The sequence below is a fragment of the Teleopsis dalmanni genome, chromosome 2 (genome assembly GCF_002237135.1).
Source record: "Teleopsis dalmanni isolate 2A chromosome 2, ASM223713v2, whole genome shotgun sequence".
NCBI classification, from domain to species: domain Eukaryota; kingdom Metazoa; phylum Arthropoda; class Insecta; order Diptera; family Diopsidae; genus Teleopsis; species Teleopsis dalmanni.
In genome coordinates this window covers 194,868,567-194,934,240 of record NC_051847.1, presented here as the reverse complement: position 1 = coordinate 194,934,240, position 65,674 = coordinate 194,868,567, and the positions used below count along the sequence as shown (strand labels likewise).

Genomic DNA, 65,674 nt, shown 5'->3' with positions numbered 1-65,674 from the left:
ATATACCTTCTGCTCAAAAAGTACCCGGATTTTGTTGTTTGTTAACTACTCCTTAAGTAATAGACCGTTTTCAAAAAATTTTTTTTTGTTATGTTGGTACACCCTTTCTTGACATATGGTACAAATTTGAGCGCCATCTGTTAATTAGTTTGTTTACAACAGCTGTTAATGTGAGACTACCTCAAGTGCATTTAGCGATTTTTACTATAGAATATTCTTGTTGTACGTGATTTTTTGACCAAACACGGCATCACTGTCATCGCTCAGGCACCATATTCGCCAGATCTGGCGCCGTGCGACTTTTTGCTGTTCCCGAAACTCAAATTGCCCCTTCGTGGTAAGCGTTTTGAGTCGATTGAATCGGTAAAAGAGAATTCGCCGAAGGAACTATGTTAAAAGCCATACCTGCACGGGCCTACGAAAAGTGTATGGAAGATTGGGTTAAGTGTTGGCATATGTGTATCGCTTCAGAAGGAGCATATTTTGAAGGAGATAAAATAAATTTGGAATAAAATTTAAATTTGTGTGTTTTATTTACAAAATCCGAGTACTTTTTGAGCGGAAGGTATATACACAATTTATATAACGAAAAAATGTGGTAATTAAGTATTTCTCTTCTCCTTGCTACCATGTTAAAGACATGCATTTATTATCTACTTCGATTATTAATAAATTTATGATTAGTGGGAGTGAATCTTGGGCCCAAAAATGATTGCTATAAGAATAAAAAATCACAAACAAATAACATAAAACAAACAAATAAATAAAGTTAAAAAATCACTAGTTAAATTGGAGATTATTTAAAACAATCCAAAATATATATTAGATAAGAATTAATTGCTTATTTAAGACCAGTGATTATATGTGATTAGTTTGTTTATATTTGAAAAAATCTCGTAAAGTAAGCATAAGACTAAACAAATTTTAATTAAAATCTATACAAATCCTTGCTTATGTTATATATTTTATAAAAACAAAATAAAAAGTTAGCCGTGTCTTAACCTCATAATTAACCTAACCTCAAATTCTGCAATATATTTTGCAATTGAAAGATTGCCTTTAGATAATATGTTATTAATTATAACTTATATTATTAACACTGCTATTTTGAAATATATTTTATTATTTTGCAAGCAGATACCTACTTATATTGCAAACAATCCATAAATTTTCAGAAAAAGTCTTCATAAGAAATAAATAAAAACACTTTCAGCAACTAAGATTTCAAGTGTTGCAAAACAAGATACAGTCAAACTTAATTATAGTAGTATTAAAATAAAAATTTTTTTAAATCCTTTATACAATCATTTTTTGCTTATAATTTGAATGTAATATATTAATTAACACCTTAGGAGTAATCAGTATAGGTTTATTGAAAAGCATACGGTTTTCTAACAGCTCATATATACTTTGATAAATATAACCTAAAAACATATTGCCTAAACAGTCTATTATATTTTTTTATATTACTTTCGACAATTTTAATTATTATTTAAGTTATAAGTTTTACTTGTTAAGGGCAGATTTATGAAGACCAAATGAAAAAATACTTTAAATTCACTTTTAACATCGAAAATTGAACGTAATAACTCTTACGTATATATGTCTATTATTAATATATAAAATATTATTATTTCCTTTAGCAGATCCTGTAATTATTTCAAGAATAAAATGAATGATTAGTAATAATTTTTTACATAAAAAATCAAATAATAAAATATTTGAACATTTTAAACCCAAACATAGCTTCCAAAACGGATATTTCTAAAAAAAGTTCAAACCAAAGGCTATATATCGTTTACTAAGCGAAACCTAAGCTTTTTCTTTAATACCTATTATATTATAAACAAAATTAATAGAACCTCAATCTTACTATATTTTATATAAAATATAATATAATATAAAAAACGTCTGCTTCTACTTCTGAGTTGAAACCCAATTAACATCTTTATACTTCATAAGAAGAAAAGTACAGTACGCAACTGGTTTATATACTTATTTAGAAATATTAATCTAACATCTCCATTCAACTCTTATAGGACCACAAACAGTTGGAAAATGTGAGCCTCTGTTTCTCGTGGTTAAGTATGATAATATATAAAAGATTTGATTTTTTACATATATTATTAAAACACAATAAATAACAATTTTATCATCAATTATATCCAATGTTGTAATAGATATTTTTCTCTTGTACATAAAAAAAGTATCTAATTAAAGAAAACGTAGATAGATACTAATTCAAGTACTGTTTCAAACAAATATGTAGGTAAAGATACTAAAATTTAAATGAAGAAAAAAAGAAAGATGCATCGTACACGAAACACAATTTTAAATTGAAATAAAATACGTTTTTTAGATGTCCATAATGCCGATAATACAATAATAATAAATAACTTGTAATAATAATAACTTGTAAATAAAATATCTATTAAATTATAAGCTTTTTCTGGACTATTTATATATGATATATATAAAAAAATATATATAAAAATATATATATATTCATATATATTCATCAATGGATCTCCTGAGGAATAAAAGCTACTGAGAAATTATATATTTTGACCTCTCAACACTGGTATCTTCTCAAATAGCTTGTCGTTTTTTTAATGAATTAAATGTTTGAATACAAAGTACAGTTATAGAGTTTTTGTATCTATATATAAATAGACAATACATGAAATGACATATGTTTAAATAACACACAAGTTTATGAATTGTAAGGTGAGTTATATTACCGATTAAACCAACAAAGCCGGTAGCTGCTATATCACTAAGATGATGCCGGGAACATAATTATACCAGAATATAGTAAATTCGGTGTAAGTTTATTTATTAAATTAAAAAATATATTTAAATTTTTTTAGAATTAATATTTGCAAATATCTCTACTCCTCAGCACTATGAAATAACGCACCTGCATTACATATCTTCAAACTAGAGTATCAATAGCAGCAGGACTTACTCGTCTATATATATATATATAGGTATAGAATCTTATAAATATATATAAGGTTGTAAATTTTAAACCCATCCTGTTTAATTGATAAAAGTAATTATCTTAGGAAGATCCATATATCGAATATTTGCCAGGATTAGTGGACAGTTTCAACATTACCAGGCTAAAGCGTTTTGCAAAAATATTTTAGAGAAGCAGTGATGTGCTACCCTTAAAAATAATAATGTAGACAGTAATATCTGAAATAATTACAAAAAAAATTTTAACAGTACTAACATATAAACAAATGCTGTCGTTGAAACTGCGGTAATATATCTTTTAGTTAACTCTATTAGGCAAAATAATAAACCGCATTATTGAGAGTTATAACTACCATACAATAGTAAAAAAATTTTTATAGAAATATTTAATTCAGACTGTATAGATCACATCTATCATAGTAGATATTTGTACTATGTTAGTAACTAACCCCAAGCGAACAGAAGACACTCAGTCTTTGAATGAAGTCTAAAATGTCTCTGATTGAGTATTTTATATCAGATGTGAAAAGGAATTCCAAGACAACTGTCCTTCACCTAACTCATATTTTAGCCAGACAGTTATACAAAACATCCTAGACATCCTATATGCCAACAATCTGTCGGCCCATTATGTTGAGATGACAGCCACCGTATATATAGCATAAGTACACCAAAGTTACCAATAATAAAGATTTATCATATATAAATATTATAGCATAATATTTAAATGTTACTCAGTTGTGGAACATTTTTCACTGGTTTTGAATTTTGGTGACGAAATTGGAGTTTATATAAGTGAGATCTACAATCGAAAAATAATTGATAAATTTTTCGTTAACGTTAAAGGAAATAATTAATTTCTGAGTGCAAGGAACTATTTTGGAAACGAAATAAATGTTTATGACAACTGTTATTCGATCGCTGTGAATCAACTTCAATTTCACATAAACGAGATTTGCAAACGATAAATAATTGACCACTTTTCGTTTCCTTTAAACGAAATAATTTTTTGAGTGCATTTAAAAACCAAGTGGGATATCACAAATGCAATTTAATTAATTCAAAAAATTTTATTTATAAGCGTCTGCATATTATTATTTATTTTTATCTATTTGTAAATTATAGTTATACGTTGTCATTTTGTCTTAAATAAAATTTAAAATTAAACTAGTTTTAAAGTTAATTTAAATTTAAAATAAAATATTGTTTTGATCAATAGTTAAATAATACACTTTAAATTTTTTTTTGTTTTTTATTAAACGATTTTATTTGAACCCATATTTCGACTATTTCTTATAGTCAACATCAGGGTACTACATACTGTTAATATAGTGTAACAATGTATTAGTATATATCACAAAGAAACAATTATACAAATTAACATTAAAACAGGTATAACATATATAGAGAAATTAATTATATAATCCTTTGATATATAATTATGATATATTTATCCTTTTCTGGATTTGTTGAAGGTGAGAGAGAGAGAGAGAGAGAGAGAGCATAGTGTTGCATGTCAGTTTTATAGGTAAATGCTTCTGGGGTCACTAAAAGTTTGTCGAATTTAGGCCATTTCCACGAAATGCTGATGATTATAGAATATAGTCGAAATATCGGTTGATATAAAATCTTTTAAAAAACAAAAAATTGTTTGAAAAGTATCTTATTTAATTATTAACCAATTAGCCGGGTAAAAAACAAACTTATTATTGAAAATTTTTGCCAATTTAACCAATTAGCCGGGTAAAAAACAAACTTATTATTGAAAATTTTTGGTCATTAAAATTATAAATAAATAATAAACAATTGTGAATTTGTTACTAAAACTTTTATAGCCTGTTAATTGGCGAAGTCCAGAAAAATGTGTGAACATAAAAGTTAAGTCCGATCAGGCTTCGGGTCAGTTGGTTAAGGTGCGTTGACTCTGAGCTTCAAATTTGGCAGGACATGAGTTCGATTCCTGGTACTTGCAGTTTCAAAAAAATTATTTACGTTCGATTCCTGGTACTTGCAGTCTCAAAAAAATTATTTACGAATAATTAAATACAAGAATTATATTCAAGACCACTGATGATGAATATTTGGCAATACCAGAAACAGCTGTGTGATCAGCCAAAAATTCAACTAATTAAAATAATATAAAATCAATTGTTGGAGTAATTCATTACTGTACGAAAAACCTCTTTATAAATTATTTAAAATAAAATTAAATTAAATTTTATTCAAATTGTTAATATTCCATATTAATATGTTATCCATGAAATTAATTCGTTACCTTATAAATTAACTGCAACCCATCGAACTATCGGAGTTCGTTGCTCAAGTCTTTTGTTATTTTCATGTGTAAATAATTAAAAGAAAAGCAATTATTACTATTAAGAAATATATATACTATATAGACGTGTGCTGTAATTAATGCAGTACAGCACAAATTGCAACATCACTAAATCACCAGATGAACTCTTAACACACACTGCACATATGCAATTTCAAGGAAACAATGTCACAAAATTACACATAAAAATCAAATAAAATATGTTTTAATTTTTTTTGTTTTTTTTTTTGTTGAACGAGAGTAAAAGCTGAATAGGAGCAAATTTTAGCAAATCAGTGAAGTAAAGTAAAGTATCTAGATATTTGGTAATAAGCAGTTTGAAAGAGTCGTGTTCAACTGAAGTTGCAACTTAAGAGAGCCAACAACAATGCTAGCACAGATAACAAAATTATTTTGGAGAAGTTTTATTTAAAAGACGTTACCAAAGCCCAACAAGTGGCATAACAATCCGAGACTGCAGTGCGACAACATCACAAACAAAACGAACATACGCACTGCTCAAATCAAAAGATACGAAATTAAAAGTGCGATTAAAAAAAAATTTGATCAATTTGTGATTTCCAGTGAATTTATGAAAATTATATGCTTAAACCAGTGTTGCCATTGCAGTGCGTGTGTGTGATAAAAGATACGAAACGGTACGACAAAAAAGTACGTAAATAAGTAACAGAAAGAAAGTTGTGTAAGCCAAGAGAAGCGAAGAAGTTAAATGTTAATGAGAAAGCAAAATAAATAAAAATACTTTTGTAAAGTAAAATTTGTAAAAGACCAAAGAAAAAGATACTCTCAATTACAACAACAACAAGTGGCTTGACTTAAAGCGCAGCAGTAACAGTTAAAGTTGAGCTTTAGTTTGGTTAAAGGTGCAAACGACAATCCGCGCTCAGGTAAAAGTGAATCTGTAAGCGAACGTAGCGGACGCATTGCTGGAATTGAAAACGAAACTGACAGTTTTTCAAACGGTTATGAAATCCATTAATAAATAAAAAATAAAAAAAAAATAAAAAATATATTTGAATATATTTTGTATGTTAACTAAACTTGAACGAAATAAAGTTATTGACAAAAAAAAATAATATAAAATAATAACGCGTTAACGAAAAAGTAACTTTAGTGTACTTAACTTCAACTTAAGATATAAAAAGAAAACTGACAAATATGAAGGTAAGTAAGAATTCTCTCAAGTTATGAGATATAACTGATGATACTGTTGTGCCGAATTCTCACACACCTATCGCATGTGTAACATCGCTTCGATTTCAGTGCCTCAATTTTGCTCTAAACTTTTGTGTAAAATGTAACTTTACGTGCTATAAACCGCAGTGAAAGCGCGACTTATGCAAAATGCAGTAAATGTGACAATGACCAAAATAAAAAAAAAAATAAAAAATTTTTATGAATACAGATACAGATATTTATCTATATACCATATCTTTTCATTAATGTATGAAATGAGTTGCAAATAAGCTTGAATGCCAATGATGCTATCTGCAAGCAAATGAAATGCAAACATTATCGTCAGAGAATCGCAATAACTGTATGATTAATTTTTATTATTTACTTAAAGTGAAAATAACTATTTAAATAAAATCAACTATAAGTCATCAAAAAATATTTCAGCTGTTTTATTTGCAGAAACTACTTTGACTTTAATATGAACTGCAACAAGTGTGTATGAATTTTTGCCCTTCGAGCATATGCTGTTTATATTTATTTTCAATGCCTTACTTCGTCAAACTGTTAAAACCATACTCAGACAATCTATTCAGCAACAAGTTCAAGTGCATTTTTATTTTTCCTCAGATACAAATATTTTTTTATTTTATTTTTATTTTTCATTTCAAGCTGCAAATGCTATGCCGAGTAACGAGACGTTGCAGTTACTCGACATAGTAAAGTCGACATAGTAGAGTTGCAGGCAAGACTTGGCTTTTGCTTGCAACTATGAAACTGAAAGTTTTGCATGACTTCGAAGCAAAACTCAACAACTTGCAATTGCATAATAAAACTTCAAGCCACAAAATCTTTTGCTATTCGTTAGTAAACACAAACATATAATGCTATATATACAAAATATATTATAATTTAATGAAGTCTGACGTTAACCAGTCCTAAGTGAAAAAGAACTTTTAAGCAGCAAACTTTTATCTCCAGATAGCAATTTTCTTAGAAGTTACTCGAACCGAACCGACTATATGTTTATACATTACGTACTAAATATTTGAAGTATTTCTGTTTGTATATAACTTTTTCCCCATTGAAATGAAAAAGCATATTGTGTCTTCCAATTTCTGCAGGCATTAACTACAAATAATTTAGACTTAAAAGTTTTGCTAAAGAAACCACACAAATTCAAGTTGTAATTAATTAATGAAGTTTTTTAATGATTGAAAAAGTTATGAAAGGTTTATTTGATGATTAAATTTTCTTTTTGTTTTTATAAAAAAAAAAATTTTGAAAATTTAATTACAAACCACTGAATACTTTTATTTTACTATTTCAATATACTTTTAAAGTTTTCATAAATTGTTTTAATAATTAATTTTAATGAGAAAACATTTGTATGACTTTTCTTTTCAGATACATTGAAGGAGTTATTAGTATGTGTAGTTTATCCATAAAAACTTTGCTTCAAATATTACTTAGCATATTCGAAACTTAGTGATTTTTAGTATAATAATGCCATAGCATTAAATAGTCATATATATGTAATAAATAATTAAATAGCCACAGAAAAGCACTATATAAATACATTCAAGTTCATATAAGCCTTTAAATCAACGGACACATTTTAATATGTTTTATATCTAATTTGTTTTTGTTTTTCTAAATGTCTTTTTTTTTTTAAATTACCCTCAGCTTACAGAATTAATGTTTTAATTGATCTAAGTTAAGTAGAGCAAGGATGCAAATCTTGGAAAATAATTTTTTTTTCTTAAATTTCAAATAATTACATTGACAAATCTGTAGAAAAGACTTTTGAAAAGAAAACGCTTGAAATATGAAATATTTTTAAAAAATTTAAAACTTAATATCAACACGACTTTAAAGGTATCATTATTATCATCACTCATATAAATATATAATGTGACATTTAAAATACTACAAAAAACAAATTCGATGACATATTTATTTTGTTTTGAATAACAAACTTTTAATCTTTCTTTATCATTCCTTGATAACACGCAAGTAAGAGTCTTAAGGACTTGTACTCAATAATCACTTGGGTGATCCACCTTAACAAATGTTCCATTGAATTATGATAATGAGTTATTCAAGAGAATTTGTGGAAGTATAGTTTAAAGCCCGTCTTCCTACAGAAATATATCTTACATTTGTATTAATTTAAATGTTTTCTCTTCAATCGCATTCTATTCCAATTTTATCTTTGAACAATTAACACTGACATTTTTCATAGTGCTCTTTTCAGATCAGTATTATAACGATCTCAAGATATCAAGGTATCAAGACTTTAGATACCTCAAAACGTACCCACCAAGAGTTATCAAATTTTTCCAGATGCCTGTAGTCTCTCATTATCACTGTCTGTAGAAAACAACAACTTTCCAGTTTAATCAGTTTGAGCTACTTTTTATCATTTTTCAGCCACAAATGCTTCAAATGCTGACAGTTAAGCATCCAATCATTTACTCAGTCAAGTAGTAATGTCTCATAATGAACGATAACCTGATAATCGTAAACCGAACACACAGCATCATTTTTCTTGTTTTCAATTGCTATTTAACTATTCGTATCATTTGTTCTAATATTTTTAATAATAAACTAAGGAACTTAAACAACTAATAAGGATCTTCCGAATCCATTTAGTGAGCTGAATGGAATATTATAACCCCAAGATTATTCTAACTACCATTTAGGGAATTTTATATCGAGCGAGGAGCATCTTTCACATTAAAATTTCTATAATAAAAATTAGTATAACATATCGTAAGAGTTCATTGTGATAAAGATCCCTGACTATAAGCGAAGCCCATAGGCACTTTTAACAAGCCCAAGGTGGTCTTCCTATTTATCTGATTAGAATTGTAAGATATACCAAATTTGTTAATAGTTAAATAAATTTTAAACTTTAAACTTCATACCTTTTTGAACACAGCACTAAAATTATATGGTAAATAATATCTGTAAGATGAATGATTTTACAGATATTTTGACTAGTTCAATGTTTGAACTTAATTTTTAATTCCTTTCCCATTTCTCCGAACCATCTTTTATTGGCACTCTGCTCGCTATGACTACATTATGACTACATATAAATCTCCTTGTAGTTCATAACACTATTTTTATTTTCATTTAAATATTATCTGTTTAAAGGTTATTTTTCAAATACTCTTAAAGTGATCCTGTTACCATTATGCCATTAGCTAGTTTTATTACTATGAATTATATTTTGAAATAAAAACATTGCCATTCATTAGACATTTCCTTTGGTTATAATGAAATACAGAGAGTTAATAATGAACATATATTACTTAGTTTAGAGGTTAAATATTAGTGAAAGCTCAGTTTTAATTTAGTGTTTGATACAAAGTACTTTTAAATTTAGGTTCAGTCAGTATATAACAAAATATTATTCCATTGATAACTTTTAAACTTAATACTAAATTTATTTATATTCTATTTAGATTTATATTTTATTATATTTCTATTATATATTCTATATTATATTTTATTCAATATGTATAAAATCATACACTCCTACTTTTGTATTTGTATGGGTAGAAGTTTTAAGCATGAAGAGATTCTTTCTTTTTCATTATTAAGATTTGGAACCATTTCAAATGATCAGCTAAACGAAATAGTCTATTCCTAATATTTTTTAATGACCAATAGTTATTAATATTTTCGATCTAATATTACTTCAATATAAAAAAGACTTCCTTTATACACATCTAGTAAATCTTTTGGAAACCCTACGTATATTGTATATTGTTCCCAACAAATTTAATAATCAGCCTCTAATATCATTAGTTAAAAGCCCTCTTACTATAACAGAAAATAGAAATTTTATACTAATTTTTATGTATATTTTTTAGGCAATATACATGTATACTATACATGTGTTACTAAAACTATTATTACTCAAAAAAAAATATATATAGCTTAACACTTGCCTGAAAAACACATATGGTATACCTAATAATATCATAAATCATTCATGTTGCTCAATATGCCCACCTTCAAAAGTAATAAATATTTATCACTCTGCTGATATATATGACTAAGACGTGATGTTCTGCTAATCAATAAAATTTGCAATAATAAAATGTTGAAATTATATGAAGCAATTTATTTGTCACAAAATGATTTGATTTATATTTTTAACCTCTTCAAGTTTTTATGAATAAAATTCAGGTGCAATTCACAGTTAACAAAACATCGCCTTCGTTACTTTAAAACCCACTACTAACTTTTAGTAATAATATGAAATATTTTTTACTTTATCTATAAGCAAATACTTCTCAACAAGCAAAACACAACACCTGTCAACAGTTTAACACCATATCCGGGAATAATATACATTAAAAATTAATATTGGAAAACCCAAATTCAGTAGATAAAGCCTTTTAAGAGCCTTTTATACACAAAGGAATCGAAAATTGTGATATAGAATAGCACTTAACTGGTATGATTGAAATATAGGTAATTTAATATTTGAAAGAACTACACATACGAGGATAGTAAGGTTTTATAGCTAAGAAATTGATTTTTCAGTTAAGCGAAATTAGAAAATTTAGTTAGACTAACAGGACTATAAAGTTATGTATTAATAGTAAATTTGTAGCTAGTTTTAATCATAAGGTTAATGTTATTAAAAATGTGCAGTTGGCAGAAATTAGCTGATAAAATATAGAACAGCAGTTTTAGTAGTGGTCATAGCATTGGAAGTCGTGTAATAGATAGTAGCGGAATAGATAGTAGCAGAAGATCTTGCAACCTATTTGTTAATAACTAAATATTGAATTACTAGAAGAAATTATATTAATTAATATAAAATATGAAAACTCTTAACCATCTTTATTAAAACAATATATCACCAACTCTGAAACTCAGTACTTAAATCTTTCTACGAAGTATTTATTAACATCGAATCAGTGGTGTTATCAGGATTGTGCTAGGAGGGAAAAATATTTTTTGACAGTGTCCTTGAAATATATTTTCTAAATATTCTAGAAAATCAAGATCAATAGGCTAGCCATCTATACCCATGGATACAATTTGATCGAATATGCTTTATGAAGTTATAGACATAGTTTAGAATATTTATAATTATGGCTTTAATATATGAAATTCGTAGTGCCCCAATTTTTTATGGAGTCTTCGTATGTCAGACTGAATCACTGTACTCTGTTTAGAAACTAATTAAAATTAATATTTTTAGTAACAGTAAGTTCTGTTCATGTCGTATTTCTTGCATCGGTTCATATGATTACTATATGTACTCATATAATATTATAAATATACTATATAATGACCAATTCAACAAATTAAAACTAAATTAAATATATAAGTAAACCTCAAAAAAAGACAAAATATATTTTTAAATATCCATAAACTTCCGGTTAAAATATATTGTTTTTTATAATAGAAAATATGTATCATATAAATTGCGGTATATTTTCGTTTCTCGAAATTATAATAATAACAATAACACTATTAATTTAATATACATATTATCAATATAAGAAACTCAAATTATTAATTATACATATTAAAAATCGGAAATCTTTTTTGATGACAGTTTCTTTAAAGGATGGGAAAGAAAATATTCTCTTTGCGTTTTATATTACTATTATGTTGAAGCTATTTGAGCCCTTTCTTAACTCGAGGTATTTTTATGACCCTTCTTGACGCCTTGACTGGATTATTGTTTATCACTTCATCAGACTAAACAATAATTGACCTCAGATCTGCATACCTACCCGAGGAACCTGTAACCATTCTGAGATTTGATAACGCGTTGTTGGTAAGTCTGTTAGTTTTCTCAAATAATTTCAGGGCTCTATCCTTTATGTATTTTTTGATGGGATCAGTCTTGAGGTCCCTGAGGATGTCATTCGTCCTAATGTAATGTATATATTTCTCCATATTTCTGTATATAGTTTTAGTTTAATATTCATATTATACTTAATGTATGCATCTAAAATATAAAATTCAGTGTCTCACTAACTATTTAGAATACCGGTATCTGGACATATTTAAGCATACATAATATCGTATATTGAATATAATTAAGTAATGTTCAGTAAAAGAGAAAGGTGGGAGCAATAAGAGTGATAATATTTTTAAAAAATTACATCACATATAGCGAAAGACCAAATAGAAAACAGATATAAAAACTTCAAAATAAAATACAAAAAAAAAAGATACAACTAAAAACTACAGCAATACGATATGGAAAAACTCGTAGTAGTCACATAATATTATGTCAGTCCTCCTCGTTTAATTACTTCGTTCGAATTTGAATATAGAAAAAAATAGATAAAAATTATGTTAAGTGATATTAAAATAATTTGCACATTATTGACCTCATTTATTGTGACCAACAATTAACTTTAATAATAAAAAATTAACCAAACTTCACTTTTTATTGAATTCGTTAATTGATTTTTAACCAAATTCAGTGCAATAACATTTGCTGTATCGTCAACGAAATATTTTTATGTAAATTTTTGTAATAATAACAACAATAAAAATAAGCCCAGGCCGAACCTACCACAATCACAATCACACGTTGAACGAGCGGAATTTCTAACAAATCGCTAACAACTATCCAAACACAAGACATCTCAGATATTTACGGGCAAGACGTCTTCGAATTCAATGGCTGGTCGATTGTTTGTTTGGGTTTGTTTCTTGTTTGGATTTGTCGTCATACACACACAACACTTTCACTCTCTCTTGGCATGGCAGTGAGTGGGGGTAAAGTGTAAATAGATATTTGTTATTAGAGATTTTTGGTATTAAAACATTAAATCGTACGTTTCTTTAATATTAATCTCGTTTACTCGTTGGATAAAATTCACACTCTTCCATGCTATTCGGTACACTTGTTCCGTTCCATTCCAGTATATTACTAACATATAGTATGCGATTTCCTTATATTTTTAAAAAATTATTTTTATTACAACATTTTTATTGTTAGATTTCAAATGTTTTATAATTTTTTAATTTAATTATATTTTGTATTACATATGTTTTTTATTTGTCTGTTAGTATCAAAAATTACTTGACTTGACTTGACTTGACTTGCCGCTCGACATGACATTTGACACAATGTAACTTGTTGCGAAGAATTGTGTACTACGAGTATCTTTGGAGAGAAAACCTGAAATTAGTAATAAAATAAAAAATAAATTAAAAAATAATAAAATTTAACTAATTTTAAACTATTTTAAAACAAATTAATTTGTTGTTATAATATTATAAAATTAATTAACACAATAAAACAATAATCATCGTAACACTATTAAACTTTAATCACTACAGACTACTTACTTCGGATTTGAGCATTTAAATTTAAAGCTGTGATTTCCCATTAACCTTTTTGTGCTTCTGTTTATCTCATTTTTATTAAAATATATTTTTTTTAATACATTTCATTCAAGATTTTCGCAATTTCACTTGGTTTTAAACACTACATGAGTCACTAATATCGAACTATTGATCGATTGAAATACCGCCAGTATAGTTTTTACACGAATCAATTTTTTTTTAAACAATTTCTTTTATTATATATATGTATTATTAAATATTGAAAATATATACAATGAAATTTTTATAATAAATAATATATCAGAAATTAATAAAAAACCTTGATTTTGTATAAAGAAAATATGTTAGATGTGAACTATATGTAAATGAATGTGAAATAAAAAAATTTATTTATTATTTAATTTAATAAACTATATAAAATATTTTATATTGTTTATTTTTGCGTTTAATAATTTTTCCATCGTTACTATTACTAATTAGTAAAAATCCTTTAGGCGACGTTTTCTATAAGAAGTACAAATACTTCTTCTTATTCGCCAATATTTCAACGTAGAAGATATATACACATTATATATATTATAAAATATATCGTACACATTTTTTTTTCTTTGCTGTCACTACACAGTTGTGATTATTATTGGTGATACAGTGTATCTGTGAGTACCAAATTAGATGAGAAAAAAATTAAACAATTTTGATGTTATTGTTGTTGCTAGTGTTATCTCTGTAGACCAGAATAAGTTTATATCAAGCTTATATAGCTTATTATATTATTATTATAATAGCTTATTATCTCTCCTATAACCAACGATAAAACTTTGATGGAAATTATTAACAGCATTTGATTGTCATAGGCGACTGATAAGAGGATATGGATCCCACAATCACTGAAACCTATTACTGTTGTAATGTAAGCATACATGCTCAATTAAGGCTGTTCGCATATAATAAATTCACTGCAAAATAAAGTTATTATTTTAGTATAAGAAAAAAGTAAAAAAATTGCAGTAAGATCCATATTATACTAAGAAATGAATACAATATTTTTAGGATCTTTCTGATCATGACTATGGAGTATATTATTTTGTTTCTCTGAAATGTTTTTATTTTACTTAGACTTGAAGTCAATACCTGATTGATTACTATAATAATTAATGAAAGAAATTATTTCTCGATATTTATGTTCTTATTTGCCTGCTCTATATTTTTGTTCTTATTTCTCTTCTTGAATTGTCATTCTCCTTAATTTTTTCTTATAACTTCCATATGTTATTCAAATTTTTTTGTATTCACTTTTTCTTCCATGTTTTTCATTACTCCGTTTCCCCTTCTTTATATATTTTTATCAGTTCCCAGTGTATAGAAACCCAAAAATTCAGATATTAATTGTCTTTGAAAGATAAATGTTATATCTAGTTATATCAGTTAATTTTCGTAATGGAAGTCTAACAATTTCCCAAATTATTTAGGGAACAGCGATATATTAATATTAGTAGTATCGCTTTTTCTTTACCTTCCGTCTGCCCTTTCACTATTCCTATCTTTTTTTGTATTCCATATTTTTTTACAGAAAAAATCTCTCTATATTACTTTGCTATATTTTTCAAAATTTAATATTATCTATATATTAAATTTTATTAATATATATTATTATTTATTTTATTAAATATTAAAAATTAAAAAAATTTAATTTTCATTACCTATTATTTTTAATTTCGCAATTCGAGATTTCGCTGCTTTTTGAGGCACCTTTAATTTAATAATAATATCTTTCATTAATTATCTATTGAAAAAAATATTCGACACTAATTTTTGAAACTCGAAGTTTTGTTGAAGTTTTTTGAAAAAATTTCTATCTTCACCACTTCACGTCTGGAAACTGTATCTTTATCGAATCACCTATATAGCACTATTACTATAACTACGGCACACAGAAACTTGGCGCAAATCTGACAAAGATCTGATCAGAGAACAAGCTTTAAAAAATCCTTGGAATTGTTTGATAGTTCTGTCTCAGAAATAGAATTTCAAGCACTTCTACAATTTGCCAAAATGTACACTACAGAATCTAAATAAATTATAACTCTATCTGATGTCGCTAAGCACCAACACATCAATATATGACTTACAGCCAGCCGAATTTGTCTAATCTATTCAACCTATGTTGGTCGAAAATTTACATTATTTTTAAAACTCTTCAAATCAATAATAAACTATTCGTAATATCAGCATTACTGCTGCTGTTAGAGTAGGGACTAGAGGATCCCCATAGTTAACTAGAGTGAAAATGTATGCGTTTTAAAATAGGTAGATTTCGTGCGATTATCAGAAAACCTCTATTTAGATTTCATTGAACGCACTGAGACTGGTATTTTTTAGTAAGAAATATTGTTAGATTTAGCAAGAGCCTTGCTTTGCATAGGTAAGCTTATAAGAATATCGCCAGTGACAGCATAATAGATCTCATAGTTCGCAATTTACTATTACACAATCTAATAATGAAGAAGTTTTTCGAACTAAAGCAACAAAAATTCTTTTTTATATTATTTTAATTAATATTTTAATCATTTTTGGCTGACCACACAGCTGTTTTGAGTATTGCCAAATGCCTATCATCAGTAGTCTTGGTCTATCTAATAATAAAATTACATGGTATGAGTTGAAAAAAATTTTAAAAAATATTTCAAGAGTTTGTTTTTAGTGAGATCTATACCTAAAGCAAGTATATATATATTATGTATATTTGAAAATTATTTTTAATATCGATTAAGAGTGACTTAAAGCAAAATACTTAAAGCAAATTATCCGATGTGGAATCCAGTTGAAAAAAAATTCTCTAACTCCATAAAAAATTACAAAATTTTTAAATAAGATTACTTAATAAAATATCGTTTATATAAAAGAATAAAAATATCGTAGCTAAATGCAGATAAAGCTGAGAAACCATCGAAATTCTTTCACAAGAGGTCGTCATAGTAATTACGACAACGTAAATTTCCTAAATGAAATGAAGCAAATTAATCGACCATAAAATGTATGTCGTTAGATGCAATACAAAAATTACAGATAAATGTTAACATGAAATATAAAATATAAACTTATATTTAATAAATTCACCTGACAGATTAAAAATGCAATAAAAAAATAAATTATATGTTTAAATTTTAAATAAATCATTTTTTTTTTTGTATCTCAACTGACAACGCAATCCAGCTGCGTACATAGCAAAAACTTCAACTGGCAATTTGTGTGTAGAGAAATAAAAGGACATTAATTTATGTTTATTTTATTAAAATATTTAAAACTTATTGAAAAAATTTTGGAAATCAAGCAGCAGGAAAAAATGAAAGACAAGTTGGCAATAAATAGGTGTGTTGCTATCAAATGTTGTCGGATGACTACTGACAGTAAAAAGGCAGCGAACGGAGGTTGTTTATGTCTATCGAAAGTTAGACATTAAAAAAAAAAACTAAAAAACTTAAAAACTTTAGTTAAAAACTTAAAAAAAAAATTGATTTAATAAAAAACGGCTATGGTGTACAGGAGCGGTTGAGCAATTAAGTGAGCACAAATTATGTGTAATGCGGACGCGCTAAATTAATTTCATTGCCTGTTGCTCGTGCAGCAAACAATGCAGTTGCGTTTCTGACTTACGTGACAACAGTTTTGACGGAAATTTTCATTACAAAATAAACAGTAATTATATTTAATTAAAAAATTTTTTATCATGTTTTTATTTTCAGCTCTTCTACATATTATTGCTGACGCTGCCTCTGATTGCGTACAGTTTTCCCGCAGCTGAGGAAAAGTCAATATCGCTGGAAGAGGATGTGGATAACGAACATGCAGAATCAGAACAAGATTCACAAATACAAAAACGTTCGGGTAATAGTTTTGATTATGTTACACAATTGAAATCAGGATTATTGTCCAGTATCGGACATGCGTCCGCATCTATAGCGTCGGGCAGTTCAGGCGGTAGCAGCGGTGGTGGCGGTGGTGGCAGCTATAAATCAATAGATGGACATCACGTAACAAATATCTTAATGCGTTTATTATATATACAATATAATAATATAATTTCAATAATAACTTTTAGGGAAATGCTGTTGATTATGATCCATGGTCCTTCAAAAAATCTGTATTAAATACAATTTTACAAGCAGTAAAAGCCATAACTGGCGGTGTGACCGCCTTGAAGGGTCAACTTATCAAAGGCAGTGGTTATGCGCTCAGTGCTAGCGGTAATATTGTTGCTGCTGGTGGTGAAAAAGTAACAGATGTGGGCAAATCTATTATCAATTCAGCACAAATAAATTCACATAGTTATGGCACTAGTCATAACACTGGATTTGTACATCCATTTGCCAAATTCAGTTCGTTGTCAGGTGCGTCATCTGGTGGTAGCGGCAGTAAACACTCATCAAGTGGTCCAGTAGTGCATACAGAGAGTAAGTAATTTTATTGCTCTAATACCAGAGGAATTTAAAGGGAGTTAACTACTAATACTAATCAATACTAATAATTAAATTAAAAATGCAATTCTTGTCAAAAGTTTGAAAAAATAGTATTTTTAACAATGTATTAATAAATTAATTAATTTTATGAATATCTTAGGAATGTAAAATAGCATTTATTAACTGTTAATAACAAATTACACAAAAAAGTAAACAATTTCATTTTACCTAAATAACATTAACAATAAAATCAAATTGACTTTAAGAACTTTATTTTTATTTGCTAAAATATAAAAAAAAACTATTTAATAATATGTTTAAGTTGATTATATAAATACTAAAAAGGGTCGCATATACCTATTGATAGCACCCAACTTTTGCTCCATCCTTATTAGTTGCCTTGGAGGAAGAAGAAAAACTGCTATAGAATTAATTCATCACTGCTTAGTAGTTATCAGACGGCGTTCATATTCTTTTGAAGTTCTTTCCTGAATACAGGCATTTAATTGACTAACCGCTTTATTAAAACAATAATTTTAAACTAAAACTAGTACAAAATACTAACTTTAAATGTAACAACTAAACTTTACAAACAATCACTAAACTTGCTATCAAATCACTGACATCACTAATAGTCAAATTTTTTAACAGCTAAGTAAGCATCACCTTACAAGCTTGGGACTGCCACTGGCAACCATTAACTATCTTCTTCGGAAGTGTTTTTTCTTTTTTTTGGAGTTGAATTTATACTACAGTATATCTCTCCTTGTGAAGCAAAATTCATTATCGATCTTGTGTCGCAGTACTTTTCCCGTTTGACTGACGACATCAGTAAATACCCTCGTAAATTATAGCTTGCTTGACTTGGTAGACTTTTGTAGTCCAATCAATATGAATTAAGTATTCTAATGACATATGAAAATATTATACTGCTAAATATCTTACATAGTTCATCTATCCTCCTCCTATATAGCCGTCTTTGATTAAGAATGAGATCGTAAACTAGAAAATATGTATATACTTGTATAATATTAATCGATTTTGTGCGTCCACCTTTCACATACGTTGTAAAAAAGTGATGTATAGCGGAGGATTTTTAAAGTGGACGTCCTTACAAAAGAATATATCTCTTTAACTTGCTATTACACTTATTTCCAGTTATAATTTTAATTAAAGTTCTTTTAAATGGACAATTCTGTTAACCAGACAGAATACTGATTCCATTCACTGTCCGCTTGAGAAAGCTTTTACTGTATTTATGAAATAAACGTGGAAAGTTGAATCAAGATTAGCAAGTTGTCTTTATGGCTAAGTATAAGTGATCTTAATACAATCTCTATGAACCTCACAAATGGAATCGATTAGATAATGTACGTTTGTCTGTTAAGTTATAGACTAATATTTTACAATTCATGGGACTAAACTTTGTTTAAAAAATTATTGTATGGATTCACAAATAAATGGTAGACACTGTTTTTAGACATTTTAATATCATATATAAAAAAATATGTGATTATATATCGTCTCAATATATTTGATAAAATCTCTTTTGAAATTTTGACTTGTTATACTCTCCACTGTAGTTGTACTTCCTATTTAATTGTTATAATTTTATACATTTTATAATTCCTAGCATTATATTGCTAATACTTTGTCTAGTTCCGATTAATATGTTATTAATAGATGCTTAAAAATATGTTAATACAGAACAACCTTCTGTTTTTTTCCACGAATCCAGCTTCCAAACTTCATAATCTCCAATGAATTCAAATGTTACAATACTTCTTCAAAAGACAATAAAAAATGCCTTCCAAAATGCATTCAAAGTGATTAAAACCACAACGTGATATGCAAATAATTTTGTGTATTTCAATGTCAGCCCAAGAAATGAAGCAGATCGCCCTCAAATAGTTGTACAATACATTTTTTTTTATCAGATCAATTCAACTTTTCACAATCCAAATACACAAAAACAAAAAATTATAAACTTACAAACAATTCGTTATGAAATATTTAACAAATCCAAATGAAATGCATAACGAAGCCAATTTAACAGCAAATTAAGTGAATTCACTCATCCTCGACGCCGGCGCAGTAGACAAACGTTTACTGAGCAGCCGCCACAAACTGCACCACAAAGACTTGACAACGCACTGCAAAACGGAAGACTGATTTTACCGCCGTTCAATCAGTGTTAGCATATTGCCTTTACGGTTTAGTACATATACTATGTGCCCATTCGAATTAAGCGCAATCAATAGCAGATAAAGTGAACGACAGAAATCAGACCGCCTATTGGTACGTACTCGTACATTGACCTAAACCGCATCGTTTGGTACTTGCGGTTGTCATAATCGCGTATCTGCGTCCTCTGCAACAAAACTACTTTCATTTTCAAACGAAGAAAAACTAGTTTCCCAAGCCAAACGCAATACCTACCTTAGACGAGTCTTTGGAAAATTGCCTCAAATATTTTCGCGGCACTCACTATTTTTATTCGTTGTCTATCGCAAAAAAGGAGAAGACTTCCTTAACTTACCAGTTTTGTTGCACATATATTTTTCGGTTACAACCAATTAATGTCACTAGACTGATCGGTCATAATTTATTTTTTTACGAAACCACACTAAATGTGATAGTTGATCTCAACTGATCATAATAGATTTTTAAAGAGAATGTTGATAATGGATGCAGGAATGGACTCAAATGAAATATTTATTTATATCTTGTCTTGATTTTCATTTTTTATGACTTTTAGTTTGACGAATTATAGTAGATCATTACCAAAATGAACTTAGTCCATAACTGATGTACAAAATTATTAAATCTAATTGTATAATGAGTTATTTACAGTAGCTTCCTTTAATAATCATTTTTAAGACTTTTTTAAATGAAAAAATATTACTAAAAAAGGAAAGTTAGTTAAAAGTGGTACAAATTATATTTAAAACCCAGGGCTCTTCATATATTATTAGCAATAAGTTGATTCCAACGACGAACAACGAAAGTATTATGACCTCTTTAAAGATATTTTATTCATTTAATCTACTAGGTTTTAAACACATATAGCTTTTCATGAAATTAATTATAACCGCTAAAAAATTTAACTATATTTGAATCAAAGACTATTGTTCTTCCTTCTGCAATAAATTAAATATAAATATAATTAAATATAAATATATTCTCATATATTTGAATATATTTCAAATAGACAATTAACTAATTTTATCTGCTAGTTTGTTGACGTCAAGATATTTTCTTACAATTCTACCAAGGTTCTGAGTCTTATTCAATGAAGAAACCATGTACCTATATTTAATTACAGCGAAGACGTTCTTGTTCAAAGGGATTATAATATTGTTAAAAAACAATACCATCAATATTCTTATTTTTACTGAAATTAGTTAGACTCACAATAATCCGACCTTAATATTCCAAAATTTCTTGATGGACACTTGAAAAATTCACTGTCAAGATCTTTTAGTTTTGTCCATATAAAAAAGATATATTTACAATCTAAAGCTATCATAATGAAACACAACACATTTCCTTTTTATTGATCTCTTTTATTTCTTTATTACAAACACATTAATTACAAATTATGGCAATTCGAATCAATAACACATAATGGATGATACCCGTACAATCCTACCAAACATTCAATATCAACCTACTTGTCATCAATTCTCGATTTCCCATTTTGTTTTAATTCCTCCTTCTTCGACTAACATTGTCTTGACACAAAATTATTATATGTGATCCACTTTTCGTTATCTGTTTCATCTGGTTCTGAAAGATCATTTCGTTTCATAGCAGTATATCAAAGAAGTAAATTTGATTTATTTAATTTTTTTAATGAACTTAGAATATTGATCGAACCTGAAAATGATAAAAATTATTCAGTTTTAAGAAATATTAAAGAATGAAAATTAGGTTCATCGTATTTAATAGCACCCAAATATCAAGCTATTTCAGAGAAATGTTTTATCCTCTATTTTTTTTCTTGTTATATTGATTTTACGACTCATCATGATTTTACGATTAAACGGCTATATTAGTTAACATTTTTTGGATTGAATTCTTGGAGCTATCCAATATCACACAAACTCTAAACACCAGATGTCAGAAGCTACCTGTTTTAAGTTTTCAAATGTATAATGCCTTTATTTATTAATAAGAAATTTCTTCTATATATCCTCAAAGAATGAAAAATAATATATATAATAATATAATATAATATAGTAATAATATAATAACATATAATATATAATATTATAAATAATATATCATTATTTCGATTAGAATTTTTTAAATTTATTGTTGTGGGACTATTTCAAAAACGACGTATAATATTAATATTATTATAAAGATTTTCTATAAAAATATTTATAAATTCAATTTAGTGCTATTATTTCACATTATCTGATTTATTAACTTTTGATTTTTAATGTTTTCGTTTTTATAGTATTGTAAGCTGTCACTTCAACTGTTCCTTTTGTCGCTTCTCCATTCGTCATATTGTTAATTAAGAGTTTGGCTATAGTTTAGTTTATAATGTCTATATTTAAACTAAGTAAAGCACTGAGTACATGAGTGAGTTAACCCTACTCAGTTTTTGGATTTTTTCGATTCCGTTAGTTAGTATATACACACTATTATATACTTTATTCCAAGTTTATATAGATTTGCATATAATTCAACAATAGTATAATCATTTCTTAAATATAATATAGATTCAATACGTGAATTAATGCTTCATTTTAGTTTACATTTAAATTATTTGTCTGTCACTGCATCTCTGACAGTTGGAGAAATTGAATCCAGATTTAACAATAGAAAATGCCATGAAGCATTTTTAGCATCTGAGTAATTAAATGTCTATTAACTTATGTATAATTAATTTTTCCATACTTATTAATTAATACTAATGGCGTTTTCGATTGGTAAATCTGGATTCTATCTAGTTTTAGTCTCGATCTGTCAAATTTTAAGAATACTCGATTCCTATCAAACATTTTAAGAGTAATCTAACATATTTGTAGTAGTGTTAGCAGACATTTATATTTTTCATAAATACATATCGAATCAAATCAAAACAGCTGTTAATTTCAGGGTAATCTTACTACTCTACAAGTGTTATACATTTTACTCCAGATACGAAACAAAAATGAAAACGCACTAAGAGTGTATTAAAAGAGCATCTCGATTGAAAAAATTACGCCAAATTTACCAATCGAAATTGCCATAAATTATTTTTAAAAGTCAATTTAATCAATAAATTGGTCAGAAATAAATGTTATAAATATTTAATTTAATTGTTTTAAATGTTATTATTATTTTTGCTTTTAATAATACCTAAAACATTTTTTTTCCAATAATTAATTCAACATATTTGCCTATTAGTGCAACAGCTTAGTTTAAAAATCTCGTAAATCAACTATAAATATCAAATCAAACCAATCAATTAAACTAATTTTTATGCAAATTACTACTTTATTTTACTATTTGACTTTTGTAATATATTTAATTAAAAATATTGAGTTCAAAATCCTAACAGAAAAAATTTGTATTTAATTTGTTAAAATACCGGGTTAGCTATAAATATATCGCTATATTCCAAGAAATTCCAAGACATATAATTAAACAGTTTTATCGTCCATAATAAATAATAAAAATATTTAATATTTTCTTTTAATTATCATTTTACAGCGATTACAACTTACGAAATTCCAACTGGTCATTCAAATTACGGCCCACCATCAAAACCGCCAACTTACAGTAGCGCAACGCACCAGTATCTGCCGCCAGCCGGTCCACCTGCCGGTGGCAGCTACTCAGGTGGAGCACCATTTACCGGCGGCCATGTTGCATTCGAAGCGCCACCAAATAATTATTTACCAACGAGCTACGGACATGACGGTGCGTAAGCCCATGAAATGCAAATAGAAATCCTCACGGATTTGTAAATTTGTTTTTTGTTGTTGTATATTTTGTATATTTATTGGTTTGGGAGGTACTGTTAAAAGGTTTGGTGATGCGGAAATTTGTTATATATTATTTATTTTTCATTTAAAAAATAATTTTAATTTTTTACAATCTATTAACAATCGAAAATGATAAATATCTATGCTTAACTAACTACTACAAAGCATTCAGTTGTGATATTCGCATAAATTTTATAAAATGCTTTTTTTTTTTTTGAATGAGTTTTTCTTTATTATTTTGCATGAATGAAAAGTTTAAATATTATGTAATTTAAATTATTTATTTACATTTTTTTTTTAAATTTCACATCTATTATTTTTTTTGTTATTTAGTAAAAAATACTTACAGTTTCACACATATAAATACTTTTTCATCATAGATTACTGAACTCATTTATAAGTTTTTTTTATTTTATGATCCCAGTTTAATCTAGGCGTGGAAAAAGTAGTTATAGTAGAAACTTACCCCATCTGATACATTTTTACATTGTATATATTTTATATTTTTTTAATATTCATTAAAATTCATACATCATAATTTTTCAATATTTAAATGAACTCAATTTATATGTAAATAAATATGTATATATTTAAAAAATATTAAAATGTAAATATATGTATATATAATCCTGTTATTAAAGCTAAAAAAAATAGTTCTCAAATGCAATGTACACAGCTTAAACACATAAAAATAATTCATAATAATTATGCCATAAAATATAAATAAAATTTGTTTACTATTATAATTGAAAAATTATATGTTAATGAAATAAAAAAAAAATATTAAAAATAGATAAATAAATTAATACAAACATATAGTTTTATACAAATATTTGGGGTGTTCACGATTGTGGGTTTTTGTTTGCACATTATCCTGTTTTGCTTATTGCAAAAGACGAGTTTTTATGATTGAATAAAATTAATTTATTTTTCTATTTCAATTTTCTAATTAAAAATGAATCAAATAATAAAAAAACATTTGAAATTTTAAGTTTTTTTTAAATGTTTGCTTTGTATTAATTAAAATGATAACTACTGTGAGTTATATCCGGTATGGGTATGTTTATCGCCATTTTCACAGTTTATTTCCATGGATATGATTTTTGAGATGGCTTTTAATTCCTTTAGTGGATTTATACTGAATGAGTTTAAAGCGCATTTAATAAAGTAGTAATTAATATATTATATGTTAAGTGCATATAATATATAATATATAAATAAACGAAATCCAGTTTAAAGTCATAAGAACTTTAGTAGTACAATAGAATTCTACTATACAACTAATTTCAAAAAAAATTAAAAAAATTTAAAATAATCGTAGTACTTTCCAAACAGCACAAAATATCGTGAACACTCTTCACTAATATAATATATTAATACGAATATACCCAAAAAAACCCACGCATTAGTTATTTTTTCATATAAGCTAGAATAGTCTAGTCTTTGACTATATAACTAGTTCTCATATAACTAAACTAACTAGTCTTTGAAGACTATATTCAAAAACGACTTACTTACTTACAGTAAGTCCTCTTCTACTTGTAGAGCTTAAGTGACAGGTTTAACTTTAGTGTATACTGGGAAGAACATTAGTTAACTACAATTAGACCTTAAGTTGAAAACCACGCATTAGTTATTTTTTAATATAAACTAGAATAGTTAAGTCTTTAACTATATAACTAGTCTCTATATAACCAGTCTAACTAGTCTTTGAACACCATATTCAAAAGTAACTTAATTACTTATTGTAGTTCTCTTCTCCTTGTGCAGCATAGCGGTAAAGTGACTAGTTAAATTTTATAATGTACTGGGAAGACCATTAGTTAACTACAGTTAGACCTTAAGTTGAGAACTACGCATTAGTTATTTTTAATATAAACTACAATAATTAAGTCTTTGACTATATAACTAGTCCTTTTATAACTAGTCTAACTAGTCTTTGAAGACTATATTCAAAAGTAACTTTCTTGCTTACTTACTTACTTACTGTAGTTCTCTTCTCCTTGTGGAGCATAGCGCTAAAGTGACTCGTTAAACTTTAATATATACTGCGAAGAACATTAGTTAATTTTAGTTAGTTCTTATTCTAGTTAGTTAATTCTTAAGTTGAAAACTAATGCATTCTCGATATCTTTAATATGAGAACTTAATACTTACATGAGTTTCTTTTAACATTTATTAATTTAAGAGTCAGTTGAAAACTTCTTTAGTTATTAACTTAAGAACGAGTAACGAGTTGAATGTAATTGAGATAGAGCTGAAATCTGCCGTATTTAACACGTTGAGAAATAATTGAAAATTAATGGTAGTTGCCTACTAACAACCTAGTTTGTTTAAAAATTGACTAGTTATGAATATGATGACTGAAGTAGAAGCTAATTATCTGCTAAACTTTTGCTTGAGATTAATGTTAATTAAAAATTAGTAATGAACTAATTACTAATCTTTTGATTCTTTAGGTGTTATTCAAATGCAGAGGATATATACCTATGTATATATATTTTGTCCAATTATAAAAAATTTAACATTTAGTCAACAATTTTTCTTTACATTAATTTTAAAAAATTTTTATATATTTAAATGCTTCAATAAAACGCTTAGTGTAAAAAAACGTAAAAAAAATAAATAAAAGTATATTATAAATAAAATATTAGCTTACGTCCATATACATAATCCATTCATAGTCTGTTTACACATTTTATTCATTTAATAATATTCTAAGTTTTTTAAACTTATAAATTAATAAGTTGTTTAAGAATTATATTTGTATATATTGTATCATAAAATATCAAATATAATATTATATATTACTGTACATATATTATTTATAGATATATTTTCCTTAACGCATATAACGCATTTATATTGCGTTATATGCGCAATATAAACGCATTTAGTGAAATATCTGAGCACTTTAAAATGTATTAAATGCTATTAATCAGTTCGATGTCAATTTGTATAATATATAAACCACCTTACCTTTGTACCTTCTACTACAAAAATTTACCTTTCAGTATATAAGCTAAATAAATAAATTCAGTGATTCATACTTTATATATTCAATTTTATATTCAGTTAAAAAACTACAAAACTATATAATTCTCTTCTTTTGGATAGAAGAGTCCTCTCCCACTTTTGGAACTTCCGCGCAATAGAAATAATTAACTTTCATATACTTTACTTTTCTTTTCTATCCTCCTATTTTAACTTTCAAGTATTTTTCTTTTGTGCCATCACTTTTCAAAATCTTCCCATACACATGATCTGTCAAGATTTCGTATCATCGAGACCAGATCTTACTTACCCGTTCCTGTTTTTGGCACTTTATTTAAGAAGAGATATTAGTCATAATAATTTCCTGTTGAGAAGTGATTTAAAATAGTGTTAATATCTTATTTGGAAGTTTCAGCAACTTCGACAGATATAAGAGATCTTTTATCTTTGATCTCCTAATTTCCAAATTAATTCGACCGCTTTGTATTCTATATGAATATATATGTATAAATATATATGACTACATAATTATGGTTAGCAAATTTAATTTTTTATATGTTTGATTGATGTAAATGACTATTTTGTATATAATATATAAATTTAATTTTAAGATAAGTTTAAACAATAACCGTCAAATAGTTTTAATTGCGCTGTAATATATATTAAACCCACTCAGCTTTACGAATATTAATCTTTGTACATATATGAAGTGTACTAAACCTTATATATAAATCAATATATAGAGAAAGGTGCTAAAACTTTGATCTGCGACATTATTCATAATGTGCATGAAGTCAAGATCATTCTTCAAAATGAAGTCAACAATTGTATATAAGTTATGTGACTATACAAACATTAACACTGCTTATACAAAAAAAAAAAATACTCACAATAACAACTTATGCAAGCATATATTTATCTGCAAGACGATCAAATTTTTTAATTCTCATTGCATATACAAACACGACATCAACTACAATCTTAATCCCAATACCCAACAAAAACTATATATTGACAAACAGGATATGATGACTTCAACATTTATCCGCGACATAAAAAACTAACTGACGAAGAGGCACGTAAAGCAGCTGCACAATTACAAGAAATACTTAATCTTCTACCGAAAGGAAAAACAGAGTACACGGCTACGAAAACCGTTGCATTAGATGTGACATCACCGGGTCAAGTAAATCCAGAAAATGTGAATATTAATAGTTATGGTGCAACAAATGACTTGGGACCTTTAGAATCACTATCACATACTGAATCTATTACTGCTGCATATGGAGCACCTAACAATAATCAATGGCAAAGTAATCCATCAGATATTTATAGGCAAATGGCAAAGAAACAAACACCTGAAGAAATTTATTTACAAAACCACCCAAATGAGGGTTACGATTACAAACCGACAGCGCCACCAGCCGAAACTAATGATTATAAATATGATAATTATCATGCTAACACTAAAAATGCATTGCAAGACCTAACGCCCATAATAGCTGCATTAGAAGTAGCGAAGAAAACTGGTGGACCAAATGTAAACACACATTATACAATTGAGAAAAGTGTTGAACGTTTACCGGGCACAACAAGTGGACAGTTTAAATACTTCTCTAATCCCGTTGTGCAAACCTCAAAATACACTTACTTTAATCCAGCACAACATAATGGCGATGTGAACTACCGTCCAGTATATAATTCTGGACTGAAAGTGAGACGCCATGTAGGGCAACCGCTGATGAAAATCAGACGCAACGGTACCGTTTTAAATTTAAGAGATTTTGAAATACAGAATCCGTTGGAATTTAATCGCATGTTAAATGTGTGAATGTGAATGTGAATCGTGATTTGTTAATGTCTTAATCCAATCCAAAAATAGCATAATAACTGCATCAAAGCATTTCCTAATGCAAAAGTAACTAGAAGTATTCTAAGTCAAAAGTGATGTTGCAACAGTGCATTTCATTGTTAAAAAAATTTATTTATTTCATTTATAATTAATTTATGCATTTATTTATTTGTCATTTAGTGATATACTCTGTAATGGATTTTAAAATATAATAATAAATACAAATTACTGAAATATAGTATCTCATACGTATATTAATCTCACTTAAGAATTTAATCAAAATTCATCACCAAACTTAATTATTTAGTTTTCAAAGTTTTACACACAAATTTTCACTCTTCAAATTATACACAGTCACCAATTTATGAAACATTTTATGAAATATCTTAAAAACTTTCTTTCTTAAAACAATCCTTAATTTCTGCTTTTGGATACCACAAAATGCATGTAGTTTTAATTTGCTTTTAATTTCCATCTTAACAACTTTTCCCTTGCACTTTAAAGTAAGTAATATTTTTGGTTATGAAAAATTTTTTATATCTTCATAGTTTTCAAATATTTTTTACTAATACTTTCTTTTTATCTTTTGCAAACTTTAATTTCACTTTCTTACAGAAGCCTTTTACTAATATGAAAATTTAGTATAGTCATTCTTGTCGGCGTACTTCATGAATAGCCCCCGAATCATCAAGGACTCCACACAACTTTTTGCACATAGATTTTTTCGAAACGTCTGAAAATATACTACAATTTTCTTAAGATAATACGATGAAGAACCAGTAAAGTGATTAACATATGTAGAGGCGACTTATTTTGAAGTACAGTAATCCCTCAATATACAACACACAATGTTGATTACATGATTTTAAATACTCCTTGGCTACATATAAGTATTTATTTTAATAGTTCTGTTTGTGAATTTTTAGTTATAAAAACCTTGTATATTTTTCTTTAAAAATATGAAATAGAAAAATACATTAAATAAAATTATATTATGTGTTTTATATAAAAATTTTGTTTAAATTATTTTTAAATGCTACTAAAAGTATGCTATAAAGTCACATGTACAATCATATGTCCCAATCTGAATACAATAATTTTAATTTGTGACAAAGTAGTAACTACAGTGAAGGTAAAAATATTATTGTTCCACTAAAATTATAATTCAAAATGAGCTTTTTTAAATATATAATATATGTGGGAATCAGTCTGTCCGAAGAGGGGGTGTTTTAGCACGTTTACTAGCTATTAATATTAGGGAGTAGGGCACATCATTCTGAGAACTGAGAAAAATATAATCGTTCCTATAAAATTATAATTCAAAATGAGCTTTTATATATATATAATAGATGTGGGAATTAGTTTCTCCGAATAGGAGATGTTTTAATCCGTTTACTATATATTAATGTTAGGGAGTAGGGCACATCATTCTGAGGACTTACGGTTTGATGGTGAATTTAACCTCCTGGCCTCTACAAAAAAAAAATTCAAATAAAAAAAAGTTGTGTTATAGATGAAACTTAGGCGGTGCTGGAGAATTAACACCTACAGAAGTACAACACTGAATTATAATAATATCAAAAAAAAAAAATCTTTTAGTAAGCCGCATTAAAATAACTAAGAAAAATAATTATTAATAATAATTAATACTTCTTAATAAAAATGAAAAAGAAAATAAAAGTAAAATAAAAATAAGAGAGAAAAGAATTTAAAAAAAAAATAAATTAAGAACAAAGAATAAAAATTAAGAATAATACCCAAATTGAGTATAAAATTAAGATAACGAATATTGAGTTTCATAAAGACGACTTTAGTATGAAGTCGAAATATTGAGAACAAAATAAAAATTAGTATGAAACTATTTAAAGGGTAAAATTTAATTAATAAGTAATAATTTAATTTAATTAATAAGACTTGGAAGAGTTTTCGAATTGAAAACACCAAAAATGTCCACCACAACAATCTCTATTGATGGGTGTGATGTCTGCTAATATATATTTATATATATGTATATATTCTACATAAACGTAAAATGAAAGTAAGTAGAAAGTATAATTATATTTGAACAATTCGTGCTTATATACTAAATATAAATATATATATATTAGCTAATGGAGAGTTAATGTTTACTTTTGTTTCTATAACTTTGTATCTATCTTCTGTCAGATTAAAAAGCAATCTGCATGCAATATAAGCTTTACTTAAAATGGTAAAAATGGACCCATATTGGTCTTTCTGTACTTATTTCAACATATATTTGCTCTAGCATTTAAATTAAATAAAATTAAACATATGAAAAATTTTGACTTGATCTACAATATAATCTTATTGATATTACAAAAGATTAATTTAAATTGTTTAACCCATATTATTTTCCTTACTATAAATTGTTTTAACTAAGTAAATTGTATTATTAGATAGGTAGCAGTGGCAGCCTTGTATCCAAGAAATCCCACTACAGTTCAAATAATGGCTCAATATTACCCTTATTACAGGAATAGCGTTGGCTCGTACATAGACTAAAAAGTCAGTATGCGACGACCGCCTAAAAAAAGCAACGATTCTTGGGTGATTGGGTGAAGATAAACCAACCTGACAGTGCTGTAAATTTGACAAAATCCCTAATATCGCAAGATGACAGCTCGGACAGGTCGGTGAGAAAAAGGGCCCGAAGGTAATCGATCTCCTCCTAGCTAATGAAACATGAAATGTCAATGCCCATCTCATTCTCAAAACTACAGCCGCGACAAAAAACGTTATAGGGTAGGCCCAGTCTCGAAGCCTCCCTATTATGTCCATATATATTATACTTTTATATATTTACTTTTATACTTTTTACTTTTACTTTTATATATTTTCTAGGTCTGAAATGGCAACAACTGAATTTAAAAATTCTGGCAAAAATTTAATTTATTTTCCAAAAAACTTTTTTAATAAAAAACTGAATTGCTTAAAAATTTTTACAAAATAAAAAATATTTAAAACAATTATTAATTTAAATGGAATCATCGACTAGATGATCCTTTGTTACTGTAACTAAAATTTAGTTCAAACTAATAATAACCGAAAGATATATCATGTAATGGCTGCGCATTGCCCTGTGGCAGTGCATAGTCGCGCGCTAGCTGATCTAATAAACTACCGCCACCACCACCGTTGCTTCTGCCTTGTGGTTGATAACGTGGCTGTTGCGGTTGCTGTTGTACGGGGCGCGGTGCTGGTGCTTGTGTTGGACCAAACTGTAAAGGTTCCAAGAGAGGGCGACCACCAGATGCTGGTGCTAAGAAACCTTGTGCACGTGCACTTGAAGGCGCTGGATTAGCGGGAGCTGGAGCATAGACAGGACGTGAAATCCGCACATTAGACGGACCTTCACCAAATGACTGAAAGAATATCAAAAATAATAATATTTCTAAATTAATATACATTTAATTGAAAATCTATTAATACCTGTGATTGTGAATAATCAGCTTCAGGACGTGCTGGACGCTGCAAAGGTGAATATAACACATCTGTAGAACGTTGTGCTCCGGGAACTTGTAATCTAGGTGGTACTGGTGCTGAAGCTTGTGGTGGTGAAGAATATTGTGGTCTACGTGGTGCTGGTATATTTTCAGGTTCTTCTTCTTCTTCATATTGTACGTATTGTGGTTGTGGACGAGGTGCTGGTCTTGGTTGTGGCTGTGGTCGATTGACACGCTATAAAAATAAATTTATTTCATAAAAATTTAATTTTATTAAATCAATTAATTATATTACATATTGTTTCTGTGGTCTTATGGGTTCATCATCATATTCTGGTGGATCTCTTGTGGTTTCATCTACTAAAGTTGGTGGTGCTACTGTTATACCTTCACCAGATGGCTGGAATCCATATTTATTAGCGCCATATTCCACAACACGCACTTTACCAGTCTCATCTACATAACCGTATTTGCCCTTTACTTCACCTGTTGCCAGTTTAGTCTCGATTTTAAATGAACCATCAGCACCTTCATAACCATAAGTATAGGAACCATCTTCATTGTGTCTGCAATGTAATAATTTTAGTGTAATTTTAATAATATCAAATACTGACGCTTCTTCTATCATACTTATTTATTTGCTTTAAAATTGGTACTGGTGTCGGCCGGGCAGAATCTGCCAAATGTCCAGCACTTGGGCGCAGTCTTATAGGTGCAGAACGTGGTGTGTTTTCTTGATAGTCCTGATAGTCTTGTGCTGTTGCTAATGCACACAGGAACATTAGTAGTAATAATTTTTTAAACTATAGAAAAACATATTGGATTATTTATATTTTAACTTATATTTATCTAAATCTTTTTCAATAAAATAAGAAAAAAATATTTCATTAAATTAATTGAAATTGAGGTCTGTGTTGAGTCTAAAAGAGACTATTTAATATAAGAAAATTTGTTTTACTAAACACCTTATTCTTGCTCTTATGTATAAGAAAAGCTATTTACTTATAGACCTAATATTGGACATTTGTGTTTAATTAATTTGTGATTGTAATTAATCTGTGTGTAAAGACTTTTTAAATTTTAGAACAACTAAAGTTCACCTATTCTATTCAAAACTTTTTTTATTAGCATATAACTCTTATAATTCTCATTTTTTTTAATTACGGATATATTCGTATAATTCTTATCTTATTTGATTATAATGTTCTATTTAAAGTATAACATTATAATATTGTTATTGTTATTTTTTAATAATACAGTATATATGGAGAAATAAGTCCGTAATTAGGGCAGTAGAATAATAAAACAGATGTAGGGTGTTCTCGTGTTGTTCATACTTCTTATTGTTGTTGCAAAATTTTCTTTGACTAGGATAAACCCGGTAATTTAATTACCATAGAAAACTGTGGGGTCGGGAGAACCTAGCCATCGTGATGACATAGAAAAAAATTAAATGTATTTTTAGTTGTGACCAACCTATAGTCAATTTGTGTACTAAGCTACGGACGGGGCACTGTATTTCAAAATACGGGGCTTGTATCTGAAATATGTACCGGAATACACAGAAGCTGCACTAATAAAAAAGAAAAGAAATTTATCAATTACTTTATTTATCCTTATTCTTAACCGAGTTCAATGTCTAGTATATTATTTCTTCACTGGCCTTACAGATATAGTGAAGATAGTCCGATTGAATCTGAGTGCAAGATGTACTAATATTTTTTATTATCACACACGTTTAGTAATCTAACTGCTAAATTGTAAAATATTAGATGATATTAAAATATGTCTATGATGTTTTGGCACACTTTTTAACAAAAATTTTCTTTATTAAAAATCAATTTTAATCAATTATTTATTGGCTATTATTATTTATGATTTCTATTTTTCAAGTAACCCCGAAATTCCATCATTATGAAACATTCATGGTTCATTGGCGAGAAAACTGGCCAAGTGATTTTCAAAAGCTCTTCGATAGGACAATTCTTAACATATAAAAACAAATGGTGGTCAGATAATGTATTGTCCACGCTATATAGGGTGGAATCATTAAAACTAAATATATTTATGGCCTGGTATTGTCAATATCGTTTACAATCGTATGACAACTCTTTTTCTGTTGGTCTATTCTGCTCGCTTTTTCTAGATCGTTTCGTTTACGCGTTCGAGTTGTGAGCAGTAAAGGACCGAATTAATTGTTGTTCTAAACAAGACCAACTTGTTGTATACAATTTCCTGTCAATCACAAATAACAATATTCATAATATCATGATGTCATATGACATATGACATATGTATTCCGTCCTGAAAAGTAATATGTAAAAACTTTCTGCATAATTTCGTATAAAGTATAATCAATTAGCCCGCAAAAATTATTATAGAAAGTATAACAATACTGCGATAAGATCAGTAACTGGAAATCTGAAGGAGAGAGAGTACATAGAACTTCATGTTTTTTATTAAAAAAATAAAATTTGATGAAAGCTGGGTGAACTTCTTTCAAAGTTTTAATAATGGTGAAGTTTTAAATATGTGTACTTATCCTATGCATATGTTATCCAGAAACATGTGAAGAATTCAAAAAAATTGATTTTTCTTATCTGGACAAAAGAAAGCACATATAATTTCATATTTTTTTAAAAAAAAAAATAAAATTTTAATAAAGTAGTGTAGACTTCTTTTCATGTTTAAATAAAAGTGAAATTTCAAATATATATACTTATCATAGACTTATCCAGAAATATGTGGAAAACTCAAAATAGTTGATTTGCCTTATATATAGAAATATTTAAAAGGTTTCGATTATATGTACTATCGTAGGTAAATTTAGAAAGATATGAGAAATTCAAAAAATTTGATTTTCTTCATATATAAAGATATTTAAATAAAAGCAAATATATTAAATGCTTTCATAAAACTTTTTTAAACTCCAAACAATTGTACTTGTACGAGAAATTATTTACACACTGCCCCATTGGTACCCGTTTGACTACACCTATGGTATTTATTTTAATGAACTAGACAATAAAATATATTGTTTCCAATTATATTTACCTTGTGGCTCGCTTTATAATTAGAGTTCATTTTGTATAAAAATATACAATATATGAAATAAAAATATACAATATGAACTATAACTGCAAATTAAATGTGAAAAATAAATGTAAGTATCGAAGTAACATTGTGAACTTTAAAAAATGTATTTAATATCTTGCAGTAAATATCATAATCATATAAGAAAGTTTTTTTTTAAACTGTTGATATATATCAAATAATTATATGCAAAAATTGTTTTATTCATTTGAATGCAAATTTGTTGATACAACTTCTCTTGAACTATTTCTCTCCGAACATTAGAAACTTTTCCAATAAATTGCACCGAACAGCGAACAAACTCAACTGGCGAAACTCAAAGCTAAACATGAGACCAACAATGGAAGCCAGTGAAATATGGTTGGCAATATACGATGGAACAAAGGAATTAATGCAAATGCCAAAGTTTTGCCAACAAAGTGGGAAGCACTGATGCACTGGTAACTGCTCTGCTCCTCGTGAAATATATGAAATTTACAATAAGCAAATAAATAAATTGCGAAAATATCAATTTACTATATGAATTAGTTGGGCAACATTGCGTTTCCCACGCAATTTTCAGTTGCACCAAAAGTCTTTGGAAACGCTTGAGTAGTAATTAAAAAGTAAATTTATTATACTCGTATGGTTCGAATGGGTTGAGGGGCCTATAACTTAACTCGCACCAACCGTGCACCGCCATGCAACTGATGGGTTCAATTATATGTAAACGTTCCAACAGAATGAAAATAATTTCGAACAAAAAAAAAATGGTTTCTCATAGTTGACAATGTGTGATATGTTCATGTAGAAATTACATTAAAAATTGCTTCAAAAAAACAAAAACAAATATTTTAATGTGCACTGTATCTTTGCATTTATGTATCTTCTCAGTTGGTTATATGCAACCTAACAGCTTTAAATTCACACGTTGCTTGCAACAGCTGCGATATCTGATGCGCTATGTAAAGATATTGTCGGTAATTTAACAAATTATCAACCTAAAGAGCTGAAGGCAAATTAGCTACTTTTGTAGTAGTGAGTATGTGGATTTTTTTTTGTAATTTTAAATAAATTAATATTAATCTATGTATATGATATTAAAATGCTAAATAATTATTCAATTATCTCGTGAACATAAGAATTGCCTGAAGATGCAAGTATATGAGTACCAACTACAGCTCATCTTAATTTGCTGTACGTTTCTTGTTTTTTTTTTTGTTTTATTCATTGTTTTGAATTTTTTGCATGAATAATAATTGCTAAGTTGTTAGATGAACATTAGAGATTATAAGTTAAAAACAGATACTTTTTTTTAAATTTATTTCATTAAACTGCATAAATCTGTGGCTAAAACGCTTGAAGGCGTGCAGCTTCGAGACAACAATGAAATTACAGTTCATTACTTTCATTGAATTTTTGCAGCACTCCAAGAGATTCACTTTAAAACGGTTTGTTGAGAAATAAGATCCGCAGATATAATGAAAAACTTTGTAATAAATTTTATATATTTTTTCAGCAGCATTTTTATGTACACACTGTGGTATTTAACAACTTAATATATTTTGTACCATGAATGCTATGGAACTTCATTCCACAATTCGCACCAAAACATTTTATAAAAAAAATTTTATTATAAAATTGCAACAGCATTTTTTCCATTATTTTTTTTTTTTGCTACAAAATACGCTAATAAAAATATTAATAATCTTATTAAAGTCTGAGTAGTAGAAGTGCTTTGCATTTTAAATTATTATAGAAAATAATTTATTTATTTATTTATTTATTGTAGTAATACAATAATGCCATTCCTATCCACAGTCCATTTAATAAATTAAAAACCTTTCACTTAAGTCTTGAACTATTAAATGTGTTGAATGTAAAATAGCCAAACAGCCTTGGTACATAGATCTACCAAGACGCCTAGCAACTGCTTGCTCCAGTTTGTAAACTCAAAAATATATAAAAAAATTATAATAATAGTTAATGTTGGCATTTTGACCATTAACCAAAAGCCAAACTTCATTTCATCCACATTTGCATTTACATTTTGAGTAACGCAACTAAATATTTATAATGTTTTGCCTTTGATATTTAAGGTTGACAACTGCAAATGTTAAGTAAAAACATGCATAGTTTTCTCACTACACAATAATCCACTTTTTTTCTGCATTTAGTTAATATTGCAAAAAAAATGCTGATGAAGCAATTTTCATTATAAAATATTTATTAGAAACCAAGTACAGTAAATATTTCATATATCCCGTATTATAGCATACTGTATTAGTTATAGTTTTATTTATCATTCAGTCTTGTCTTGAAGCATAACTAATGAAAAGGCATATTCATAGAGCCATTCGATACATTACAAGCGGTTTCACGCACTTAAGCTCCTCTTAATTTCAACACACTATTCACAACTAACACTATTAGAATAAGACAAAATATATGAGATACTGTCTCCCAGCCGAGCAAATTTTTTGATCTACTAGCAGAGCCTAACTGAACATAAGATATTTCGAATAAAAGTCAAAATATCAATTGTTAAGAACATCTTAACATCAGACATACTTTAGCGCCATCAACCTCTTCCTGATACAGATCAAAGCCACAAAAAGTGTCATCCGCTTCCAGAAACAGTCAATATTCAGTTTTCTTAAACCAATCCATCTTGTTGATATATTAAAGGCAGACCTGATGATTCGTCATATAACTTGCCAACAATGCACCAGACATGCAAAATGTTATAAAGAGTATTATCGGGAGAAGTCAACATTGAGTATTCTTCGACAAACCCATCTTTTAAAAAATATAACGCAAGCCATGATTACCTGTTATAACGCCAACAGGTAATCATGGCGCCAACAATATCTTAGCTCAACGTTTCTCATTAAAACCTCAGTCTTAATGAGGAAGTATGTACTCATCTACAATTCCATATAGTTCTACTGAACCAGTTCCTTTGGCTAGCAGTGTTAACTAGACTGTCGCGTAAATAGCACCTATTTTCGGTTGGAACTTACTTATGTCTCATACCTCTGATACCTAATTGTGGATTAACTTATTTCACAATAGAGCTACAATCAAAGGAAGCTCTATAGCTGATCTAGTTCTTGAGTCATTGTTTGCGGTCTCATTGTCACTATTTCTTGTTTGACTAAGCAACAATCACGGCACCACTCAGTTTTTGCTTTAATTACTGCATTATGCGATATTGCAGCAGTTTACCAAAATTCTACAGAAAAAAGAAATCTTATCTCAGCAAAGCAAAATTCTGTTTTTGCTTGGTAGTCGATACGGTATACAATAGAAGTCTTAAGTTGACTTCTCCCGAAGAGAACGTCAACAAAGATATGACCTCTGACCGATGTGGGTACCATTTGAGTCTTTAGTATGATTAACGCCAGCGCTGACGTCGATAGTTCAAAACATAGTGAAATTCTGTATATTTAAAATACACTTTAATACTATTGATTACTTTTAAGTAACAAACTATTAACATTAAATTTAAAAACATTTTAAAAAATATTATTACTTAAGCAATTGTAGCAGCTGATTACATTAATCCATCAATCATTAATTACATTAATGTATGCAAAATGATATATGTACAAGCAAACATGTATGTTATTATTATGTCAGATAGAGTATTCTACTCGTAGGAATTTGGCCTTACTTTCAAAAAATGAATTTTAATTATAATCGGTTATTAGTTTATTAACCAGTTTAATGCAATAATTACCTAAAAATATTTTGAAACTAAATTACAAAAAGAAGAAGAATAAATTCATTATAGATATAGGTAGTAATGAACAGATACATTTATGGATTACCAAATAATGTGTATTAACGTATTTTGCTTGTAGTACAAAACAATAGTAATTTAATACCGAGTATATATCTCCAAGTCACTTCTACTCTTGTTAGAGTTACATTAGGTATAGAACAACTGATGTTAAAGATATTATCGTGAAATTTGTATGTTATATCTAGTAATTCTGCTATTATTCGATACGTAATCTGTTGTGTAACATAGTTTTACCATACTATGTTCCTCAAGTCCTCAAATCATATTTTTGTAGTAAAATAGTGCTATATTCAGGAAACGACAAACAGAGAGATTTTAAAATTTCCAACCATTTACAATTCTATGTGACGAAAATTTTTTAAAATCTTCAAAACCATTTTAGCATAATCAATAATAAGCGTGGTATTATTACTATAACACTTTCTACGCAGAGAATAAACACAAAATTGGATTGGAATTTAGTATTACTCCAATGATATTACCGCTCAGTTTTTGATCGATCTAACACTTTCTACGCAGAGAACAAACACAAAATTGGATATTTGGTATTACTCCAACGATATTACCTATCGATTGTTGATCGATCTCTCAGCCCAGTAAACTCCTGCTCCATTTCAAAGCCGGACTGTCATTGTGAATACAAATAAAAGTATTATCCGAAACAAACTCCAGTTTCTATTTCCTTAAGCAGACCTAATTTGATGAGATGATAACACAGACCATGTTGATTAGTCAAATAACCTATCAATAACCTCAATTTTGTTCTAATGAGGATAATAATAGGAAGATATATTATATATATACCTATATATATATATATATATATATATATATATATAATATATTATATAGTATATATAATATATATATAATATATAATATATATAATATATATAATATATATAGTATATATAATATATATTTATATATATATATTATATATATATATATAGTATATATATTATACATATATTATGTATAGTATATAACTATATATATTTATATATATTATATATAATTTATATATACTATATATATATGTTATAATGAAAACTAATATATGACACTATTTAAACTGAATTAAGGGCTTCTAATATGGTTCTTAATGAACCTAACTAATAGATTTAGAGACATCTCTCAAGAACTACTGTTATAACGTACTAACGACAGCATCACTCATCTGCTTCTTCACAGTTTCCAGTAATCATCTAGATACGTACATACCCTATAGAATCTTATATTCTAAAATGTTCAGCCGATAACCCTAAAATATGTATCAAAGACATTGCTCGCACCATTCAAGCTACACAATAATTTTCTAGTACTGGGTAAGAATATCTCTACCTAAAATTTGTCATAGCCTTGGAATATATTCGCGGCACACAATAGAACCATTTAGTGAAGAGTTAAGTAAAAGGTTTTACTTCGTAATTAACACGAATTTAGTGTGATAGGATGTTTCATATGCTATATAACATTACTACTTGATTAGTTTAGTAAATGGATTTTTGGGATTTTTTATAGTTAAAATATAATATACTAGAATCGAACATTATTAATTTTTAAAAGTATTAATAATAATTATTTTTAATATTTTCCATTCGTTATTTTATTAAATTGTAATTCCATTGCTTATAGAACTCAACTTCAAGAAGAAGTATTATGTCTTTAATATTTTTTTAAAATAATGTACGAGTAATCTTATGGAATTAGTCTCATAACATAAAATTTCGGGTTATTGCAGCAATCCTATTAATCATGATACTAACTAGAAACTCACTTTCAAAGTTTACTAATTTTAATAGCCAATAAGAAACTGAATTTGCATATACCATTTATAAAAATATCAATTTTTTAAAGCAAATTATGGTATTTGTATATGGAAACTTCATCAATGCATCGAATTGCCATTCCGTCCATACTTATTAAAAAAGTCCATTTAAAATCTGTACACACAGATGTTAAGAAATTTTTCTGTAACTACTTTTGCAATGCAGTTACTATGCAATCATGTTAGATCAACTCAGTGATAGATTAACATAAAATCCAGTTTTCCAAATGGGGTGTAAAACTGTAGCACCTACTTTCCGTTGACAGCACAGGTAACCGAAATTGCAAAAAGTTTTTAAATTAACTGTGCAATCAATTTGCATATTACGAGTCATAATAAGAAAATAAACTGGAACTCCACTAAATTTGTGATGCAATTTTAATTCAAAAAGTGACGCAAAACATCTTAAACTAAATGCAACTGCAGTCTATCGTTCGCAGTACATCGCAGTACAAGACATAAAGTAACACAAGTTGAGTATCTCAGCTATAATTTAATGCACTTTTTTTAAAGGTACTGCAGTTTTGGTGCAACTGCACAGATACACAATAAAACCTAAGCACATACAATTGAATTACAAAAATTGTCTAGAAATTCGAGAGTTTGCTTTGTCATAGTCTTTGTTTGTATAGATAATAGATATGTAACTTGATACGTGATAATTTTGTAAATAAAAACATTATTTTTTTTAAACATACCACATTCATTGTTTATTGATTCGTTATGGTTTCTTTAATGTTTATTTTGTTAATCCGTAATTGAAATTACAGCTATCAAAAACCTTTTAAGGTAATTTATAATCCGTTAAGAGTGTTTTATGTTTTATTTAAAAGATTAACCAGTCTTTCGTCTATATAGCAAATCACTACACCACCCACCGCGTACGCTTCTACGTCAACTTTTATAATTGATTAATTATTGGATAATTGATTTTATTGTTTTTTTTTTTGTAATTATTTCTAATATATATTTTTTTCAAATCTTGTTATTTTGGAATACCGAAGCTCGCAGTCATTGGTAGAGATCAAAGCTGTTCTCAATGACTTTGTTTAAAATCGCGGTTTAACTGAACGGCCGCAAAGTTGTCTTGGCCTTTATATACCACGTAGTGTTTTTGTAGTGCCTGGCAAAAAGTTAGCTCGAAAGAAGAAAAACCTTTTGCTGCTGCAAGAAAAAACAAACACAATTACACAAAAGCAAATCGAGTAATTTGGTTTACTCACAAGTACCTTACCAACACTAAAAATGCAAAGCAGCAACAAAAACAAGCCGTAAACTTATTCAGTTTGCACTTCACCACACCTCAAAGAAGTTTTCTTCATTTTCTGTTGAAGTACGAGTCTTATGTACAATTAAGTGTGGTGAAATTTAAAGTGCCCGTTGAAATGCTTTAATGCATTTGAGCAGAGCTTTTGCGTATTTATTAGAGGAAGAAATACTTTGATCAGTACGGACGGATCTACGATTTCACCAGTGTTCATAATTAATTTTTAATTAAAAGTAAACAGAACATCTTTTTCGTTATTAAAGTCACCACACAATAAAATGCTTTTCTGATTTAGAGGATTTGTAAGCGAAGATCTGGTTAAAATAACCATTGGTAAAATTATGTAAATGCGAGAAGTGGATTAATTTACTCCCACTGGATCCCACTGGATAAATTTACTGAGAGAAAAGGCACCAAAATTATAATCACAAATCGCAAATATTTTAAAGTAAATTCTATTGGTTCTAGTATGATTTTAGTAAGATTCTATAATTCTGGTATGAGCGCATAACTGAATGTAATTATAAACTCGTAATATACAATATAACTACCAGGCACAGGTTATGGTTGGGTTCTAACATATGATGGTTTTCATCTTCCAATCTAAATAAAATCTGAAACTATCAAAAAAGTAACAGTAACGGTTAATGATGTTCAATCGAAAGTAAGAAATGAATCCTCGAAATTCGAAATAAGATCAAAAACTATTAAAAAATATGAGTTATGCATTGGAGGCTGTTCAATCTAAAACACAACAAGAACAGCTATTGGTAACGGTTCTTAAATCAACATCTTATAATGAATTATGAGCACCTACATTTATAGGAAAAGTGTTGGTTTACATCCTAAATAGTTAATGAGATTAAAACCTCAGAAAAAAAATTAATGATAGGCTGTTTAATCCAAACAAATATAGAAGAGCTATGATTTTCGATTCTTAAATTTATGTTCTATAATGAATTAATAGGAAGTAAATGCTAGTATGTAAAGAAAATTTGTTGGTTTTCATCCTGAAAAATATATGAGATCAAAAACTATCTAAAAAAACTAAAAGATACGTTTGAAGGTGTCCAAAGCAAATAAAGAAACCAGAAATCATTATAAGATCAAAAAATATCGAAAAAAAAATAATTGATAAATTGGCTGCTAAGTCCAAAATAAAAAAAACGAAGAGCTAGTGGTATCAGTTCTTAAATTAGATTTTTTTGGTAAATATTTATAGAAAAGAAATGCTAGTATGTTTGAAGAAAGTTATTGATTTTCATTATGACAACAACAGTCCTACAATAAGTAAGAGATTTTGACTGGAGAGTTTTGCTTCACACCTTTTTGCTAGCATAGAAAAGAAATCTAGACAAAGTTTTAAAACAAAATAAGTTTTTTATAATAAAAAAATCAAATTTTAACCTAAAAATGTTGGAAGTAGGAAAAAAATGAGATCAACAAAACTAAGAATAAAATTAAAGATAATGTTTTTAGATTAAAAAAGAGTATTCGAAATAGTTGTATAATTATAACTATATATTTAATTTATTAAAAACGTATATAAATAAATAAATATTCTTATATACTTTTTAAAAATATTTGTATTTCCATTCTGTTGTGGGCAGTGTGGAAAGTCTTCGGAAGAAGTTCATTGAAGTGCTTAATAAACCAATGGCTAAGATATGATATAAAAAAATTGGCTTAATTTATCATATATTTTTCTCAAGTATTATGAGTATTTCTGAAAGTATTTTACTACAATAAATAAATAAATAAATAATAAGGGGGTAGTGGTAGGGAGTGAACATACAAGGTAAAGTATCTGATTGCATATAACATGGTTAATGACAGCGCGATCCTTGTCACTGTTCTCTCCAAGTCGACGCACAACCTCCACGTGGCTCTCTCTGGATAGCTACAATCACCCGTGCTATGAAGTTATACGTCGTACTTAGAACTCAACTTAAAAACACCTTTCAATGAATACGAAGAGGCAGCTTTGGATAAGGAAGCAATTAACTGATGACGACAATCACAATTTATTAACTTCATATTATTTGAATAATCCATTTAATTTAATTCTATGCAAAAGTATCACAGTAAGACTTTGGGTTTATCTATACTTTCTCAGCCAAAATATTTTCATCAAGTCATTAAGCATTAATAAAAGAAAATTAAGCAATAACAATGTTACAAAAATCTTGAGAAAAATTTAGAATACTTCAAGGAAAATGATGTACATCAATCGAAAGAAATTAACACTTACTATTATTATTATTATTATTATTATTATTTTAATTAATTGAATGTTTGGCTGACCATACAGCTGTTTCGAGTATTGCCAAATACCCATTATCAGTGGTCTTGAAAATAATTCTTGTATTTAATTATTCGTAAATAATTATTATTATTATTATCTTATACTTATTATCTTACTATTATGACACGAAAGGGACTTATTTCAAAGCATAGTTTTAACTAACCTCTCTGATATAATGAAAAATAAGAAGAAATTTCTTTTTTGTTTGTTAGTTGTTTCTAATATTTGTCGTATTAATAATTTAAAGTAAATTTATTTTAAAATATAATACTTTAATGGTCAGCCCAACGATTGAACTAGTTAAAAATTTAGAAATTTTTTTAATTCGAAAATTTTCATTGTATTAACCGCTTTTTCATGGATTTAATGGATTTCTAGTCATATGGCATTAAATTAATAATTAAAGATACATATTTTAATAAAATTTAATTTTTATTTTGAATTTTCATATTATCACTTTAGTTTTGTGTGCACAAAATGACACATTGTTTATGTCCATAAATGAAATAATTAAATTATTTCTCACAAACCGAAATGAAAATAAAACTGCAAAAGTATCTGTGCTTGAAATCACACAGAAAAAAGCCAAATAATTATTTTGCATAAAAAACTGTTCCAAACGACAGCAAATATAGCAGCCACAGCCAAAGCCAATTAAAATGCAAGTCAGTCTGTCAGTGGAGTAGAGCACTGTCAAGTTGCAGCAGTTAAGCCTTTTGGCCAAAAGCGAAAAGCAGTTAACTGACCATAAAATACACAACAACAACAACAACAGCAACAACAACATTGATTGCAGTTCCCAAAGTTAGTTTTACTTTTCCTCTTACTCGTTACTTACAACTAGTTTTTGACCACAAACAAGACAAATAAATAAATAAAATAGAAAAGACAATTAAACTCCGTAAAAAAAATCTAACCAAAAACTATTACGTCAGTTGTTTTTGGCCAAAACGCTTAAAATAGTTAGATAAAATAATTAATATCAGTTGGATGAAGTAAAAAAGTTCACACATTTTTTTGGCATTAGTAAAAATAAAACCGAAATATTTATCTGATCTGAGGTGGCAAGGGTTTGGCTAATGACCATTTTGTAACTTAATAAATTCAGTTAGTAAATGACCAAGTTTTTGAGAACCTTAAACGGAATATATAACAAAAACTTTTTTACAATTAGTATAATTTATGTTTATGAATCAATAAAAACGGTACATATATAGAGAGAGAGATAAAAATTATATATATCATAAATTAATAGCATTACTTATTACCTGTAAAAAGATAAAAGTAAATTAGATACTTTGTAAGCGGGAAATAAAAAACTTAGCAGTAGCCCAGTCAATTAGGAATATAGAAAAAAACAACAAATAAACTTGGTAACCTTGAAAGGCCGACTAAAAATATTTACAGAAAAAGTCAGCAAATTGCTTTTGACAATTTGCGTAAAAAGTCGTCTAAATTCTCTTTGATAACGAGGAAATAAAATCACAAAAAAGTACAAATATCTAAGTCACACAAGCGAGACAAGTAAAATGCCTTGTAATTGTCTCCATAAAAGCACAAACTACTTAAAGTGTAAATTGCGTATGTCATTGTGTTCAGATGTATATATGGAGCTGCCTGCACACAAACACTCCATGTTCTTAATACGCCCTGTAAGCCACATTAACACAATGTCCATTATCAAGCTCGTTTTATGACATTTGTGCACAAGATTAAAATTCATTTTCCTGTTCTAATAAATTGAAAACCAGTTCAGAACACAAATTCCATTTAATGTGAGTAATCCATAAACACGCGTTGGTAACAAAACTTGTTAGAATTTGGTCCAACCTGAGCCGTTCACACCCTCATTTGCAATCACTGCAGATACTTTTGCAAACAACAGATAATTTTTTATGCTCACATTTACGTGAATTAAAAAGTCGAAACCTGTAGTGCAGTGGCACCTAAACAATATTTCAGTTTTAAAGTTTAATATCTTTCAAAACTATCTAAGGCTAGAAAACTCTGCCACCACTAAAACCAATCAACCAAAAGTGTTATATAAATACATATCCTACATATGTCTTTTGCTTAGTTAAATAACTGAAACTCATCTGCATACCTTTCAAAACAACAAAAACAATTATCTATGCTTATCTATTATCTTAATTTGTTGCTGCATGCTTATCTAACTTTTCACATCAGATAACATATGCGTGCAGAAATCTTTAAAATTGCACTTTTGAAACAATTCAGTTGTCGGTAAATCTCTCATACTTCAGAGTTTTCATCTCTGAAAAAAAAGACTTTTGCTAAAAGAATTTAGAAGTTATCTGGCTCAATTTATCTGAGATTATAGCTAAGCGCCTCGGTAAATCTCTCAAACTTCAGAGTTTTCATCTCTCAAAAAAAAAAGACTTTCGCTAAAAGAATTTAGAAATTATCTGGCTCAAATTATCTGAGATTATCGCTAAGCGCTAAACAATATTTTTTTAATGATAAATCCGAATATTCCAAATGTATAGCCAAATGGCGACTCTAGACTTCTAAAAAAAATGTTATAATACCCAGAAAGTGAGCTACTCTCTTAGATAAAGCATGAAGCCACAGGTTTTCAAATGTTTTCGGTCACGAAACAGAATTTTAAGTTGAAACTCTATATAAACCACTAAATTTTTTTTTGGAGTTATATACTTTATTTATTTCTTAATAATTCTATTCCATCGTGACGCAATGGACATTGAATTAAAGAGGACGGTATAAGAGACTATGCATTAAGGTAACCAATTATATTAATTGCTTCTCTAGAGCGAATCTTATATTAGTATATTAAACGTCTGCACATCAATTTCAACTGACTGTTTTCATATGCCACATGTCTACCAACTGAATTCGGTATCTTAGACTATTCTTGTAAAAGAACATAATCAGCTACTAGCTAAATAGTTCTTTATTGGATGCAGCATAGATTAACTTTCGATATTCGATTCGTATATTGAATACATTATTTACTATTATAATACATAGTTAAACATCGGAAAAGTGTTGCTACATTCTCATCACAAACTCGCTGCTTCGTTATTTGTGTAGTCAACACGATTAGATTAAGTCTATGTTCTTTAGGAACTTTAAATCAAGCCACGACGGCGACGCAATACTTCAAAGACCCACTTCTTTAAAGATCTTGATCTACTGCAAGACTTCCCACTAAATAACATTTTAGCCTTTACCAAAGATTCCAGGTGGTGTTAAACTCTGAGTTATACGATAACACAACAGGATCGCATTCGTTTTGCTGGTATATTGTAATCTAACCTAGAAACTTAAAAAGTTCGTTAATGTTGATTTGCGCTAGTTCACCAAGATTATTGAACAGCGTTTTGACTAAGATAGCTGTTCGCTGTTTATATACTTATCCAATGTATAATAATTTTCTTTTTCTCTGCTTGCTTTTTCCCAAGATAGCTGCTTTCCCTCCAATAGGTCAGAATTCAATGATAATTAGTGTGAATATAGAGAGATCTCTTGAATTTTTGTTTTTTGGTGATAATATTTAGTAAGGCTACTTGAATTTAGCAAATATTTGCACTGGATATTTAAATGCTTGTTTAAACACATACAGCGGTGAGAACAAATCAGCTTAAGTTCTTGGAGATATATTTATGTTTGTATAAAATACAATATTAAAAAACCAAAAATATGGTAACAGCTTTTAGATACGGTACATGTCAGAAGAAATAGCCAAAGTGTCAGCTAAACGCACTAAAACAAAAAAAAAATTGAAAAAAAAATAAAAAAATTAATAACTCACAGTACGAAATTGAAAGCTTTTGTGCTAACCATTTCAAAATAAAAAGAGTGATAACGTCAAAACTATAGTTTTATCTTATTTTAAGATAATCTTAATTAAATCTTAACTTATTAAAATCTATATATTGCTAAAATTATTTGTTTGATAGAAATGTTCCGTTATAAGGAACAAGTAATATATTTTCTATTATCCTTAGTTATAAATTTGAAACTATGGGCATTAAAAATTCAACAGTTTATATCAGCTGAAAAGCCGTTCCTCACATGTTTTGACCTTGCATAGCAATAATTTGTAGTTCACCTTTTGTAATTCTCTTGTATTTATTCAATTTATTATGGAAATTACTAAAAATAGCTTTGCTTTGAATGGAATATTTTGCTGCGGTGCAAGAATGATAATTCATTTTTAATGATTTTTGCAAAGCTAACACACTCCAAAGACAACTACAAAACCCACATACACCGACCGGGTAGTATCTATACACAAAGCCATTCAATATATGCTCGGAGCAGCCATTGTTGGACATTTGCAATGAGTCAGTGTCATGTAAAAATTGCGTTTACACTTCGCAATACATTTCAATTGCGTAGAGAGTGGCGGTGTTGGATTACTGTTAGCCTGACTGCTTGAATGGATATTGTCGAGGTCATTGTCATTAAAATACAAGATATTTTTATTGAATATTTCCTTGTTTGAAATTAGAAAAAGCGACAAGTTTTGTTGTTATTTAATACGTTAGTACGTCTTTGAAACTAAAAACTCAGAAATTAAATGTAATAAAAGTATTAAATAAATTATTAGCATTAAATTTGTACCGGTATGTATATATAATTTATAACTGCATTCAATTGATTCTTATTGATTGTCTATTGTCTATTAATTTGTCAAAGTGAATGCACTTGATTGTTGCTGCAATTTTCCACTCACTCAAGGATTAACAAAAAATATATATTTTTTTCTTTACATTATATTGTATATAATTGTTAGACCAAAACAAAAATGTAACAGAACATAATGTACTATACTTGTACACTGCAGTCAATGTATCTTGTATTAATATCAACTCCCACAATTGCAATAACAGATAAAGATAGATATATGCACTCGTATAATTAAATAATTTATTTATTATTAAATTGCTATCACCTCAAAGTAGTCGAATGAAATATCTATGCAAGCTTTCCGACAACCACAGAGAAATAGTAATAAATAACAACTTTTTAAAGGTATTGGTACCACCAACCAAGCACAGAACGGGTTTCACTTACTCTACAAAAGCCATAAAAAAAGATTTTATAGAAAATAAAAGAATAAAAATAAAAACAAACTATTTTTAACTATTATAAAATATTTTCTAAAAGATTTACCAGAATAGCAAGCTCCACTCATAAAATTTAATATAAATTTAATACTAAAGTATCTGCTCAACCAACACCCATATTTACTGTATCTGACCAACGTACTCATACGATACAGTTCAATTGCATTTGAAAGTGAACGCATTGCATAATTTAGTAAAATTCCAGCACAGCACAATGCAAGAGTGCGGTATCTACTATTTGCCTTAGTACGAGTACCAACTTCCACTGTCATGTGCAAAAAGCACGTATCTAAAAAATGGAAAAACATAAAGAAAAGTTTGCTATAAGTATCTTTTTTATTAATAATACTACACTACCACTACACACGCATAGCTTATAAATAATTGTATAAATCTTTAAAAAAAAAATTCATTTTAAAGGCAAATACTCTTAAAAATATGCACTTTTGTATAGATTTATTACATTTTATTTTATTTTTATTTTATTATAGTATTATAGTGCATTTCAATTGAATTTATCTACGTAATACTTAAAATACTGAATTTAAAACAAGTTCGAGCATAACTTTTTAAACCGATTTTACTTGAACTAATTCAGGCGGAACGTTTTGCTTTGCAGTTTAACAATAGTTATTAGATACTTCTGAATGCAGTGTAAAAAAATCAAAACATTCCGGTAAGTAAAAATTTTCTAATCAATATTATGTGCGCCAATCACCAAGCTTTACAACAACAATGAGATTGATTGAATTAAGTAATTTTTAAAAAAAATTTTTAATTTATAAATTCGACAAGAATAATTAAGTAAGTAAAACTACTTGTAGATAAACAGAGAGTACCAATTTTAAAGCTTTTTGCTATTTACATACTTAAGAAAAATAAAATTTTAATGCTTATAAAAAGCTAATTTAAAACCTTTATTACTAAGATCCATATATGTTTCATAAAAACTCCATCGCTTGGCGTTAATCTGATGCTAAATAATATTTCTTTGTCTCTGCTTAGTATACATTACTACTACAATTTGAGTCTCGACATAAAATGCTCCTCTTCTCGAGACAAAACTAAACATGTTCTCTTCAGGACTGCTGCCTCAACTTCCTCTTCTTTTAAAGCAAAATCTTCGGTTCCCCCGATATAGGCAAGTCAGTGCAACTATTACCTATAACGGTGTCACAATGCAGCGACGATTATATAGTTTATAAACGATTGTTTGTATGCAGTAGATATTGCCTACTCTTGAAGAATCAGCGATCTTGTAGAGTGTTTTTCAGAAATACTCAATTAACGTGAATATTTTTATATAAAACATAATTAACCAGAGGATGCAGCAAATGGACCTTAAGGAACCAACTTTTTTCGGTTATTTTTCTTTCAGCAACAAAACAGATGTAGTCAGTATATAATCTATTTTGATGGCATTATGTACCAAATCTAGGTTGGTAGATTATTTTTGAGAGGATCAAATACAACTATCATGCTTGCAATTCTTAATAATGTTTATATTGACAACATATGTATAGAGTAGCTAACTTAAAAATGATCACTTTAATAACGAAATTAAATCAGTAACAGATTAATCATTAAGTTTTTTTAAAGAATCACATGTCATTAATAGCTACTACAAGATAGTTTCAATATACCTTGATAGATTCATGTGACTTCTCTATATCACTCTATTGTTACCTATCTTATCGATAAATGCAACATCTTACGCAGCTATTAAAAACTACTCTTCAATCATACAATTTAATAAGGCCATTATAAATAAGTTGAGACCATTATAAATAAGTTGATTCCAAAATATTGTAAAATTCATTAGGTATTTATTACTAATATGTTATCTATATGTTATTATTAAGAAATTCAAAAAAAGTGTTTAAGATTCTTTAAAAACCTCGGTCTTAAATATTTAAGAATTATGGTATATTTAATGATATATATATGTCAGTCGCTTTTCATAGAAAAAGGAATTCTAACGAAAATCTTCTAAGTGTTAAAAATAACATATATCGAAATAGTGAGGTGTATATGTTTCTATTAAGCAAAATAACATGTATGTACTTATATTGAACTGGTTTACTGGAGTTTTAATTAAAATTATATAATAATATAGAGGTATAAGCTATACTTATTGTTACAGGAAAGAGGTTTGACATAAATAAATTATATCATGTATTTCTAAACTTAACATATAGGTAAATATTCAAAATACAATAATATATCGGCAATAGTACAAATAGTTGTTATATAGTTTTATGTTCATTACAATATTATAATATGATATCGCAAAGTAAAATATAATTTGAATCATATTCCATTTTTATTAATCACAATACTAAAGCAATATAAGGACAGAATTCTTATGCACATTATTTTCTCTCCAAATGTTTCTCTCCAATATCTTTATTTAAAATTACGCAAAGGAGTTTTTTCAGACAATTTATCTCTTTATCTTTTAATATATTTTAATTACATATATCTTCTTACTGTAATATTATTTGTTTTCATTCTCTACATAAGGTACCACCGATCACAGTCTGAACTCAAAATATACATCAAATAATTTTTTTATAGAATGTTTTAAACTGTCATTACACACTTCTAGCATCTATACTCAATATCCCCTGTTTAATGCCGATCCCATGAGAATTCTTATGATCACTGATTGATTAAGTTAATTTTAATTTCTAATTATTTATCTTTTTATTGATTTGGCATATTTTCTATACAAAATCTTTAATGATCTTAATAATATGTAAAGTTTATAACCTAGTATATGTACTATGTTCTCAGATTTCAACACAATGTTTCTACGAACTTATATATAATATTGTAGGATTTTATTGAACACTGTTGCGATAATACATAAAAATTTTTTAACAAACTTAAAAATTATATATATATTTTAAATACTCATATATATTGTATAAAATATATTTTGAGTTTACACGCTGCAAAAAGTTTTAGAAAATTTTATTATCTCCGGTTGCGCAAAGCCGATCGGAAGGTAGTAGCTCAACCTATTATCTATAAAGATTCAAAATACACTATAAAATAAATAAATTATGAAAAATTCATTTATTTGATAGACAGTTTGTATTAATGTTTATAAATAATAAATTTTCTTACTTGAAATTGTTTAAAAATCTATCAAATCCATATTATCTGTAGTTATCTATACCCCACTGTTAAACGCAAATATTAATAAATGATCTCTAATTGATTTAGCAAAATGTACAATAACTTAATTATTGTAAATTATAGTAATTTTTGGAAAAATACTTTAGTTGAGTTTGATATATTCCTTAATTAACAACAAAGTCTATATTTAAAAATACTAGTTTATTAAAATATAAAATCAAACAAGCTGTGGGTCAAAGGTACTAGAAGAGAAAGAGAAATAATAATTAACAATGAATGTGAATGAAGTGATATATTAAGGTTATAACAACTATTAATTAAGTAAAATATGAAAACCTTTTTGATTGTTCGCTGAAACTACATAAGTAACTGATTAACTCCAATGTTAGATGGAAGGGCATTTATTTAATAGCAATTATAAGTTTTAGAAAGAAATAATTCAATTTATTATTGATCATTTAATAATAAATTAATATTCACATCAATCTACGAAATCGTATTACATACATTGTTTACAACAATGCCTAAATTTTGTACTATTCATATATATAATGTTCTCATTAATATAAAACGGGAACTGACCGTTTTTTACAATCTACCACTTATATGATGACATCGAAATCACATGCAAGTCTTCAATACACGGTCCAACAGCATAGCTTTCTATTAGGGGTAGAAATTTCTATTCTAGCAAATAAATCTAATAGAAAAATTGAAACAATCTTGAAAAAAATCAATAATACGCAACATTTTATTTAAAAAAGTTTCGTATATACACATATGTATTCGTTTATATATATTTACTTATATACATATTACAATTTATAATAAAATAAAACATAAAATTTAGTGACTGATATTTGCAAAAGCATTGATAACAAATCAGTCGAAGTCTCTTAAGTAAGACATATCTTTAGTATTTGTTAAATAATTTTTTTTGTTAAACTAAATCATATTATACAACAGCTTATTAAACTCCTCCAACAAATTTTCAATACGACTATTTACGCCCCGTATAGTCCACACTATATGAACCACTCCAAATATCAATATTCTTAATGGCGGGATGATGGAATGTAGGACCATTATTATATGAATTGTAATTTGGCTGATGGTAGGGTTGTTGGTACGATTGTTGATAGGGTTGTGGTTGATAACGTGGCTGAGGAGGTGGTGGTGGAGGTGGATTATAATATTGTGGTCTGTATTCTTGTCGTGGTGGCTGTGGTGGTGGTGGGGGAGCATAAGAGGGTTGTTGATATGGTTGTTGATAATAGTTATTGTTATTATTATTATTTAAACTAAATTTGCTTGCAGCAATTGGTCGATTAAATTTTTGGTCTTTATAATAAACGGCGGGATCTTCACGATATTGGCCATCATCAATTTCGTTTGGTCCTAATGGATATGGATTGTTACTGGTTAGTGTTGGAGGTGGTACGTTAATATCACTTCCTAAAATTGTAAGCAAATGTAAAGAAAATTTTCTATTAAAAATAAAAATATATTTTGCATACCGGCTGGTTCAAAACCTCGTTTACTGGCACCATATTCTATTTCACGTACTTGACCCTGATCATCTACGAAACCATATTTGCCAAAGACTTCGCCATTAGCATATTTTGTTTCAATTTTGAAACTTTTGTCGGCGGCTTCATAACCATATGTGTATGAACCATCATCGTTATGGCGATCGATTTGTTTTAATATCGGTACTGGGGTTGTGTAGTCTCTGTGCTGCGCATAGGCAATGTTCAATGTTGCCAAAATGCAGGAAACTATTAACTGAAAAGTAAATTATTTTTTAATTCACATGTATAATAAGTAGAATATATATTAAAAAATAGAAATACATAGAATATATATAGACAATGTATATAAAGAATAATCTATTATTGTTTTTAAGCCATATAGTAGCACACGAATCCATAGATTATTATAAATAGAACCAACAAAGAATCCATATGTCTATGGTGAATTTTAAGTTACCACATTTTTTAAAACACACAATTTTCCTCTCCAACAAATCGACCCACTTTGTTGTATTCATACATATTAGGCGTAAAAAAAAAAATTTAGATAAAAAACACAATTTTCCTTTTATTTATTAAAAATTTATACAATATATATTAAAAGTGAACAACTTTTAGATTTGTATGTTAATGTTAAGCCCTTTAGTCATCTACTTCACTCTTTTCCATGTATTCTGAAATCCACGATCCCCTATTCGGAATCTATTCTCTATGCATTCCTGGGTGTTGGTTTTTAACTATTGCAGTTACAAATGATTTACGAAGATACTCAAACTTTAAGACAAATATTAAAAAAGAAACTCAACGAGAGAATTGTTGGGTACTCCGATGCTTCGATAAACTCTTCATAAGTTGCCATGGTGAAAGAATAGTTGGAATTCAACAGTTACTTTCTATACATTTATCCAGAAATACAAACGAAACAACTACATTGGTTAAGAGACGACTGACTTCCAACGTTATAATATCTTTTTTTAGTTTTTAAATTTTGCTCCACATTAATCTTGTAATTTTATGTGAAAATATTTATTCGTATTCTTGGGCACCAGCGTTATTAACAACGACGTTAGTAATTAGTGTGACCCCACCTATAATAACGGTAGTGTTGATGCATGTTGTAAGACATTTTGAAATTGCATATATTTTAAAAATAGTAAACTTGATTTTAACAATTTAATAGTAAATATACTAACATGCTAGGCGTCAGTATGTTGCACTTTGAAGTAGAAATTATTGATACGTCTAAAACGTATCATACATCTAACGTCTATAACGTCTATTATATCATATATAAGTTTTACATTAGTTAGTCTGATATGCGTTTGACATATAACGTCTATAACATAATGTATGATATAAGTTTTATATTAATTACTCTCAGATTATGGATAAACATAGCACATATATTTGCACGATAGAATATCTTTATGATTTTATTAAATGTCTTTGTATTTCGGTGGACGATGCTTCTCGATACGTTATCTGACTTTATAATTAATGTGTCAGGAAATTTATGTACAGAAAAATAAAATTATTTTAATTATTTTTTATAGAAATCTTCATATCAAAAAAATCCTTTTAAATATATTTAAAAATACTTTTTAATGAATATAAAACTCAAAAAATCGTTGTTGCATTGAATATTTTTATAAAAAATTGCTACAATTAATGCAGTTTAGAAATAAAATTTATTTGCTATATAAACTACATTTTTGCAATAGCTTAACTACAATACATTTCAAGGCCGTACGAGTTTTGCTATCCATTTTACAAATCATAAATATTTATTTATTTCAATGGGTTCCATTAGAGAGCAACCATTACCTACCATTAACCTAGCCGTAAACCGTATTCATTGTATCTCTAAGATAAAGTAAGGCAAATGCAATGAAAATAATTTCGACCAGTTACATACTCGTATATTACGAAGTAGTAAACTTTTTCTATACATGTAATTTGTATCTTTTTTTAGTTTAAACTTGTTTTAACATTTATTTAACTCTACATCATATTAGTTGGGGTGTGCTTAGCTGTCTACTGTCCATATCTACTGTCTGTCCGTGTATTTATCACGGGAATTATTACTTACTCATATGTCTCTTGAATATTGCCCCATATTAGGCACGTGCCAGCTGCACTTTTATAATACAATTTTAATAGATTACCGAGATATTACATGCAACATGTTTAATCAGCATTTTTTACTAAATTATTGTGTTTACTTTATAAATCACATTTTCATAATTAATTCTTGCATATTGAATTTAATTTTAAAAGGGGTTTATATTATTTTAAGAAAACTGCAACCGAGCTATTAAAAAGGAAAGTTTAAACTAAAAGATTTCAATGATTTTCATATAAAAGATACACTCCACTAACATGACTATACTCGTACTTAAGACCATAAAACCTATAATAGTTTTCATTTAAATAATTTCATGTTTTGATCGTAAATGCTCTATGACTAATATTAAAATGACTAATCTAATAAATAAACATACCTATATACATACATATATATCAGTAATAAAAATATTGAATAGTACTAAGTTTTAAAAGTTATACAATTTATAAATTCATCATCTCACAAATTTGTTACAGAAAGGTATGGAGTATGATAGTTATAGATATTTTACTACTCCACGAAATTAAATTCTATTCTTCTCAAGCTACAATATTTTAAAATATTATTTAATTATATATATTTTTTAAATAATGTAATAATTTTTGTTCATAAGTTATTGTGATAAAAACATTATTAAGTCCCTATATAACAGTTAACAGAACCTTTCCTCAAACTTCAGATATGAATACAAATATATCTTAACGGTATATTACATTGTTTTTCTTAGATAAAAAAAAACCATACAATTAAAATTTATTTCGTAATTTGGTTAGGTTGCATAGAAATCATGTAATTGTATTTTAACAAAAACAAAAATATAATTCTCATCAAGTTTAAGTTACTTGAATATATTTATCAGTTTTATTTATTGATATAATATGTTTATGATTATTTTAATATTTTGGTGATATATTAATATGTTTGCATTTCTCCAATTGTTTAGACGTTTGCAGTTTTTTGAATGACAACTTTATAATTTCTTATGGAGGATTGAGTGTTTTGTTACTATTAAATAATTAGTATGTGAATTTCAACTAGATAATTGTCTTTTGCCACAATTTTCTGGAGAGTATCTATACCAAATTGTACAATAAATTCAATTGTTATAATTTTGTTATAAAAAAATTATAATGATGGTTATAATTTTCGCATATAAAAAGAATAGTTTAATATACCAATTTCTAATTTTATGCGTGAAAAATTATAATTCTTATTTGGTTTATATAATATAATGCATTAAAAGAAACAAAATTGTGATAAATTAACAGTGTTGTTTATATTTTAATGCAATATGTCTGTAAATAGGTATTCGGTTTTAATATTACAAATAATTTTCTTTTTTTTTTTATTGTTTTAAGTATTGAACTTTTCTAAATAAAAATTGACCAATAATAATAATAGAAAATATTAGCAAAAAACTTTACTATATTTTTATACTATATTTTAATTGTTTAATTACTATAAGATAATTGTTATACTAATTTGTATTAGATTATTGTTTTGTTTTTTTTACCACCATTTCCTAACAACTACTTCAATTCATCAACAAAAGTATAACTATTGTAGACTGTATTATAAATTAAATTTGAAATTAAAATTTATAAAAGAATTATAATTACAGTTTTCACACAAAGAACGACTTTAACATTTTAATAAACTAGTTCTGCTTTACAAACAATTTTTTTAAGCTCAAGGACGGAATATTTAAATATATTTTTTATAAACAAGATACAAATACATATAACAATTAAATCAAGTAAACTTTTCTATAAATTAATTTTAATGTTTAATGTATATTATTCAATACGAAAATGTCAATGCAAATTTTGACATTAAAATAAAAATTATTTAAAATTGCGTTCTATTTATAATATATTTATAAAGTAATTATAATTTAATTATTTTTTTATAAATCAAAATAAGTTAATAAGATAACGCAATTTTAACTTAACTTAAAAATAAAAATACATCCCAAGTTTATAGAAAATTATAATTTTTTTTATTAATTTTGTAATTTGTATTGAAACTTTCTAATGAGTTATTACTGCTCTTATATACATATTTAAATAGAAATATAAAAATTTAAAAAAATTTTTTTGCTCATATATTCTAATTGTTAATATATATATATATATTAAGATTCCTTGCTATATTAGAACAACAGACATGCATAGAGATCTAAGAATCAACTCAGTGAAAAAATATATCAAGAACAGAGCGCTAAAATTATTCACAAAAGTTGATACGTTGCCCAACCCCCGCCCTAACAAACCTTAAGTCCACATCAGCACAGCAAGATATGCTGATCTACGGTCCGTCATCAATTAAAAGATAAATAAATGATAATAATTCTAGTATAGTTAAAGCTTAGTGTGGAGCAGGAATAAGCCCCCACCCCCAGCCAAAAGAGAGTAAAAGTGCGCAATAGCACTAACTCACATCACAACAACAACAAGAACAACAACATATATATATTTAAATCATTTAAATTTTTTAATGTTAAAGTGTTTTTTCTACAATATATCAATCAATCAATCCAGTACGTTCCCAGGGGAACATAGGTCCATATGTGGTTACAGTTGTACCTATCGCATTGATTCTGTTTGAACGAGAGTTTCGCACCTCCAAATCCGTTGTGCGTGCTGCCGAAGCAGGTGGATTCGCCGTATCAGTACGGGTACCATTTGGAGACTGTATTATCATCGGATTTTGACTCATGTTTTATCCAGAAAACTAAAAGGGAGCAAAGCCCTGACGATGGGTTACAAGCGCAATGTCAGTCCTGTAAGCTTTGCACGTAGTGACAGGTCACTTTTAAATAGGCCGCACCTAACCTGAAAAACAGACGCCTTTTGCAGCCGCTCAATATGAGTACCGACGCTACGTTGTGGAATGCAATACAATATATAGAGGGTGTTTTCTATATACCTACTGTTAGCTTCAGAGCTGTGTTTTGTGGCGGAAAACATATAAAAATTTATATGGAAGAAGAGAGGTCAATGAACATACCATCCAAAAAAATAGTTATCCAAAAGCTCCAATATTTCAATATTTGTTAGTCCATTAAAAATTAAACAAAACATATAATTAAAATATGTTTATTTAAATGTATACGCAAACTATATTAAAAGAATGGATATTCAATATAAATATAAATAAAATTGAATAAGGACTATTATCTCTATATAACATATGTCTACTATATATATCTTCTATATAATTATTATTACTCACACTTGATATTTTATTTAAAGCCATATATTTTTAAAACTTGGTTAATAATTGGTACATAATTCTTAATTAACACATAATATATAATTTAAAAGATTATATTGTCTTGTTTTTCATTGTTAGTCAAAAAACTATCACTACTCATTTTTATAATCATCCGTTTATAATGATTCGTACAATTATTAAACTTTTCGCCTAAGCCGACTATTGAACTCTATTCGAACTTTTCATATCTTCGAATCTAACCCTTATATTGTTTTTATTTTATTTATTTATTATTTATTGAATAATAATGCAAACATTTTAAAGTCAGTTAAAAATTCGAGTTTTGGAATTGAATTGGACTTTATTTAAGAAGTGTTGGAAAGGTTTATAAACTACAATTTAGTTTATATTTATAATTCCAAATAGAAAATCCTCTTTGTGTAAAATCAACTTTTCAATAGTGTATTGAAAGTAGTAAAACACTCCACACCTGATGTATTTTTTTGAGATATTGTTTTAAGTCTGTTAATATTAAAATTTTTTTTTGACTCCATACAACTCGTTAAACATTAGTTTATATCCCATCCCTAGTATATAACTGCAGGTGAGCTATTTCGAGGTATTAAATTCCTAACTATAAATATATTTATGAATACATTATCTTAACTTTAATTATTATTCCAAGATATTTCGATTTTCGATTAAACTCCTGTTATAGTTTTATTTGATACATTACGCCTTAGATATTAATGCAAACAATCCATTTTTTAGTAATTATTTGTAAATTGTTATATATAAGATATAGCAATTTAAAATATTTGTAGAGTTGTTAGTAAATTAATTTATAAATTAAAATTGTTGGTACCATAAAACCTTTTTCTATTCGAAAATTGATTTATTGTCGTAGAACAGAAAATTTGTGAATGACTATTAAAAATTATTAGTTCAGTTCTGTGAGATTGTACAAAAATCTATTAATATTTATATGATGTAACTTCATATACAGTATATAGCATAATTTTTATGACTCACAAATATCTGTATATTATAATTCATTTATTGCGTCATAATAAATAAACTTACCAATTTCAGCATAGTATCCGTAAGAGTATCTGCTCTATATTTAACACCAAAATAATTTTTAAAAATTCACAAAATAATTTCGTTATTTCGTTATTTCACACGTAAACAGTCTGTGTTGGTTTGCAAAATTTATAATAATTTAAAGTTTTTTTTTTTTTGTATAGAAGTTTTTTTATTAAAAGCCAACGTTGCTAAACCAATCTTTACCTGTTCGAAAAACAATTTCAAACTGAAATGGTAAAGTGCACTGCAAATTGTATCTAAACAAAAAATGAAGAAAAAATCTATTGTAGAAATAGAATTTTTTTAAACAAATTTTACACTTGCACGAGACTCTGCGAAACAACGTACTCAAAAGAAAATCAAGGCGTTGTACGCTTTTATACCAAAGTCCGTTCGCAAGCGGAAAATAACAACAGAGCTGAATTAAGTTCGGTTAAGAGCGATCAGCTGCGATATCTGGTAAACAAACCTGGCCACCAAACCATATTGTATGTGAGGCAATAGAGTTGCAGATACTGGAGCAAAAATTGGACTCGCTTTTGCTAGTTTGGTTCTGGCGTTGTAAAAACTGAGCTACTTTAGTTGCGCTTGCAAGTGTGCAATGCAAATACTGGGCGAAGTTACTTTGGAATGCAGTCAAGAAAAATTTCATCTGTATAGGAATTCAACAATTATACGCCCGCTTGAGGTACGAGTATCTAACTACAATTACAATTAATAAATTACATTATGCTGAAACGTATCAGTAAGCAATGGGTGTCCGCTTATGTATGTGTAGTGTTTATGTATAAAATCCAAATAAACGCGTCATTTTGCGATATTAAAATCATGATTTGTAGACATTTTCAAAACATTATTAAACTAAAAGCGGAGCACATTATGAGGAATGAGAAAGTGAAGCGTAAATATCTCAAATAGTTTCAATTAACGTTGATAGCATTGCATATTTAAATATATCAACTATAAACTACATATATAATAATAAATTTAATCGAATAAATTACACAATTTTGCTAAGTATCAAATAAAAATATTATATATTACCATAATTTACACAGGTGACAGGTTTTAATATTATAATTGATGTACACTCACAATTATAACATATTTACTACATGAAAGCATGCATAAAGTATCTGTAAAATTTTTACACTTCCGTGTAAACCACTATTTTGAAAGTACTTACGAAATATGTGAGATAAAGTCCTAACCGTCATACTGTAAACCTATTATGTCAGCTATTGAAAATCGCCTCAATTTTAAATGGAATAAAACAAATACTGGTTTAATAACTACGAAATTTGGTACTACAAAGTGCATTTAGTTCTTCATTGCACCAATTTAAGATTGCTAATAGTTCAATTTTTATGTTGAGACCAGTTGAGTCAGTGTACTTCAACACTTTTACTCTCTAATAACTGCGGCGTTCCTTCATAATCCCTCTCTACACTTTGACTGAATTATTGTTTATCACTTCATCAGCCCAAGCAATAACAGACCTCAGATCTGCATACCTCCCCGAGGAGCGTGTAACCATTTTCTACACTTTGACTGAATTATTGTTTATCACTTCATCAGCCCAAGCAATAACTGACCTCAGACCTGTATACCTCCCCGAGGAGCGTGTAACCATTCGAAGATTCGAAAACGCGTAAATAATTTCAGGGCTCTATCCTTTATGTATTTTTTGATCAGATCAAATTAAATTAAAAATAATAGATTTACTTCTCAACAAATTTAAAATTTATCTATGTTCATACGTGCATATAAACACAGTTATAAATTGGAATAATAAAGTCAATTATATTAACCACAGCAACAGCAGCTATGCTTTATTTTAGTTCTGAGCAAAATCGTTATATGTGTATACACTTGAGTATCTATAGATTTTTTATTGATTTATTTTAAATTGTATTTTTCTAGTTTCAAATTAACAATTTATATTCAAAATTTAAAGCACTAAACATAAACACTTAAAAAAAATTAATTTTTATCCAATAAACATTAAACCACTTATCTTATAAACTTAAAGCAATTAGTAAGTTGAAAAAGTGAAAGTAAAAGTGAAATTAATACTAAATACTAAATACAAGTTACGATCAAATTTATACGAATTTAGGATATTAATAATAAGATCAAGCTGACATATTAAGACCAACTCCAAGTTCGATCAAATTTATATGAATTTAGGATATAATTAATAAAATCAAATTGACATATTATGGAAACTATTGTTTCAGGACCGTAAGTTATCAATGATGAAGTTTATTATAACGTAGAAAATACTTTGCACCACAACTCAGTTGGTCTATTATGCTACGGAATGACAGCGTATTTTATTTTTTGACAATATATGTGTATATGTATTACATGTATCTTCAACTTTCGGGAGAGATATCAATCACGTTTGATGTTTATAACTCCTGATATATACCGGCAATAGATGAGATAATACACATCATAGTCAAATTTATTTATAACAGTTTAAGAAAATAAAAATAAACTTAAATTTAGGTAAGGACTTAGAAAAAAAATGGCCCTTTCAATTTCCAATTACTTACTTAGTTAGCCATTACAGATGTGAGCCGTCCTTGACCGTTCCGAGTAGCCTCCGCCGGCCAGCCTGATTTGTTGCTTGCTGTCGCCAGTTGATAGTACCGAGCGCTCCTAAAACGTTGGTCACCTGATCCTTCCACCGAAATTGGCCATTACAGATGTGAGCCGTCCTTCACCGCTCCGAGTAGCCTCCGCCGGCTAGCTAGATTTGTTGCCTGCTGTCGCCAATTGGTAGTACCGAGCGCCCCTTAAACATTGGTCACCTGGTCCTTCCACCAAAGAAACGGACGTCGGCTACCGCGTTTTCCACCTGTGGGTATCGAATTAAACAGCTTACTAGCCGGATGACTTTCTTCCATTGCAATTTCCAATTACTTACATTATTTGCGTTAGATCCTTCCAGTTGGATCTATGTAATAGTACTCTTGTTGTGAAGAAAAAGAGAAAAGCAAAAAGTATTTATTACAATTCAAGTTTATTATTTACAGTTCAAGAATGATAAGTTTTGTTAGAACTTTCTGCAACAGTATCGGTCCAAAAAATTTAGTAGAGTCTAAGGAAGATCGCTGTGAGTTATGTGTTTCTCTATTAAAATGTAGTGTATGAAAATTGTTATATTGATCATCTTTTATATAGACAAATTAAATGTTTGGTTATTGTTGAAATTAAAATAATATACAATATAGTACAATATATTTAATATTTAGGAATATTATTAGTATAATGCTAATATTAAATTAAATTTTTATTGTGATATATATATTAATCACATGATTGTATTATTTTCACTTCAACAAATGATAATAATAGTACGTATTATTAAAACTGAAGAATAATAACAGAGGTCATTAGGATCGAGATCGTTGTTTTGATTTAACTTTTTTCAGTAGTTCCTCCACATCTACAGATAATTTTTTAATAACATCTTCGAGTAAGTCTATACGATTTGCTAAACTAAACAAATATATAATACTATAGTATGTATATGTATATAACTTTAATATATTTTGTACTTAATAATTTTTCGTCTTTCTTCATCCCTTATATAATTTTCAAAATACCTAAAAGAAAATATTACCATTTTAAATATTTTATACAAAAATTCTGAATTAATCTTACTCTCTTACAACAAAACTTTCAGTCATATTCGACGGTTCATTAGTTGGTTGATGGGTTGTATTCTGATCCACCGATGTGGGTTTTGGTTCAGCAACTACTTCAGTGGATTCATTCAATACTGTTGTTACTTCTTGTTGTCTCTTTCTGTTCGTTAACATTCTCTGTCTTAACTTTTTCATAGCATTAGACAGGTAAGTATTTAATTCTCTTGGTCCTGACTTAATATCATTTTTAATTGTATTATAAGTATCAAATATAATAGCCAAAAACATATTCTACAAAATATATATACAAATATCACAATCTAATGATTTCTAAAAACAAAAAAATTATCTTACCATTAGTATAAAATAAACCAGCGCTATATATGAAATGAAAAAAATTGGACCTAATGTAGGACTACCGTATTCCAAATTAGTATAATCGAAGGTACCCATCATAATGCTCATTAGTGTGCTTAAAGTATTCAGTAAAGTACTAAACTCTACTACATGTTGACTAAATAAAATGAAGCCACAAACAGCATACGCCATCAGAATTATAAAAAACATTACGCCAAATCCCAACAAATCCTTATAACACTTAAAAAAAAAGAAATAAGAACGTAAATATATATATATATATATAGAAAGTTCACATTCAATTTATAGTTAACTTTACTCTGTTTAAAGTCTCTGATAACTGCAGTAAAGTCTTATTGAACGAGATATATTTAAATATTTTCATAAACAGAAGAAATGCGCAAATAGCAATTAAATCATTATATATTACATTCCAGTAAGCGATTTTGTCTAAGTTCACATATTCATCAGGATCTTCTGCTAATTGCAACAAATAATTTCCATATATTGGATGATATATGTTATAGATAAAACTAATAATCGCGATCTATTATCAAAGATATGGAGATATTG

At 27.8% G+C, this 65,674-nt stretch overlaps 4 protein-coding genes across 4 annotated transcripts in view; 1 reads left to right on the top strand and 3 right to left on the bottom strand.

Moving 5' to 3' along the window:
- Positions 1-6,475: 6,475 nt before the first annotated feature.
- On the top strand, positions 6,476-29,145 carry LOC119676488. The gene is made up of 5 exons (XM_038087727.1): positions 6,476-6,481; positions 17,578-17,865; positions 17,934-18,285; positions 24,001-24,210; positions 28,292-29,145. Exons 1-5 carry the CDS (start codon positions 6,476-6,478, stop codon positions 29,098-29,100), a joined length of 1,665 nt encoding a protein of 554 aa, XP_037943655.1. The 3' UTR covers positions 29,101-29,145.
- A 2,863-nt stretch (positions 29,146-32,008) lies between these two features.
- Positions 32,009-42,368, bottom strand: LOC119686192 (proline-rich receptor-like protein kinase PERK9). The gene is made up of 5 exons (XM_038100696.1): positions 41,995-42,368; positions 33,216-33,388; positions 32,881-33,151; positions 32,572-32,820; positions 32,009-32,504 (listed from the first exon to the last, which is right to left on the bottom strand). The coding sequence occupies exons 1-5, from the start codon at positions 42,001-42,003 to the stop codon at positions 32,175-32,177; spliced, it is 1,032 nt and encodes a 343-aa protein (XP_037956624.1). The 5' UTR covers positions 42,004-42,368; the 3' UTR covers positions 32,009-32,174.
- Positions 42,369-53,857: 11,489 nt separating this feature from the next.
- On the bottom strand, positions 53,858-61,435 carry LOC119681244 (altered inheritance of mitochondria protein 3-like). Its single transcript, XM_038094374.1, has 3 exons — positions 61,083-61,435; positions 54,644-54,911; positions 53,858-54,581 (listed from the first exon to the last, which is right to left on the bottom strand). Exons 1-3 carry the CDS (start codon positions 61,092-61,094, stop codon positions 54,127-54,129), a joined length of 735 nt encoding a protein of 244 aa, XP_037950302.1. The 5' UTR covers positions 61,095-61,435; the 3' UTR covers positions 53,858-54,126.
- A 2,993-nt stretch (positions 61,436-64,428) lies between these two features.
- The window catches only part of LOC119676487, a 6,604-nt gene continuing 5,358 nt past the window's right edge, over positions 64,429-65,674 (bottom strand). Inside the window, exons 13-17 of the mRNA XM_038087726.1 lie at positions 65,421-65,648; positions 65,099-65,341; positions 64,761-65,035; positions 64,655-64,702; positions 64,429-64,595 (exon numbers count right to left, since the gene is read on the bottom strand). Of these exons, the coding sequence (XP_037943654.1) occupies positions 64,490-64,595; positions 64,655-64,702; positions 64,761-65,035; positions 65,099-65,341; positions 65,421-65,648 (900 nt within the window). The 3' untranslated portion in view covers positions 64,429-64,489. The remainder of the gene's footprint in view (positions 64,596-64,654; positions 64,703-64,760; positions 65,036-65,098; positions 65,342-65,420; positions 65,649-65,674) is intronic.

Bases quoted from the DNA above. Each gene is read 5' to 3' on its own strand.
- LOC119676488 (XM_038087727.1), top strand. The intron at 18,286-24,000 runs GTAAGTAATTTT...ATCATTTTACAG, and splicing joins TCCAGTAGTGCATACAGAGA to CGATTACAACTTACGAAATT. The intron at 24,211-28,291 runs GTGCGTAAGCCC...ATTGACAAACAG, and splicing joins AACGAGCTACGGACATGACG to GATATGATGACTTCAACATT.
- LOC119686192 (XM_038100696.1), bottom strand. The intron at 33,152-33,215 runs GTATGATAGAAG...ATTACATTGCAG, and splicing joins ATTTTAAAGCAAATAAATAA to ACACAATGAAGATGGTTCCT. The intron at 32,505-32,571 runs GTATTAATAGAT...ATATTCTTTCAG, and splicing joins CTGATTATTCACAATCACAG to TCATTTGGTGAAGGTCCGTC.
- LOC119681244 (XM_038094374.1), bottom strand. The intron at 54,582-54,643 runs GTATGCAAAATA...TTACAATTTTAG, and splicing joins ACGAGGTTTTGAACCAGCCG to GAAGTGATATTAACGTACCA.